Source organism: Lycium ferocissimum, unplaced genomic scaffold (genome assembly GCF_029784015.1).
Source record: "Lycium ferocissimum isolate CSIRO_LF1 unplaced genomic scaffold, AGI_CSIRO_Lferr_CH_V1 ctg258, whole genome shotgun sequence".
NCBI classification, from domain to species: domain Eukaryota; kingdom Viridiplantae; phylum Streptophyta; class Magnoliopsida; order Solanales; family Solanaceae; genus Lycium; species Lycium ferocissimum.
The window spans coordinates 328920-399670 of record NW_026722498.1 but is presented as its reverse complement, the minus strand read 5'-3'; the positions used below and the strand labels follow the sequence as shown (position 1 = coordinate 399670).

Genomic DNA, 70751 nt, shown 5'->3' with positions numbered 1-70751 from the left:
TTCATCAATATATGGGCAAGCAATTCTGCAGTCGAAGTCAGGACTTGGTGGTGCAGGTACTGTCCTCTGGGTTGCTTAGCAGTCTTTGTCCACCTACCCAACTAATGATCACTGGTCGAGAACAATTATTTTCACATGTAATCACATGGAATGAGTTTGGCGCGTTATCTTAGTTATCTTTGAAATGAAGCATGGAGTTCTCTTAATGAACTTTTTTAAATTCATATCTCTGCAAGACAAACATCCTTATGAAGTATGGATGGCATTCATTTGCCGTAATCTGAAATCTTTCAGTTTTTCGATTGTTGGCTGCCAGACAAATGGATATTCCTCTCCCCTATGGTCACTTTCATGAATGAGATTGCTCTTTCTGTTTCCTGTACTGCAAGTTCTAGAAGATTAAACTTCCGCTTTTAGAGGATTTGCTCAGGACTTCGAAAATGATTATTTCCATCTTCAATCTGCTCTAAGGTCGTAACTATGCAATACCGGCACCCGCATTTTTGCCTTATTGCTTCTCATTTTGGTGTAGCTGATTGTCCATGGTATGCATGTTGGTGTTATGTAGATTCTTGGAGTCAATTCCTGATCGTGCTCCTTCAACCGGCATCATGCATAATTTCATACTGACATTTCTTGTTTACTCTCATGTGTTACTTCTGATTCTTTAGCATCGGTAGTGGACGTATATCTAGTGCTCGCTGTTGGAATTTGTTAGAATGCTGCTGTGATGTCTTGTTAATCTTTTGACTTCCTCATGATGACATTGTCAAATGCAAATGGGACATGGATATGTGATTTTTTTATTACTACCTTTTTTATGTCATCTTTCGGTAAAATTGTTTGGCTTCTCAAGCAACTGTCTTTAGCAGCAACAACAGTGTATAGATAGATTTTTGAGGGATTTTCTTTACGGCGATCAGTAATAAGTCTTTTTTTTCTGATTTTTATCTTTTCATTGGTCTGTTTAGTGGATTTCAATCGTTCTGAATAGTTCCATTTTTTTTCTCTTTTCCCAGTTTTTCATTTAATGTGAAATTAGGTCTTCTTCTTGTACTTTTTTTTTGTGGGGGAGGGGGGGGGGGGTAGTTCTATCTCAATTTTGTTGAGGACTATATTGCCGACCACTCAGTAAACGTGTCTTTTCATTCTTTAGGCTTGAATCAAGGTGTTACTGGTCTACCGTTGAAGGGCTGGCCGCTAACGGTAAGTTACTAATTGCTTTTATTCATCTGGTAAATGAATTTTTACAATTTTGATATCCATGGCTGGCTGCTTTGCTCATTGATATTGACAGGGAATTGACCATTTGAGGCCGAGTATTGGTTTGCAAGTACAAAAGCCCAATATACAGACCCAAAATCAATTTCTTTTGGCATCACAACAACAGCAGGCTCTTGCACAAGCTCAAGCACAAGGTAACCTGAATTCCCCTAACTATGGATACGGTGGATTACCGAGAGGTAACTTCAATGCAAAAGATGGTCAGCCACCGAGAAACGATGGATCCATATGCTCTCCAGTACAATCAAATTCACCAAAGGTTAAGTCTTCTTTCCTAGAATGAAGAACAGTACCTGCATTGGCTAATTATGTTGTGTATTGTCCATTATGCAATCTTAAAAACTTTTTTTCACAGCCAGAGCACACGGGTTGTTTCGCTCTTGGACTCCAAATTTTAATGCATTGTTTAGGTGAAAAGATCTTCAACTTCGTTTTCTTCAAGATGCTTGTAGTTTTCTTAAGAGCGTAAAATCAAGAGACATACTGCAATTGAAGCTTGTCGTTGAAGGCAGTGCATACAAATATTGAGGTCGCTGAACCAATTAATTCAAATAATGTGGAAATAGAGTAACATAAGCTGACTCATGTTGGAAAATGTCTGAATCTGGACTAAAAAATTTGAGAGGAAGAGAGAGAGAGAGAGAGAGAGAGCGCACTTCTGAAGTTTCATTTTCTTCTTTGCCCGCCCAGAGGGTACATCAGTTCTTAAAAAAAATATGGGAGCGCCTGATGATATGTAGTTTGTTAGTAATAATAAAGCAGGTAATTCAAGGGAAACTGTTTTCCTTGCTTAGAAAATCTCTCTTTGTCAAGGCCTCTTGGTAAGGATGTTTGCTTCAGTTAGAGACTTGGAGTAAATTTTGAGGAACCTCTTTTCTGTGAGGATCACCAGGAATGCACTACTGGGAAGCCATAGAGTTTTAGTTGGAACCCGTGATTACTTCACTTCCATGATATAGAGTAAGTTCTCTACAGTAAGTTGGGTTGACATTTACAGTTCTTGCTTACCTTTCCTGGTGCCTTGGTATACATTTACTTCAACCTACCTTTGGAAAACAAGTGAGCCCTTAAACTGTGACGGAGACCATTGAACAAGTGAGTAGCAGTGCTTCACTGCATCTAGATTCTTAAACTTTGAACTAATATTGAGCTCACCAAGCCCCTTCACCTTACTATGCCCTTTCGGATAAAACTTTCCATGTTATGATGCAAGAACAAACTTTGCAGACTAGTGGGAATTTGTGGCCTAGGGAGTCTACAAATAAATGTTTCTTGGTTCTTAGCCACCGAAGTGCCAGGATTATGTGTCGTAAGGCTGATGGAATTGAAAACTAATTATCAGAAAATTGAGGCCTAGATCTCAACCAAAATGCAATAAAGCCTTAGCTTTTGGCTAGGTGCTAGCACTTGCTTTGCTAATAGATTGTACATCTTTCAGACTAATTGCCATCATCACAGCCGTCTTGAGCAGTTGACATGCCTTGCCTTGCAGCTGTCTTTGAGAGCGCCTTTAAAATCGTTCCTTCCGGCTGTGTGTGAGGATGTGCATGGTTTTTAAACAGTGATGTGTCTTTCTGTAGATTCAGAGAGGCTCTTCCATTTTAGTTGCAACTGCTAGAATGTTCTCCTTCAAACCGCTTGTGTACTAATGACTTGTTTTAACAGATGAAAATGGCCCAAATACAACAATCCTCCTCTCAACAACAGGAGCAGTTGCAGCATCAGCAGCAACAGCCGCAATTGCCACAGGTTGGCTTAACCAGATAAGAGTTCACATCTGATTTTAGCTTTGTTGATATCTACCAAAAACCATGTTCTCAAAAGTACTTAATATATATATATATATATATATATATATATATATATATATATATATATATATATATATATAATATTCTTTATCTTGCATGTGGCCTCTCTCTTTTTTTCCTTTACTTGTTTCTAAATTTTGTATATAGTCTCTGGAAATTTAAGTTAGCTAACCTATCAAAGCCAACAGAGGAGAAGTTTACCTTTCTTCCTCCTGTGATTCAGAATGGCAGAAAAAGGAAGCAACATTCGTCATCTGGACCTGCCAATAGTACTGGCACCGGAAATACTGTTGGCCCTTCACCAAGCTCACCAGCATCAACTCATACACCTGGTGATGGGATGACTAGTGCCAGTAGTCTGCAGCATGTCAGCAGTGTTTCAAAAAGCATGATGATGTACGGAGGAGATGGAACAGGTGGTATTGCATCCTCTACAAATCAGCTGGTAAAACTTCTAGTCTTTCACGCTTTTTTTTAATATTGCAGTTCCGAGCATGTTATTTGTCAAGAAGTACTTAGTTATCGTATAGCTTCCATTATCTTTGATGAATAAGAACTTAAAGTTTATTGGTTCTTTATGCATTTTGAAGTTACATTTGAAATATAGCATCTCCAATATGCCTTTGTCTATCGTACAGGATGACTTGGAGACGTTTGGAGACATTGGTTCCCTGGAAGATAATGTGGAGTCATTTTTATCACATGATGGGGGAGATGGAAATATCTATGGTACAATGAAACAAACTGTTGCTGAGCACAAACCTGAGTCTTCCAAAGGTGATAATGCAATTCTGACTCATGTATTCTTTGGTGTTTTGTTGCAAATTTTCTAAGACGATAAATATCTCAGGATTCTCGTTCGGTGAAGTTGGTTGTATACGCACAAGGAATAAAGTTACTTGCTGTCATTTCTCATCAGATGGGAAGTTGCTCGCTAGTGCCGGACATGACAAGAAGGTAGAATGCATTTCCATAGAAGCTAACATCTTTAGCATATAGAGATAATTGGATGGAGTGTTTCATTTCATTCCAATGGTGGATGTGCTGCTTTTCAGCGGTTAAACCTCCATTGAGCTGTATCGTCTTAACTTCATTCAAAAATGAAATTTATACTTCGCTAGTGACCAAACATTTTATGCTGCACTTCTGTTTTCATAAAATCAATTGTCCTTATGAGTTCTTTCCTGTGTATTTATCAGGCTGTTCTGTGGAACATGGATACATTGCAAACGGAGACCACCCCTGAAGAGCATCAATACTTGATTACCGATGTCCGGTTCAGGCCTAATTCAACTCAGCTTGCAACTGCTTCATTTGACAAGTCCGTGAGATTGTGGGACGCTGCTAATGTAATTGTTAAAGACATGTCTGCTGAATAATTATTTGGTCACCATGTTGAAGCAGGCCTTACCTCTAGTAGCTTACGGCCTGAGACCTTATATACTAAGTCCATGCTTTTAGATAATCTGAGTGTCATGTATTATTCAACAAATCCAATCTATATTTTTTACCACATATTCATCTCTCAAATGACCTCTTGTTGAATTTGTTTTTGCAGCCTAGCTACTGTTTGAATTCATATACCGGGCATACTTCTCATGTTATGTCATTGGATTTCCATCCGAAAAAGAATGATCTATTTTGTTTCTGCGATAGCAACCATGAGATTCGCTACTGGAGTACTAGTCCATTCTCATGTACTCGAGTTTCAAAGGTTTGCCCTTTAATATTCATTATGTTCTTTTATTTATTTGTAGTGGTAATTTTCCTTTGAACTATCTTCAATTTGTCTCCTCTCTCTATTCATAGCAAGGAGGCAGTGCACAAGTGAGATTCCAGCCCATAACTGGTCAGCTGCTGGCAGCCGCATCGGATAAGGTGGTTTCAATCTTTGACGTCGATAATGACAGGCAACTGCAGTCTTTCCAGGTTTTTCTTCAACTTCCATATGTGGTGGATTACGTTGACCGTTACTCAAAAACTATTTATGTTTTGTGGCAATTTTGTATTTTCTTTATCTTCCAGCCATGATTCCTCACTTCCAAACTAAATGTGTTCACAGGGGCACTCTGGAGTGGTGAACTACCTTTGTTGGGATCTCAATGGTGATCTACTGGCATCAGTAAGTGAGGAGTCTGTCAAAGTTTGGTCATTGAACACCGGCGATTGCATCCATGAGCTAAGTGCCAATGGAAATCAGTTCCACTCTTGTGTTTTTCATCCTAGCTATTCAGCTCTATTGGTGATTGGAGGAATGAGGGTAAATTATTATTCTGCTTTGCCAACTCTATTTCTATAATTCACGTTAGATGTTAATTCAGTTTGCAGGACCTATCTCATATTCATCCAGTACAGTTGTTTAAAAATTTACCCAAATGCTTGGGCATTGAAATCGACAAATTACTCATTCTTGCTTTGTGAATCCATGCTAGTCTTTGGAGCTGTGGAACATGGTTGAGAATAAAAGCATGACAATTCCAGCCCATGATGAAAACATTATTGCTGCTCTAGCACAGTCGCCGGTGACTGGCATGGTCGCTTCTGCAAGTCATGACAGTTCTGTCAAGTTATGGAAATAAATGAGAAGACTCGATTTCGTGATAAATGCACATCTGCTTCCGCTTCAGATGGTTAGAGGAGAGAGTCTCGCGTAGTTTATGTTGTAGTGTAATGTTTCTACAAATATCCATTTTTCTGTTTGTTGGTCACATTAGAGTTTGGTTTGCTTAAAGCAAGTTTGAGCATACTGAACAATAGTTCGGTAGTAGCAGAGGAAGCTTAACAACTTCTGCAACTGTTCTTGGTGATTAACAACTAATAATAACATGATATAAATTTCAGCTCCTTTCGACTATACAGCAATCCATCGCCTTTAAGAATGTTCCCCAATGGACCGGTTTCGAGCTCTTCGTATTCAAACTAATGAAACTATGACGAAGCTAATTAACTAAAGAAGCCGTTGTTTTCAGCAAGTGCACCTGATGTGTAGTGCTTCTTTCATTCCTCCGCAGCCATTTCTATAAACCTCTCTAGTATATATCACTATTTCTATGGTTCGTTTTGCTTAAGTTCTCCAGAGTATGTACATTCAGGTTTATGCTGCTTTTACATAATTTTAAAATTTAATTGTAGAAATAATACAAATGGTCAACAACTAAACATGTGCCAGTCGTGTAACTAATACTAAAATATGATTATGTAACAAGTTTGTATATTGTATCCAGCGACGTGACGGAAAACTCACTTCTTAATTAAAAGAATATTAAAGTGCCAGTAGAAGCTACTCCTACTTTTAGGTTATAGCAAAGTTGAAAATGATAGAACGTTGATGAAGGATAAGCTGGGAAATAAGAATTGTAGGGAGTGCATGACCTGAGGGTTTGGCAAGAAAAATGTAGGTGTAGGGATGAGGCCTCCTATTAAGATAAGATAGTAACTACAATAAAATTCTAAGTGAAAAACTTAAACAAAATTATGATGTTTGTAAGTAAATTAAATGAATTACTATATATAATAAGGGCTAATGTAACTTTTTTGTAGTCCTTAGTTAGAGTTTTGGTTACATTACAACTAAGGGTTGCCAACTAAAGGCTGCCTCTTTCAAATTTATTTCTATATCTGTCTTATATTTTTTCATCTATTACAGGGTGTTTTAAAAATACGAAAAAGGGCCAAAATTACCCCTGAACTTTGGGAAATAGTTCATCCATACCCTTCGTTATACTTTAGGGTCAATTATACCCTTACCGTTATACTATGGGGTCAATTATACATTTATGTCTAACAATGCACGTGGCATCATCCCGACCCTTCAAAGTTATTTTCCCCTCAAATAATTTTTTACCCACTAAAATAACCCAACCCGACCCGATTTTTTTTTTTTCAGTAAATCGATACGGACCCAACCCATTACCCCTTGGCTGGAAAAAAAAAATCGGGTCGGGTTGGGTTATTTTAGTGGGTAAAAAATTATTTGAGGAGAAAATAATTTTGAAGGACTGGGATGATGCCACGTGGCAACTGTTAGACATAATGGTATAATTGGCCCTAAAGTATAACGAAGGGTATGGATGAACTATTTTCCAAAGTTCAGGGGTAATTTTGGCCCTTTTCCGTTAAAATATCTAGGTACTTTAAAAAAAAATAAAAAAATTAACGATACAAAACTCTCTAGACTAACTTTTTTTTTAAGGTGTGATATGACATGTACTAACTTCTTCATATATTTTATTTTACTCCCACTTTGTTTCTTAATTACTTGAGGTGCCACACCTAATTTTGATAAATTTAGAAACTTTTAATGTCCTCTTAAAACGCTTAAGAAATTGTGAATTGTCATGAAGTCAATTAAAAGAAACACGTCACTATGCATAATTTGAATGAGAGAATACATCACATTTGCAGTTACCTTAATTAAAACATGTTCTGCACACAAAAATTGAAATTTCTCTAATTATCAGCTCTTTAATTGTTCAGTGTGAAACTTAAAAAATTTAACATATAAAATTCGTCTTCATTTGGATTAGATGTTGTTAACTAAAATATTTATTTTATCTAATCATTTGTTGACAATATTGAAATTTGAATCTTTTCATTGGCATGTTGTGTTGGTTTATATGTTGATTAGCCATATCGGTCATGTTTAACAGAATTAACTTTTTTTTTTTTTTTTTATATTATTTGGTGTATTATCATATTTTATTTTTAAAATTTGATGTACTCATTTTAATAATATTTTCTATGCATAACGAACAATGTGAGTTGTAGTTTATACTCCATTCGTCTTTAAAAAAAATAATGCAAGGCGTACTCAGTCAGTTAAATTTTTGGTATAAATTCATAAATATATTTCTTAATATATTGACACTTCAAATTACATAAACAGAAATTATAATCTGAACTTGATGAAGTAGTTTAAATGTTGAGAACATCTTTGAAAAATATGTAGTTATTGAAAGATTTTTTTAGTTTTTCGGGCAGTAATAATGTCAAACAACTTGTGACAAAAGGGAGTAAATTTTTTATGTATCTTTTTTTTGGGCAAGTGAAAAAAATGTTAGGCAGTGTTTGTTAGCATAGGGAAACATGATTAAATGAATCATGAAGCATTGATTCTTCATTTGTGTTTAAGAAAATAATTAAAATATACATTTTTTAAATAATATTCCATTTAAACTAACAAAAGGAAAAAATGTATTTTCTCATCCGTAGATTTTTAGAAAGTAAAAGGAAAGTCTAACTATGTTAAGAAAAGTAATTAACTTTCTCCATCTTTTCGATATACTTTGTATAATTTAATTAATTGTCATCTACAAATATTAGTAAAGTATAAAATTTTAGTTTTATTTATTTGAAAGTTATCTTTATTTATAAGTAACTTCATTAAAAGCTCAACGAAAGAATGCACATTTTTTATTTCATGGGATCACTTATTCATGGTAAGTTATGTTGTCTCTTGATATAAACATTCGATGCAGGCTCAATGCAAGAACAGTTCCCAAACACTGATTTTATTTTCTATATATCTTTGTTTCAAGATTCTAAAATCTTGAACCAGCAAGAGTATCGATCTGCCTAACCAACCTTTAAATACCTTCATTAAATCGTCGAAACATTCGGCCGCATATAATCCATTTAAGAAATGGAATTGATGAAAATGGAAAAAAGTAGTAATTGACTCTCGAAATCCGAAAGATGTCCGTACAGAGTAGCATTTAGGAGTAGTTTTGTAGATATTTTATACGCTTTTGCTTTAATTAGTTAGATGTATTTTGCTAAAATAAAAACTGAACATGCAGAGTTGTAAATGGATTAGTGAAGTAGTTCCTTTCATCTCAATTTCTCGACTATCTGTTTACTTACACAATTTGGGATGGTTTTAAGAGAAAATATTTTGCGTCTATATGTTGTAGTGTAATGTTTCAACAAATATCCATTTTTTTCTGTTTGTTAGTCACATTAGAGTTTAATTTTCCTTAAAGCAAGTTGAGCATATTGAGCAACAGTTAAGCAATAGCAGAGGAAGCGTAACAACTTCTGCAACTGTTCTTGGTGATTAACAACTAATAATAACGTGATATAAATTTCAGTTCCTTTCGACTATTCTCATACGGTGGGCATATGAATGTTATCATTGACGTATTTTGAGTACCTAAATTGACACTATTCTCATGATCATAAATTTCACGTCTTTCTCGACTATATTGAACTTTTTCTCAACAAAAAAAAAAGGGTTCATATTTATTATTAGCATGATTTATATTTGACGTTTGCAAGGAAAAACGAGAACAATTTTCAACCACATGGGCTACCTATAAGCAAGAATTGCCAAAATTTTAAATTTGTAGTGAGATATAGAAACTGATTCTTATTTTATTGGTCTTATTGACTTTTCCTTTGGATATCAGCTATATTTGACCTTTTATTCTGTATTTCTGAAGAATTTTTCCATGTAATGTCTCTTCCTACTCGTCCCCATTCCAATTTATATTTGGAGATTGATATTTGGTCAAAGATAGGCCTACTCTGAATCGTGCACAAGTTATTCACCTCTTAGCCAACCTAATTGCAAAAAACAGCCACCTACTTTCCCATCCTTTCGTCTAAACCCAATCCTAAAGCCATTTACCTGCGCCCCATATTTGTATCAATTAATTGTAGTTAAATAATCTAATGAGGTGAGAATCATATTAAGTAACCACGATTAAGTGCTAAAAGTCTATTAATTATAGATACATGTCATGCATCTATTAACTTGGTTGTAAACATATAGTGTGTGGGTAAGTTTTTAAGTCTTTTTACCTATTTCATTATGGTATTTTTATTGGTAAGTAAATTTACATTAAATTAATGACATGTGATATGTATCTTCTGCATGCTTTTTATCATTTAATTGTAATTAATTAATGTGTTCATCTCATTTATTACTTAATTATGAACTGCACCAACAACAAAAAAAGAGTTATCTATGGTATTTATTGCTAAATTGTTCGTAGCTAATACCTAAGATTCTTTTATGATATGTCACTAATCCGTCATTAAATAGGATAGTAATGGACTTTGACGTTTAGCAATATAAGTTGTCTGTCACTAATTCTTTACTTCCTCAGTTTTAAGTTGTTTGTCATACTTTCCTTTTAAATCTGTTTAACAAAGAATATTACTTTCTATAATCAGTAACTTTTTACACTCAACACCCGACATGGCGTATTTAAGGGTAGAAGACTCAAAGGACATTTTGATTATCATACACATCTTTAATTTAAGACCATAAAATTCAAAAGTTCAGTTTTTTTTTTTTTTTTTTTTTTTAACTTCATAGATTTTAGAATCTTGAAATAAATAAAGATTCTGAAATCTAGAACTAGCAAAAGTATTTTCTGCCAAATTATAGACCATTAAATACCTTCATTAAATTGTCGAAATATTCGGTCGCCACAGGTAGTTCATTAAAGAAATAAAATTGATGAAAGTGAAAAAAAGGGAGAGAAATTAATTCACTCTCTCTATTGGATGAAGCACGTCTCCTAAAATTCATAAGCTAACTTGATTCTCTTTCAGAAAAATAAATAAATAAATAAATAAAGAAGAAAAAAACAGACCAAAATGCCTTCGAGTTGTTGAATCTAGTTATTTCAAGAAAAGGACCTGGCTTTAATCATGGATAATATTGTTATATCCGATGAAGAAGAAAATCTTAACATGGTCTTAAAAAGCTGCCATTGAACTTGACCTATTTGAATTGTATAAAAAAAAAAAACAACAACTTAGACCTATTTTAGAGTATAGCAAAATCCAGTACACATCAACTTACAAGTTTGAGAATGAGGGCCGGAGCCACCATTCGAGTTAAGGGTTTGAATTCAGTAATTTTGATTAAATTTATATTTATATTCGAAAAGTCATTTAATATGTATAAATAATCTATCAAAAATTCAGTAAGTAAAAACAATAGTGGTCCAAACTCATAAACTAAAAATTCTGACTACACCTCTAGTGACAAAACCCCCTCCCCACCTCCCAAATCTCCCATGAAAGAAATAGATCTTAGATTTAGCAGTAATATTGAACGATCAAATAGCACCTATACAACACTTTAACATGTCAGTAATGTTGCAAATCTGAATTTTCCTATAATCGAGAAATTCACAAGGGCCAACCGCGGCATGACCCACAGGCTGAAACTTGGTGGATAATATGTCCATATTTTTATTATTGTCCACTTAAATACTAGACTTCTAATCTCCGCGACAAGATTGTAAATTTAAAAGGCATATATAGAAGTGTTTGCAAAAGAACTTGTAAAAGGACCTTAGAGCTCATGTGCTCCTCGCAAACTTTTATTGTTTTTAGAAGAAGGAAATTCCAAAGTCCCTTGTCCATGAAAAGCTTTTCACCGTTTTTACCTTAAATAAAAACTTTCTAACTTAGCTAAGTTGCAACAAATGTCATGTTGTTACATCTTTCTATCACGAAAGGAAAAAGAAATTTCTCACAAACAGACTTCCACATGGAAAATATATCAATTTATATATTGATAATGTAAGAAAATTAATACTATCGTTCATTTACTAATTTTGTTTGTTATGACTAATTACTGGCAATTATTTTTATGTTAATTTTTAGTATAAATCTTTTTATACTGATAGAGCATAAAATATAAAGTCCAAAAAAATTATGTAACATATGCAACCATTGGTATATCAATATGTACATGCATGTATTTTGGTTTAAATACTGGCCTAAAATGTTTTTATTCATCTAAGAACAATAATTGACCACCATATGGAATTCATGCCAATACGGTAAGACTGTAAACAACTTAACAAGATAGGTATATAGAATGAAGACAATATCAAATCATTCTGAAATAACTTGTGAACGAATGAACAACACATACTAGTCTGGTCAATTTGGCATAACTTGAGAACAATTTAATAAAAAGTAGAATGGAGATTATACTTTTAAATTTAAAAATTGATAGAATGAAGATTTTACTTAAAGTCATGACTTGCAGGAGTGATTTGTGAAAGCATAAGTTTTCATTCTTTCGGTGTGTGTAACAGCGAAACTACTTTGGCGCAAATTCCTTAACCGGGACAAAGTTAAATAAGGGTGAAAAATATTACTTATAATTTTGCAAATCAGCCAAAGAAAAAGGGCTTGCTGAAGATAAGACCAGGATCTCAACCACTTCTTTTTTCAAGATTCTAAAATCTAGAACCAGATAAAGGATCTGCCTAACCACCCTTAAATACCTTCATTAAATTTTCAAAATATTCGGCCTCAGATATCCATTAAAAATGAATTGATTAAAGTGTAAAGGCTGTACTTTCAGACTCTCTATATACATTGGATGAAACACGTCCTAAACTTCATAAGCCAACCTCATTATTCTCTACGCTATGTATATTGGATAAAACACGTCCTAAAATTCATAAGCCAACCTCATTATTCTCTATCAAAAAAGAAGAGCGAACACCTTCGAGTTATTGTCTAGTTGTTATTTCAAGAAATGGACTTGGCTTTATCCATGGATAATATTGTTATATCCAATGAAGAAGAAAATTCTTTGATGAAGGCTATGAACCTTCCTGCTGGTTTATATCTTAACATGGTTTTAAGAGCTGCCATTGAACTTGACTTATTTGAGATCATAGCAAAAGCTAATACTCAACTATCTTCTTATGAAATAGCATCTCAAATTCCCGCAAAAAACCCTAAAGCCCCACTTCTTCTTGAAAGGATTCTAAGGTTTCTTGCAAGTCAGTCTTTTCTCACATGCAATATTACAAAGGATGATGATGGGCAAACTCACAAATCATATAATTTGACACCTTTGAGCCAGAGTTTAATCTCAGATGAAAATGGATCATCAATTGCTCCCTTTTTACTACTGACTACTGATCCAGTAGGTGTCAATTCATGGTAAGATTTCATGCATGTTTTCTCGTACTTGTATCATTGAGTATAATCAATGGACAAATTTTGGCGCTATCTGATCACCTAAAATATAACTGCATGTAGACCTGCATCTATGAATAGTGAAAGTAATTAATAACTTGAAGAATAAAGGTTCGGAAAGAACAACAAAAGCTAAATATATTAAAAAAAAAAAATTGCCATTGGGAATTGAACCAAGGACACCAGAGACAATTTTGAATACCTTGAACCGCTTGAGCTAACCTTTTTATTTGTTTAGGGTATTCAAAAGTTAATATAAGTATATAAACACAGAAAATATACACTATATATACAATGTAATTTTTTACCAAACACCCTCCCCCACCTTCTATATATATTCGCCCCTGATGATCAATAGCTATTTTAACTTGTAGTACTTTTCATATAGTTTTCAAATATGTAATTTTATATCTAAAAAACTGAAGAATCTATACTCGAATTAGCATCGAAAATTAAGTTTTTTGACCGTTAATTATACTCTGAACCTCTTCACATATATTAGGATAGAGTGAGTATTATTTTCGCCAAGTGTCTCTTTTTAGGACAATTATTTAGTAATTGACCCCCTTTTTTTAAAATTCATTTTCCTACAGAAAATTGAAGATCTTACGTAAACGTTAGACCACTATCTAATATATCCTAAACGATAGATGACGAGTCTAATGTTTTGTCAGTCTCGAGGTTTATATTTGCACAATTAGATCTTAAAATAAAATAGGGGAAATCTAAATTGTGACCTTAAAAAAAGAACATTGGCGTAAATTAGTTTACTATCTAATAGGTTAAAATATAAGTTAGTGAATATTTTATGCTCATATCAATAGAGTGTTATTTTATAAGTTAAACCCTTGTTCCATTATTGTGATCTTAAATTATTGTTGATTGGATATACAGTGAAATCTTTTTATAATGATGTCGTTTGTCCAAATATTTTTTAACTGCTATAGCGAAATATTGTTATAGAGAACATAAAATATATATAACATATCATGACAATTAATCGATTCCAAAAAAAACATGGCCATTATAGTGAAAAGTTATTATGGAGGACGGCTATTATAGAGAAGTCGTCTAAGCTGATATTCTGACTCTCTTTTTTTGTTAAGGTTTCACTTGAAAGATGCAATTCTAGATGGTGAGATACCATTCAACAAGGCCCATGGAGTGCATGCATTTGAATACCATGGAAAAGATAGTAGATTCAATGTGGTGTTCAACAAAGCTATGCAAAACCACACTTGCATTGAAGTGAATAGAATTCTTGAGTGTTACAAAGGCTTCCAAGGAGTAAACGAGGTAATAGATGTGGGAGGTGGACTTGGGATATCGTTGGCTTCTATAATTTCTAAGTATCCTAATATCAAGGGTACCAATTTTGACCTACCTCATGTAATCAAAGATGCTCCTACTTATGCAGGTAACTACCAAAACCCTATATATTACGCATTTGTCCCCTGTAGTACCATTTATGCATCTTAATTGAATAGGGATTAGGGGTGTTAAATAGGCGGGTTGGGCTGAATTTAGGGAATCGGGCTAAATTTTGGTGGATCAAAGTGGATTGAGCTAATAAATGGAGTTAAATTTGCACGATTGCCCTTATTCGGGGGTGGTCTTTAATTTTTGCTCCTCAAATTGCTAGTATTTAATTTTTGTCCTTCGCATAAAACTCTTAGGTTTCGGGTTCGAACCCCCGCTCAGTCAAAAATTTAAAAAAAATCGCTGCCATGGGATTTTTATTTTATTTTTTTACTGAACCGGGGTTCGAACCCCAAACCTGGGGGTATTAGGTGAAGGGCAAAAATTAAATACAGGGAAAAAATTGAAGACCAATGCCTTTGAAGGGAAATCCGTGCAAAAAGGAAAAAAGATAAAGGGACAAGTTAATAATCGGGCAATTTGCAGGATTGCCCTTCGTCGGGGATGGTGTTTAATTTTTGCCCCTCAAATTGGTGGTCTTTAATTTTTGTCCTTCGCTAAAAATCCCTTGGTTTCGGATTCGAACCCCCGCTTAGTCAAATTTTTTTTAAAAAAAATCGCAAGGCAGAGTTTTGCCTTGCGAATCCAAACATCTGTCTTGCGAAATTCCTTCTTTTTTTTTTTTACTGAGCTGGGGTTCGAACCCAAAACCTCGGGGTATTAGGAGGAGGGAAAAAAATTAAAGACCACTCCAAATGAAGGGCAATCTGAGCAAAAAAAAAAAAAAAGTTAATAATCCGCCCAAATGATATGTGAGTTGAGCTGAGTTGGGTCAAAATGGACTGAATAATGGGTTATAGTCCAATCGCCCAACTTTTAGAAAGTTTTAATCTCTTCGTTTGTTTTCTTATAATTATAATTTGTGTATACTAATATTTTTTTTTCTACTTTATTATGGATATATATAACATATTTTAAAAAAAAAATTGACACGATTCTCATGAGTCATGCAATTTCGACTACATATCAGCCCAACTTTTAAATGAGTTGAGTTGGGCGAATCAAAATTGATCGAATTAAATGAGATGCCATTCTTGACATTTTCTTTCTTTCTCGTGAGTCATGCAATCTCGACTATATTTCTGCCTAAAATTTGAACAAGTCATGTTTTCATGAGCTAATTTTGCCACCTCTAATAGGGATCATATTCTTGTGTTAATGTTATGTATTTAGTTGATATTGAAAAATCAAATTAAGCTTGACCTCTTGCTTGTTATATTAGGCATAGAGCATGTGGGAGGAGATATGTTTAAGAGTGTTCCTAAAGGGGAGGTAATCATTCTGAAGGTCAGTTTTCTTGCCATATATATATTTATGTTACACTTATTTATTACTCTGTCTATTTATGTGATATTAGTCTGTTTATTGAAAAAATGATACATTTTTCTATTGGACGATAATTTAACTTAAATTTTCGATATATTTCACCCCTAATAGGATGTTAAATAGCCACATAAATATCACGACATATGCTTAAGATCATGAGTTTCAAAAACATTTCTTTTCTTTCTTAAATTTTGTGGTTAGTGAAACACCACTGAATAAATTGTAGCTTGAAAGTATGAGTTAATTAGTGAATAAAAAAAGACAGAGATAGTTATAACAAGTCATTCTGCATATAACCACTTTTTCTTCTTTCGTAAAAGGTGGATTATGCGTTTAAAAAAATAAAATTAAAAGTTGCCACTTCATGTTTTTAGTAGTGTGTAACGATTTCGTTAAGAGTTGCTCTGCTACGTTATCTCCAACTTGATTATAAATGTAGGCAGTACTTCATGATTGGGATGACGAATATTGCCTGAAAATATTGAAGAATTGTTGGAGCGCTTTGCCAAAAGATGGTAAGGTTGTGCTAATCGAAAAAATACAACCAGAATATCCAGAGACTAATGATTTTTCTAAGCATACATTTAGTGTTGACATGTTAATGATGACTATGCTTGATGGAGGGAAAGAAAGAACAAAGCAACAATTTGAAGCCTTGGCTAAACAAGCTGGATTTGCTGCTCTCAAAGTAATATGTCGTGCATATTATTGTTGGGTCATGGAGTTGTACAAGTATTAACTATTTTAATTAATTTCTGCAATAAACTAAAAAGTTAATTAGTTTATGTATTTTCTGTCCATCTCTAAATGTTTGGCTGATCTGATGCTAAGTATGTAACATGATATTCCATAAACGTCCTATCATAATAAAGGACTCCTAATATATGTTGCTTTATTTTCTGGAAAATATTTCTTGGTGTCCTATATATTCCGGCTAGAACGCATTTGATTTCTCCGTTCGTTCTTTTGTGTGAAGGTGAAGCAACAAGAAAAAAGATATTCATTTCAAAACCATGAGGTGAAAGACTAAGGAATCAATTTTTTCGACACTTCAGCCATATTTGATCTTCACACCACTTTGTTTTATTCAGCAAAGTGATCAAGCTTCTTAACTATCGGACCATGAAAAATATTTTTTTATTAGAGATTGATAATAATGTCAGCAAATGGTAATATTTTCTTATTAAACATCTTAGTGTAAAAAATTGATAATAATGTCTAGGTGTTGATTAAATCAAATATGAAGTTAAAAACTGAGATAATTCGAAGAAAAATGACTTTCCTAACAAAACTAAGAATATGAATATAGCAATGAGTAAATATCCATATTTTTTGTTGAACCAAGTAATATAAAATTAAAAGTCAAGATACATGAAATAAATGACTTCTTCACACTTTGTGACAAATACCCAAATACATTAATAAAATGAAAACAGTGTTTACAAACTATTTCTATCTCGGACGACCCATTTTTCTTACTAAGAAAAGGCTTTTTTTTATTTCGTTTTTAAAGTTAAGACGATGTTTTCATGTGCTTTTTTTTGCGCGGATTGCCCTTCATTTGGGGTGGTCTTTAATTTTTGCCCTTTAAATTGGTAGTCTTTAAGTTTTCCCTTTGCCTAACACCCCGAGATTGTGGGTTGAAACTCCAGCTCAGTAAATAAAAAAAAAAAAAAAAAAAAATCGCAAGGCATAATTTTACAAATCTGTCCATGCAAATTCTGCCTTAAGGCAGAATTTCTGCTTAAAGGGCAAAATTTAAAGACCACCATTTTAAAGGGTTAAAATTAAAGATCACTCCAGCGAAGGACAATCCTGCAAATTGCCCTTTCATGTGTTTCTAAAGTTACTAACCAAAAAAGAAAAGAAAAGGAAAGGAGAAAAGGCCCATTTTCTGCTGCCCTATTCTTGCCAAACCCTCTACTCTCTAGTCTACACTAATCTTGCCTAACTCTTTAGCCGTAAGTAATCATAGGCATTATGATACGAATTTGAGTGATTAGTAACCTAATAAAACTGATAATTAATTATTCGACCTGTCCATTAAAGAATGGAATTGATTAAAGTGGAAAAAAGTAGTACTTTTCATACACTAAATATATTAGATGAAGCACGTCCAAAAATTCATAAGCCAACCTAATAAGAATCGGGTTACTTGAACAAAACAAGATTATAATGCGGAAGCGAAAATACGAAGATTAAAAACAAGAGTGTAAAGATAGGAGAAATTCAAGAATAAAATCCCCAAATTTTAAGATTAAGTGATAAGAACCCTAATTGGTCTTAGTATTCAAAATTAGCGGATTAAGACTAATTAAGATACTAATAGAGTCAATTCAAGAACTTATATCAAAAGGTGATCTAGATCCCTATTTCGAGGAAATTAGAGACAATAATTAGTATAAGACTAATTACCTTCTTTAATTTACGAATAAGAACCAAAGATATCAAGTACGAATTAATCTCGCCTCTTAGAAGAATCGTTCTTATAAGGTTGCAAGATAAATCCAAAGTAGCCATACACAAAGGTGTAAAGAAGAGAAGCTCTCAATAATAATAATATTTTGTCTCATGAAAATAACAAAATCCACCCCTAGGGAAAACTTATCCCAAATAAAATGGGATTAGAATCTACTTTTATGAAAATAATTAAATACTAAAACCTAATTAGAATTAAACTAGGAAAGCATGTAAAATAATTGGCAAACTTCTTCCGTAATAGAATAAGGAAAGGTTTCCTAAAAGTCACCTTGTACGTGACTTTCTCCTACCCAATTGGGTTGGATTTAAGCTCATTTTTTGGGCGAATATTTCAATTTATGTGGGCTTGAATTGAATGCTCTTTTGGGCTCCATGTGGGCCTCAATCTTCTCCTACAGTGTATCGGACTTAGATCATAAAATAGGAATTTTCTTGGTTATAAGCACTGTTAAGACCTAATTATTAATAATAACTACCCTTTTATTTAATTATAATTAGTAGCTAATTCACTTTTCTAAATTACAATTGGTAGCTATATCAAAATACATACCCAAATACATATACCTATCTTTATTCCCACTCACTATCCATTTCAGATTTTCCATCCTCTCAAAACCCTAAAAAACTTTCTCTCTCCCTCTTCACTACAATCGCCGCCGCCACAGTCCCGGAGCTCCGGCGATGACTCCAGCGGATCCCAACCAAAACAACCGCCTCTCTCTCTCTCTCCCCTTCTCTCATCTGCACCGGCTTTGAACATTTGAAGACGAACCTCAGCGTCACCATAAATGGCAGCATGAAACGGCGGAGAGAATCAGATCTGCTTCCAGATCTGGTCGATTCCCGGCGTCGGCGCATCCAAATACAACTAATTCACTCGCAGACCAACTGATCTTCCACATATTATACATCATCATTCATCTTCTTTTCTTTATGTAGCTGGCTCAGATCTGCGGATTTGAGTGTTTTTTTTTTGTATTTTTTGAGTGTATTTGGCTGAATATATGAACAATGTATAGCTCAGATATGGCCGGAAAATGGCTCAGATCTAGCTAGCTCAGATCTGCGGATTTGAGTGTTTTTGTTAACGATGTATTTGATTATGAAATACCGATTTGGTTGATAACATATGAAACAAAATTATATGAAACAGTGTATTTGGTTGAATGTGTGAACATATGTATTTGGCTGAATATATGAACAGTGTTTTCAAATACACGAAAATTTAAATGTATTTGGCTTCATATATAGTTTGAATGTACACAATGTATTTGACATTTTGTTAAAATCCATTCAAATACATTGAAAATATGAACAGTGTTTTCAAATACACGGATTTTTGAATGTATTTGGCTTCATATGTAGTTTGAATGTACACAATGTATTTGAAATTTTGTTGAAATGGCATCAAATACAACGAAAACCCATAAATGTAGCTACGGAATCAATATGTATTTGAAAACAAACAAATACATAAGTTAAAATACATATGTTCATTAAATAGTAGCTATGGTTGGTAATATTGAAAAGGTAGCTACTAAAGGTAAGGACCTATTAAAGGGTAGCTATTTCATGTAAGTTTATCCATAAAATATGTGTAGCATTTAGCTCATTCTTTTCCATAATTTTTGGACTCGTTCTTGGGCTTTTCTTTCACGATAAGCATCTTCTTGATTTCCAATTGAAGCCCAGCAACCTTGACTTGCATCTCCTTAGCTTGTGACCTTGACGACGATCTTCTTAGGGCTTCTATAGCGCCATCCTTGCCCATGGAGCTATCACAACCTTATTATTCTCTCTCAAAAAATAGACTGGACGCCTGCGAGTAATTGTCAAGTAGTTATTTCAAGAAATGGACATGGTAGATCCATGGATAATAATGTTATATCCACTAAAGAGGAAAATTCATTCATGAAGGCTTTGAACCTTCCTGCTGGTTTATGTATTAACATGGTCTTTAAAGCTTCCATTGAACTTAGTATATTTGAGATTATAGCAAAATCTAGCACTCATCAACTATCTTCTTATGAAATGGCATCTCAAATTCCCACGAAGAATCCTAAAGCCCCACTTGTTCTTGAAAGAATTCTAAGGTTTCTTGCAAGTCAATCTTTTCTCAAATACAATATTACAAAGGATGATGATGGACATAGACACACATCATACAATTTGACACCTTTGAGCCAAAGTTTAATCTCAGATAAAGATGGATCATCAATTGCTCCCTTTTTACCCCTGATTTCAGAGCCTGTTGCTGTTAATTCTTGGTACGATTTCATATTTTCCCATACTTGTTTCGTTGAGTTTAATAACTTTGATACTATCAGCTCACCTAAAAGATAACTATACATGACCATCTAACAGGTTTTTTTTCATTTGAAAGATAAAAGTTGCATTGTGACTTTTTTTTTTTTAAGGTTTCATTAGAAAGATGCAATTCTAGAGGGTGAGATACCATTCAAGAGGGCCCATGGAGTGCATTCATTTGAATACCATGGAAAAGATAGTAGATTCAGTATGGTGTTCAACAAAGCTATGCAAAACATCACTTGCATTGAAATAAAGAGAATTCTTGAGTGTTACAATGGCTTCCAAGGAGTAAACGAGGTAATAGATGTGGGAGGTGGACTTGGATATCATTAGCTTCTATAATTTCCAAGTATCCTAATATCAAGGGTACTAATTTTGACCTACCTAATGTCATCAAAGATGCTCCTACTTATGCAGGTAACTACCAAAACCCTGTATATTACGCATTTGTCCCCTTTAGTACCATTTATGCATCTTAAATGAATAGGGATTAGCGGTGTTAAATGGCAGGTTTGGCCGAATTTAGAGAGTGGGGCAAAATTTAGGCGGGTCAAAATGAATTGAGTTAATATAACATATGTAAAAAAGTTTAATTTTTTTGATAGGATCTCTCATGAGTCATGCAATCTTGATTACATATCAGCCCAAATTTTTAATGAGCCGAGCTAGGTGAATAAAAAAAGATTGAATCAATCAAGATGCGGATTAGTAACCCGCTCAAAACTTGAAAGATTATGTTTCTATGGGCTAATTTTTCCACCCCTTATAAGGATCATATGATCAAGTGTTAATACTGTGTATTTAATTGATATTGAAAGATCAACTTAAAACTCTTGCTTGTTATATTAGGAATAGAGCATGTGGGAGGCGATATGTTTAGGAGTGTTCCTAAAGGAGAGGTAATCATTCTGAAGGTCAGTATTCTTGTCATATATGAGCAGTAATACTTATTTATTACTTCCTCTATTTCATTTTATGTGGCTTTCGATTCCTTCTTATTAGTCTGTTTATCAAAAAATGACGAATTTTTATGTTGAAAGACAAATTAACTTTAAATTTTCTACAACTTTCACCCTGAATAGCATGTTGTTATACAACAACATAAATGTCATGGCATATGTTTAATATCATAATTTTAAAAAATATTTCTTTTCTTTCTTAAATTATGTGGTTAGTCAAACATACTGGATAAATTGTAACGTTGAAAGTATGAGTTAGTGAATAAAAAAAGATGATCTATTTATAACAAGTCATTCTGCATACGGAAAGGGCTTAAATATGCCTTCGAACTATCGGAAATGACTCATTTATGTCACTCATCAATAGTTTGGCTCATTTATGCCATCGAACTATCAGAAATAGCTCATTTATGCACTCATCAATTGTTTGCCTCATTTATGTCATCGCCGTTACCAAAATGACTCATCCGTGCCATTTTTCACTAACGCCGGTTTTACAATACCAGATGTGACATGTGGCCTCCAACTAGATTATGGTTGTGGGTGGGTAGGGTGTATGGATCGGATTTTTTATTAATTTAGGATTTAAAATTGAGTTGGTTTAATTAAATGACGTAGACCTCTAATTGGAGGCCACGTGTCATATATGGTATTATAAAACGGCATTAATGAAAAATGGCATGGATGAGTCATTTTGGTAACAGGCGATGGCATAAATGAGTCAAACTATTGATGAGTGGCATAAATGAGTCATTTCCGATAGTTCGATGACATATTTGAGCCTTTTCTGTTTTGCATATAGCCACTTTCTTTCTTTCTTAATTAAATGGTACTCATGCGTCAAAAAAACAGTTGCCACTACTAAAACAATTGAAATGTATCGGAAATACAAATTTCATCGAAAATGCTTCTGATGGAAATCTGTTGGAATTTCGCATTTTTTAGTAGTGTGCAACGTCCTCGTTAAGAGTTGCTCTGCAAGTAGATTTTTTTGAGATTCGAAATTCTGTATTTTTCTCTCCCATGCTTTCCGTTGGTGAACAACCAACCAAAGTGCTCATATCTTTTTCGGGGCGTCCGAAGATTCGATCATTTTTGTATGATTTCTCTTGCACTGCCCTTTCCGTACGTCTCGTAATCTCCAATTTGGTTATAATTGTAGGCAGTACTTCATGATTGGGATGACGAATATTGCCTGAAAATATTGAAGAATTGTTGGAGAGCTTTTCCCAAAAGATGGTAAGGTTGTGGTAATAGAAGAAATACAACCAGAATATCCAGAGACTAATGATCTTTCTAAGCATACATTTAGTGTTGACATGTTAATGATGACTATGCTTGATGGAGGGAAAGAAAGAACAAAGCAACAATTTGAAGCCTTGGCTAAACAAGCTGGATTTGCTGCTCTCAAAGTGACATGTCGTGCATATTGTTGTTGGGTCATGGAGTTGTACAAGTATTAACTATTTTAATTAATTTCTGCATTAAAAATAAGTCTTGATAGAATAAAAAGTTAATTAGTTTATGTATTTTCTGTCCATCTCTAAATGTTTGGCTGATCTGATGCTGAGTATGTAACATGATATTCCCATAAAGGTCCTAACATAATAAAGCACTCCTAATATATGTTACTTTATTTTCTGGAAAATATTTCTTGCCGATATATTCCGGCTAGAACGCATTTGATTTCTCCGTTCGTTCTTTTGTGTGAAGGCAAAGCAACAAGAAAAAAGATATTCATTTCAAAACTATGAGGTGAAAGACTAAGGAAGCGATTTTTTTGACACTTCAGCCAGATTCGATCTTCACATCACTTTGTTTTATTCAACAAAGTGATCAAGCTTCTCAGCTATTGGACCATGAAAAATATTTTTTTTTAGAGATTGATAATTATGTCAACAAATGATAATAATTCCTTATTAAATTTCTTAGTGTAAAAAATTGATAATAATGTCTAGGTGTCGGTTACATCAAATATGAAGTTAAAAATCGAGATAATTCTAAGGAAAATAACTTTCAGATCAAAACTAAGAATACGAATATAGCAAGGAGTAAAGATCCATAATTTTAGTTGAACCAAGTAATATAAAATTAAAAGTTAAAATAGTTTTTAAGAAAATAATTGTTACCCATATGTGTGGAATATCATTTTTACCTTTTTAATTACTAGTATACATAGTAGTATATTTTAACTTCTTGTAGCAAGTTACCTGCCTTGTGTTTCAAATTACTAATCCCAATTTTGACGATTGCATGTAATCAATTATTACGGCCAATTGCAAACACCAAAAGCCAAGAAACAAGTTCACGAGACGTAGATTGATATATATTTTTAGGAAAAAGACTGTTAAAATGGGAACAAAGAAAAAGCAAAGACATCCTCACAACAACAGAAATCGAAGTACCTAAACTGTTCCCAGAATTTAACCAAGATTTGCCTGGCTAACAAAGAAAAAGCTGTGTTTTTTTTTTTTTTTTTTTTTTTTTTGCATTTTCGACCATTAATCAATCTTCAAGCTGACTTGTTGGTATAGAAGCGGACACCAACAGCCACGCCTAAAATAATTAGAGGAACCAAGAACTGGAGGATCTTGATGATGAACTCTGTTGTTTTGTCTTGGTTGTAATGAGGCTGATTGGGAGGAGTGTACTTGACCTTTGTTGGGATGGTTGAAGAGTCGATATCACCTACATAATACTCATCCAACATAGCTCGAGCACTACTGCTATGACCGACATCCTCAAAATCATCGGTTGCATCCTTTCCTGCAGAAAGAACAACCAAGAGCCCATGAACCAGTGTCTTCTACAGGATTACATAGCTTTTTTTTAAAACTGGTAACAGTAGGATTACATAGCTTTTTGGAGTCAATTACTCAAAAAGTAAAAAAAGACAAATGTTGATAATTTAGAGGGTAAAATAGCTATTTGGCCGATTGAGTAACCTTCTGAGTGCTATAGGCATAGTTAAATGACTTTTCTATTACAAACAAAAAAACATGATTTTACTAGGTAATTTCAGATAGTTGAGTGATGGCACAATCCGGAATTCAGTGAAGTTTGATTGAACTTTAACACACACATGCATACATATATATATATAGGTGCATATATAAGATCAGGGAAAGTTGAATACCAAAATACAGTGGTTTCTTTCCAAGAATTACTTTACCTGTTATAGCGGGTAAAATTCAGGTACTTTAATGTGACAAAATATCAAGGTCCCATAAAGCAGTGTCTTCTACAAAATTACATAGCTTTTTGTATCAAAGTTGTCTAGCATTTCAGATATGGCACTTATGGATTTCAGTGATGTTCGACTTAACTTTACACATATACACATACACATTATTTATTTTTTATCAAGAAAAATGTACGTTGAAGGAATAGAACCCTCGCAGGAGGCTAAACATTGAAGCGCTGAACCAACGAGCCAAGGAACATTCGTAACATATACACTGGTGAAATTGAATACCAAAATATAGTGTTCTTTGCGAGAAGAATCCGTCCAACTATGTTACCTGTTGCAGACAATAAAACATCATCACCACCTGGGTGGTCGTCCAAGAATTTTGTCACATCATATACCTGTTCAAATAAAACACAACACACGGAAAAATTAAGACGCTTGGTACATTTGCTGCCAACTTTTCAACATAATCCAGCACTTTGGTAATTTATTGAGTAAGAACATGGAGGTAAGAACACTTTGGTACTCCTTTCAGGCCATTCAGTAACCAAAATGTACATTGTCAAAAGAAGGCTCTTGACATCACTTCAAAAACTAAACCAAAAAGGAAATGGAGGCGTTGATCCAAATCGTCAAGTGATGCCAGCTACTTATTAGCATACAAGGCTTTTTCAGTTAGGAGGAGTTATAAGAAGACCTTTTCCGTAGGGATTTATTAGCTCAGTTGGTTGGCTATCTGAACTCTCACCTTGTTGGTGAGGGTTCGAATCCCCACGTTGTAATCCCTCCCCTATTTTCCCTTCCCCTACCCCTATGTAAAAAAAAAAAAAAAAAAAAAGACCTTTTCCTTGAAATTAATTACCAAAGGTTTTAAACTAGTAACGGAACCATTTTTCTGAAAAGATATAAACTAATGATGTTTTCCTGAAATGGGATAAAATATGGCCCCCTTCCAATATATGAGATTGTCAGAAATTAATTTTCATAAATGGTCAAAACTCACAAGACTTTTTGTTAATGATACAAGATTAAAAAGGCGTTTTGACTTGAGCCTTGGGGTGCTCCCTTTCAAGGTCTCAAGTTCGAAACCCGCTGGGTGCAAACAATTTCTGAGGGCCATCGGACTGGGGAAACCCTGAATTACCCGTGGTGCACTTGCGGGAAACTCCTTGCCGAGGGCCTGTGCACCCCCGGGATTAGTCGGGGCTCAAAGAGACTCGGACACCCGGTGCTTAATAAAAAAAAAAAGGCGTTTTCACCATTTATACTAACTTCTGACAACTACATTTATTGGAATGGGCCCATATTTTATTCCATTTCTAGAAAAATTCTAAACTATACGCCTGAGCTAGCTGCAAGGGGAAATTTCCTACAGTTTTCTAAATCACAAGGAGGTGATAAATAGCCTATTTCTTATCGTAGGAAAGAAGTCAGCAAGTCTGTAAAAATTTAGGAGTTTATATGTATTTCAAGTTTAAAACTAAGACTTGAGACATCAAAAGTCCACCATGTATTTTCTGTAAATATTATCTGAAACCCAATGGTTTCATAATTTACTTTACCCTTTGATATCTACACTGTCTAATTGGAGCTCTTAAACATCTTAACATCTTTAGTACCATATAAATTACTCTATACTCATCCAATTTATGGCTAAATAATAAAAAATGCATGAACAAATAACAAATCATGGGTATTCTCATCTAATTAGTAGACAACACAAAGACCGCGATGATTTCATCAGACCAGCAACGACACGTCTGAGCCTTTTTTTTTTTTTTCCTTAATGATATCCCATTAGAAATATGAGGATACAACATTGAATCTCAAAGTTGAGATAAGTTAAACTTACGAGTTTGACAATAAGCCCCGCTTCCCCAACCTCCCAGGAAAGAAATAGGCCTTAGATTCTGGCAGTAATTGAGGCGAAAAGCACCAATGCAGCACTTTAACATGTCAGTAATGTTGCAAATCTGAAATTCTTTTTAATCAAGAAATCTCGGGCTGAAACTTGGAAAAAATGAGTCCGCCTTTTCTACCCTTCTCCACTTAAATACTAAGCTTTTGTCCATGGCAAGATAGTAGATTTAAAGATTTTATGGAAATGTCCGCAAAAAGAACTTCTTGTAAAAGGTTCAATGAGTAAGCTAAATGTTGAGTCTAGAACCTCAAGTGGTGATTTTGGTATGCCAGAACAATTTTCAGAAAATGTTTTCCTACTTTCCTTGTTTGATTGTTCTAAGTACTGGAAAGACTTATTTTCTTAAGGAAAATGTTTCCTGTATTAAGAACAGTTGATTTCCCCAAGTCCAAGAGGAATTTTGTCCTTTTTCCCGACCCACCCTCAGTCCCTCAACCGCTTTTTCCCAAACCTACCCTCTACTTAGTACCTCCTACCCCTGAATCCGCATCCTCGCCTACATACTCGCTTTCCCCACTCCTCACTCCTTGTCCTCTATCTAGGAAAGACTTTATTATGCTTCACACAACCGACGCTAGTTGTGTGAGGCTTCTTTTTGTCTCACAAAATATTAAACCCAAAGTTTATGGACCCAAAAGTGTAAAATTGGGTCACTTTTTTGTGAGACAAAAAAGAAGTCTCACACAACTAGTGTCAATTGTAGGAAGCAAATTTTTTTTAAAAAAAAAAAAAAAACCTCTATCTACCTTCTATTCCCTTCACATATTTATGTAGTAATGATGGAAGTACACATTTTAGGAGTGAAAGACATCAACCAGCATTATTTCCATAGCATAAAATGATTTGAAGGGAAGAACCAAACCTGATCCGCTACTCTGTCTTATTTTGATGTCTTTCAACCCTGAAACATGTTGCACTACCAAATATGGAAAATATTCTCTACCCACTTACCAAAGACAAAAATATATGTGAGAATATCACTTATTTTCTCGTATGTGTTTTGGTATGAAAGAAAACATATTTTGGAGCAAAGAGGTAAGTGGACAATGAGGTAGATAACGACGAGACAAGCAGCTAAGTGTAAGGGGTGCGCGAGAGGAAGCAATCGGGTAGGTTAGGTAAAACATTTCCCTTAATCTTAGTTATTTTAGGAAAACATTTCCCTTAAGAAAATATTTTCTAAAATGTAGTGCAACCAGTGGCGGAGCCACCTTTGTCCAAGGGGTATCAATTGACACCCCTTCGCCGGAAAATTACTTTGTGTACATAAGTAAACTTTTTTTTACTCATGCTACATAAAACCTATTAAAATAAAAATAGCTACCTACTTTGGTTTATCTTGTAAGTTTTAAACCTTTTTTTTTTTTTTACATATCTACACAAAGTAATTTTCGGCGAAGGGGTGTCAATTGATACCCCTTGGACAAAGGTAGCTCTGCCACTGGTTGCACTAAACATTTTAGAAAATATTTTCTTAAGGGAAAATGATCTCTCTAACCTACCTGATTGCAATCCTCAATCAACAAAACAAGCAAATAACACCACACAAGATGAGATCAGCCACACCATATCCACCCCACCACCCACCCCTCTTTCCCAAAAACCAAAGAGAATAAAAAGGTGTAGGGAGGAGTAGGAGAGCAGAAATCAAAAAGTAAATGCAAAACCATAAGTGATAAAGATTGAATCTTTTAACAGATCTAATAAGGAAAAACATAAAAGTGCAGATACCCACTTAAACTAACATCAAAAGAAGAAAGCTTTTACGTATTAAAAAGATCATGAGATTATTAATGCTATACCTTGCCATTAATAATGAGCCAACAATCCTTGGCATTGTTGTGCTTGGAGACCTCAGCTAAATCATAGACCTTACCCATTTTTTAGACCAAAAAAAAATTTGTAAGAAAAGAGAAACTGAAGATTAATCAGATTTTGATTTTTGGCTCTTCAAGACTTGTAGAAAGGCTTGAAGAGCATGGGAAAAAGAGGGAGTGTGTGTTTGTGGTGACTAGTGAGGTGAGTGGAATGGCAGAGGGGTTGTTGTTGGGTTAATAATACTGTATAAATAAAGAGGAGGGAATCAAAGGGGTTGGTGAGATCTTGATGATGGAGGTGGATGGATGATATGGTTGGGCCATCAAATGTCAAACCAAAGAGGAAGGAAGTTTGGTGGATATGCTGTAAAAATTTCATTTTTGTGCATTTCACCATCTTTTGAGGTTAACAGTCTATGTCAAATTAAAAAGTTTAACTTTAGTAATTACTACTTAATCATAGTTAATAGTATATATGTTTGAAAAAAACTTGTCCGCATTCATCAGATGTAGTGAGATGGACAGAATCCATCTACTCTTAGGCCCTGTTTGTCCATAGAAATAAAAAAAAAAAATTATCTTTTTTGGAATTTTGGAGTTGGAGTTGTGTTTGGCCATAGTGTTTGACATTGTAGTTTTTGGTGAAACGTAGTTGTAAAAAAGTGAAATTTTTTTAAAAACAAGTTTTTAGAATTCCGGAATACAACTTCAAGTTATATTCGGAATTCTTATGGCCAAACGCTGAAAAGTGAAAAAAGTGAAAAAAAATTCCGGAATAAAATAAATAATTCTTATGACCAAACGCCTACTTAATCAGATGTTTTAGATGATTTTGAAAATGGAAACCCCCCTGAAAGATATCGTTCCCCCTTTTAATTGATCTTACACATCATGAACCTAAATTAGTCAAGCAAGTAAACATTGTATACCAAATGGTTATACCAAGCAAAAAAAACTTCACATAAACACCAAGTGCAAGTAATTTTTTAACAATCTCGGCATGAATATTCTCCAACTAGCTTGGTTAATTGTTTTGACTAATTGATTGGCTTTATAAGAAAAACAATTGCCTCATAATGCAATGTTTGGTTGGCGGAATTAAATAATGTACGTCATTAAATTATGTGTGGATCTATGTATTATTTTAAGTGAAATAAAATATGCAGTACGTAGATAATACGGAGTTTGTGCATTTCACCATCTTTTGAGGTTAACAGTTTATATCAAATTCGGAAAAGGTCCAGATGTGCCCTTTTACTATAAGAAATTGCACAGATATGCCCGTCGTTAAAAGGTGGTCTCACATATACCTTTAACGCTATTTTTTGGGTTACTCATGCCCTTGATTTAATGGAAACCCAACAAAAATATTGGAGGGCAGATTTGTGCAGTTTCGCATAGTATAGGGGCATATTTGATCCACTGAAATTCCTACATATTATGGCAAAAAATAAAAATATGGCACAAAATATCATTGCATTCGAAAACATAAAAAACATTTGCAATTTCAATCCATGCAACCACCATTACATTACATCTATATTATACAACTAAAAGATTAAATGCAACTACAACCATCTTTTAAAGATTGTTTTCATGCTCTTGTTTGTGAAAACAATCTTTAAAAGATGGTTGTAGTTGCATTTGATCTTTTATTTGTATAATTTAGATGTAATGTAATGGTGGATGCATGGATTGTAATTGCAAATGTTTTTTATGTTTTGGAATGCAATGATATTTTGTGCCATATTTTTATTTTTTGCCATAATATTTAAGAATTTCAGTGGATCAAATATGCCCTATACTATGCGAAACTGCACAAATCTGCCCTCCAATATTTTTGTCGGGTTTCTGTTAAATCAAGGGCATGAGTAACCCAAAAACAACGTCAAGGGCATATCTGAGACCACATTTTAACGACGGGCATATCTGTGCAATTTCGTATAGTAGAAGGGCACATCTGGACCTTTTCCCTATCAAATTAAAAAGTTTAACTTTAGTAATTAAAAGTTAAAGTGAACATATATATATATATATATATGTTACTTAATTATAGTTAATACTCCATGTATGTTTGAAAAACACTTGTCCGCAATCATCAGATGTAGTGAGATGGACAAAATGCATCTATTCTAAATCAGATGTTTTGTATGATTTTGAAAATGGAAAAAAAAAAAAAAAAGGGGAAAGATAGTGTTCCCCCTTCCAATTGAGCTTACACATCATCAACCTAAATTAGTCAAGCCAGTAAACATTGTATACCAAGTGGTTATACCATGCAAAAAAACTTCATATAAACATCAAGTGCAAGTAAATTTTTAACTATCTCGGCATAAATATTGTCCAACTAGCTTGGTTAATTGTTTTGACTAATTGATTGGTTTTATAAGAAAAACAATTGCCTCATAATGCAATGTTTGGTTGGCGGAATTAAAAAATGTACATCATTAAATTATGTGTGGATCTATGTATTATTTTAAGTGGAATAAAATGTGCAGTACGTAAATAATACAGAGTTTAATTTATTTTTTTCAAAACAACATTACCCTTGTAAAGTTAGTAATTTATGTGTAAAATCTCCTCATTATTAATTACTGTAAAATAACTCCTCTATTATTGAACTTCACGTAAACAATTTATGCATTATAATTCGCTATATAACTAGTATGGCAGTACCCCCTGAACGAGTTGTTAAACCATATCTATGCTCCTTATAGTCTGGTAGGGGAGAAAATATAAAAAGAAAGGTCTACAATCAAAGGGTGATCAACAGATTAAAGAAAATTTTGATTTGGTTGTTGAGTGACGTGATATTTGACGCACATAAGTTTTACCTAAAGTTAAGTTCACCTACTTGTTAACTTATTTTATTGACTTGGCACTTTTTATATTATTATAGATATATTGTTTTCTACAGCAGTATGCTTATAATTGTATACAGACTTGTAAATTAATGAGTTTATTATATTTGTGATATGGATCTATCTTTCATAATCATTGTATGCATGTATATATTTTATTTCAGAGGTGTTCGGATCTCATCTATAAATCAATGTGTTGTCAAAACATTGTGAAAGCACAATCAAAGCAAATAGAACAAAAAATTCATGATTATTATATCAAGGTCATGACATACAACAACAACAACAGGCCCAGTAGAATCTCACAATGTGAGGTATGGGGAAGGTAGAGTGTACGCAGACCTAACCCCCACCTTGAAAGGTAGGGCAGCTATTTCCAAAAGACCCTCGGCTCAAGAGAGGAAAACAAGACAAAAGGTCAGATAGGGACAAGCATATCAAAAACAATATGAAAACGAGGAATAACAAAAGCGAGCAAGTCATGATAGAACAGTTTGGAAAGAAAGGAGCATTAGCTACCATAGATAAATAAGATAGTTAAAGTACAAAGGCCCAACAAATATAAGCAGAAATCAAATGCAGGAATCAAACGGCAATAAACGAATGAGCAAAACTACAACTACTAGAGTGAAAGGATAAGTAACTTAGCCTTCTATCATGACATAGTGAATTTTAAATATTTCTTTGTTCAGGTAGGAGAAACTGACTAGTAAATGTAATTAATTGTTCAAATAATTACTCAAAAATTTTGAAGTTGCTCGTAAGACCTGTTGGAAAACTCGTTGCCGAACTTAATTTATCCCCCTCTGCGCAATAAAGTATAAATGTGTAAGCGCTATAGAATTAAACATACATGTATCTTGCCCCTCAACCAAAAATATTTATGAGTGTCATCTTTAAGAATAATTAGTGTTTAACTTTTAGGTTCATTAAGAAAAGTAGTGCAAATATAAATGTACGTTTGATTTGTGCTCTTCCTCCTTCTCTTCCTTTTTCTCGTCCTTCCTCTTTTCATCCTCTTCATTTGTCATGTAGAAAATTGAAGACTAACTGTTTATATGTGGATAGCTCGGATTGACTTGATTGAATAAACTTTTAAAAAAATCATTGTTTGTTCTCTTAATTTTGAACGTCGGAGTTGAATATAACAATCGAAAAATTGTTGATATAGTTGGTATTAGAATGTTGGATATCAAATTTTGAATTAAGCAAAAACGTGTTTAGAGAACTTTTTCAGAGTATTCTGATGACCCACCGGGAATTGTGAACAACTTGTTCTAAAGTAAATATTTATGTGTTCCTAAAGTTACTAACCAAAAAAGAAAAGAAAAGAAAAGGAGAAAAATATCCATTTTCTGCTGCACTATTCTTGCCAAACCCTCTAGCCTACATACACTAACTAATCTTGCCTAACTCTTTAGCCGTAAGTAATCATAGGCAAATTATTATGATAAGAATTTGAGTGATTAGTAAACTAATAAAAATGATAATTAATTATTCGGCCTGTCCATTAAAGAATGGAATTGATTAAAGTGGAAAAAAGTACTACTTTTCATACACTATATATATTAGATGAAGCATGTCCAAAAATTCATAAGCCAACCTCATTACTCTCTCAAAAAAGAAGAGTGAACGCCTTCGAGTTATTGTCTAGTTGTTATTTCAAGAAATGGACTTGGCTTTATCCATGGATAATATTGTTATATCCAATGAAGAAGAAAACTCTTTGATGAAGGCTATGAACCTTCCTGCTGGTTTATATCTTAACATGGTTTTAAGAGCTGCCATTGAACTTGACTTATTTGAGATCATAGCAAAAGCTAATACTCAACTATCTTCTTATGAAATAGCATCTCAAATTCCCACAAAAAACCCTAAAGCCCCACTTCTTCTTGAAAGGATTCTAAGGTTTCTTGCAAGTCAGTCTTTTCTCACATGCAATATTACAAAGGACGATGATGGGCAAACTCACACATCATATAATTTGACACCTTTGAGCCAGAGTTTAATCTCAGATGAAAATGGATCATCAATTGCTCCCTTTTTACTAATGACTACTGATCCAGTAGGTGTCAATTCATGGTAAGATTTCATGCATGTTTTCTCGTACTTGTATCATTGAGTACAATCAATGGACAAATTTTGGCACTATCTGATCACCTAAAAGATAACTGCATGTAGACCTGCATTTATGAATAGTGAGAGTAATTAATAACTTGAAGAATAAAGGTTCGGAAAAATCAACAAAAGCTAAATATAAAAAATAATGTTGCCATTGGGAAACTAACCAAGGACGCCAGAGACAATTTTGAACACCCTGCACCGCTTGAGCTAAGCTTTTGTATTTGTTCAAGATATTCAAAAGTTAATATATATGTACATAAACACAGAAAATCTATCCTATATATACTATGTACTTTTTTGCTAAACACCCTCCCCCACTCTATATATTCGCCCCTGATGATCAATAGCTATTTTGACTTGTAATACTTTTCATATAGTTTTCAAATATGTAATTTTATTTCTAAAAAACTAAAGAATTTATACTCGAATGAGCATCGAAATTAAGTCTTTTGACTGTTATACTCTGAACCTCTTCACATATATTAGGATCGGATAGAGGGAGTACTATTTTCACCAATTGTCTCTTTTTAGGATAATTATTTATTAATTGACCCTCTTTTTTTAAAATTCATTTTCATACAGAAAATTGAAGATCTTACGTAAACGTTAGAGCACTATCTAAAGTATATCCTTAACGTTAGACGACAGTCTAATGTTTTGTCAGTCTCAAGGTTTATATAATCTAAATTGTGACCTAAAAAAAAGAACAATGACTTAAATTAGTTTACTATATAATAGGATAAAATATAAGTTAGTGTAAAAATATTTTATGCTCATGTCAATAGAGTGTTATTTTATAAGTTAAACCTTTGTTCCATTGTTGTGATCTTAAATTATTGTTAATTGAACATACAGTCAAATCTTTCTATAACGACGTTGTTTGTCGAGATATTTTTTAGCTGCTACAGCAAAATATTATTATAGAGAACATAAAATATATTATAGAGAAGTTGTCTAAGCTGATATTCTGACTCTCTTTTTTGTTAAGGTTTCACTTGAAAGATGCAATTCTAGAGGGCGAGATACCATTCAACAAGGCCCATGGAGTGCATGCATTTGAATACCATGGAAAAGATAGTAGATTCAATGTGGTGTTCAACAAAGCTATGCAAAACCACACTTGCATTGAAATGAATAGAATTCTTGAGTGTTACAAAGGTTTCCAAGGAGTAGACGAGGTAATAGATGTGGGAGGTGGACTTGGGATATCGTTGGCTTCTATAATTTCTAAGTATCCTAATATCAAGGGTACCAATTTTGACTTACCTCATGTCATCAAAGATGCTCCTACGTATGCGGGTAACTACCAAAACCCTATATATTAAGTATTTGTCCCCTTTAGTGCCATTTATGCATCTTAATGGAATAGGGACTAGGGGAGTTAAACAGGCGGGTTGGGCTGAATTTAGGGAGTCCGACAAAATTTTGGTGGGTCAAAGTGGATTGAGCTAATTAATGGAGGGCAATTTGCAGGATTGCCTTTATTCGGGGGTGGTCTTTAATTTTTGCCCCTCAAATTGCTAGTCTTTAATTTTTGCCCTTTGTATAAAACTCCTGAGTTCCGCGTTCGAACCCCCGCTCAGTCAAAAATTTAAAAAAAAAAAATGCAAGGCAGAGTTTCAAACTTTACCTTACGGCACTCTACCTTATCAGCCAGAGTTCACAGCAAACTCTACTTAAGGCAAAGTTTTGCCTTCAGGCATAATGCAAAACTCTACCTTAAGGTAGAGGTTTGCATTAAGGCAAATATTTTTGCCCGAATAGGCCTAATTTTGCTCCGAAACTCTGCCTTGCGATTTTTTTTTTTGACTGAGCCGGGGTTCGAACGCCAAACCTCGGTGTATTAGGCGAAGGGCAAAAATTAAAGACCAGTGCCTTTGAAGGGCAATCCGCTCAACAAAAAAAAAAAAAGATAAATGGACGAGTTAATAATCCGCCCAAATGATATGTGAGTTGAGCTGAGTTGGGTCAAAAAGGACTAAATAATGGGTTATAGTCCAACCGCCCAACTTTTAGAAAGTTTTAATCTCTTCGTTTGTTTTCTTATAATTTAATGTGTATACTAATATATATTTTTTCTACTTTATTATGGACACATATAACAGATTAAAAAAAAAATGATACAATTCCCATGAGTCATGCAATCTCGACTACATATCAGTCCAACTTTCAAATGAGCTGAGTTGGGTGAATCAAAATTGATCGAATTAAATGAGCTTTCATTCTTGACATTTTCTTTCTTTCTCGTGAGTCATGCAATCTCGACTATATATCTGCCGAAACTTTGAAGAGTCATGTTTTCATGAGCTAATTTTGTCACCTATAATAGGGATCATATTCTTGTGTTAATGTTATGCATTTAATTGATATTGAAAAATCAAATTACGCTTGACCTCTTGCTTGTTTTATTAGGCATAGAGCATGTGGGAGGAGATATGTTTAAGAGTGTTCCTAAAGGGGAGGTAATCATTCTGAAGGTCAGCTCTCTTGCCATATATATATTTATGTTACACTTATTTATTACTCCCTCTATTTATGTGATATTCGATTCCTTCTTATTAGTCTATTTATAATTTAAAAAAATGACACATTTTTATATTGGACAATAATTTAACTTAGATTTTAGATATATTTCACCCCTAATAGCATGTTATATAGCCACATAAATATTACGGCATATGTTTAAGATCATAAGTTTAAAAAATATTTCTTTTCTTTCTTAAAGTTTGTGGTAAATTAAACACCAGTGTATAAATTGTAACTTGAAAGTATGAGTTTATTAGTGAATAAAAAAAGACAGAGATATTTATAACAAGTCATTATGCATATAACCACTTTTTCTTCTTTCGTAAAAGGTGGATTATGTGTTTTAAAAAAAAAAAAAAAAAAGTTGCCACTTTATGTTTCTAGTAGTGTGTAACGATTTCGTTAAGAGTTGCTGTGCTACGTTTAGTAATCTCTAACTTGATTAAAAATGTAGGCAGTACTTCATGATTGGGATGACGAATATTGCCTGAAAATATTGAAGAATTGTTGGAGCGCTTTGCCAAAAGATGGTAAGGTTGTGGTAATAGAAAAAATACAACCAGAATATCCAGAGACTAATGATCTTTCTAAGCATACATTTAGTGTTGACATGTTAATGATGACTATGCTTGATGGAGGGAAAGAAAGAACAAAGCAACAATTTGAAGCCTTGGCTAAACAAGCTGGATTTGCTGCTCTCAAAGTAATATGTCGTGCATATTACTGTTGGGTCGTGGAGTTGTACAAGTATTAACTATTTTAATTAATTTCTGCTATAATAATAAGTCTTTATAGAATGAAAAGTTAATTAGATTATGTATTTTCTGTCCATATCTAAATGTTTGGCTGATCTGATGGTGAGTATGTAACATGATATTCCATAGACGTCCTATCATAATAAAGGACTCTTAATATATGTTGCTTTATTTTCTGGAAAATATTTCTTGGAGTCTCGTATAATATTCTAGCTAGAACGCATTTAATTTCTCCTTTTGTTCTTTTATGCGAAGGCGGAAGCAACAAGAAAAAGGATATTCATTTCAAAACTATGAGGTGAAAGACTAAGGAAACAATTTTTTCGACACTTCAGCCATATTTGATCTTCACATCACTTTGTTTTATTCAGCAAAGTGATCAAGCTTCTTATTTATCGGACCATGAAAAATATTTTTTATTAGAGATTGATAATAATGTCAGCAAATGGTAATATTTTCTTATTAAACTTCTTAGTGTAAAAAATTGATAATAATGTCTAGGTGTTGATTAAATCAAATATGAAGTTAAGAATTGAGAATTTGAGATAATCCGAAGGAAAATGACTTTCCGAATAAAACTAAGAATATGAATATAGCAATGAAGATCCATAATTTTAGTTGAACCAAGTAATATAAAATTAAAAGTTAAGATACATGAAATAAATGACTTCTTCACACTTCGTGACAAATACCAAACACATTAATAAAATGAAAACAGTGTTTTCAAACTGTTTCTATCTTGGACGACCCATTTTTCTTACTTAGCGAAGGCTTTTTTTTATTTCTTTTTTAAAGTTAAGACATGTTTTCATGTGTTCCGTTACTAACGAAAAAAGAAAAGAAAAGGAGAAAAAGGACCATTTTCTGCTGCACTATTCTTGCCAAACCCTTTAGCCGTAAGTAATCATAGGCAAATTATTATGATAAGAATTTGATGATTTGTAACCTAATAAAAATGATAATTAATTATTAGGCCTGTCCATTAAAGAATGGAACTGATTAAAGTGGAAAAAAGTACTACTTTTCATACACTATATATATTAGATGAAGCACGTCCAAAAATTCATAAGCCAACCTCATTATTCTCTCTCAAAAATAGACTGGACGCCTGCGAGTTATTGTCAAGTAGTTATTTCAAGAAATGGACATGGCTTTATCCATGGATAATATTGTTATATCCAATGAAGGGGAAAATTCATTCATGAAGGCTTTGAACCTTCCTGCTGGTTCATATCTTAACATGGTCTTAAAAGCTTCCATTGAACTTGGTTTATTTGAGATTATCGCAAAATCTAGCACTCATCAACTATCTTCTTATGAAATTGCATCTCAAATTCCCACGAGAAATCCTAAAGCCCCACTTGTTCTTGAAAGAATTCTAAGGTTTCTTGCAAGTCAATCTTCTCTCACATGCAATATTACAAAGGATGACGATGGACATATTCACACATCATACAATTTGATACCTTTGAGCCAAAGTTTTATCTCAGATAAAGATGGATCATCAAATGCTCCCCTTTTACTCCTGATTTCAGATCCTGTTGCTGTTAATTCTTGGTAAGATTTCATATTTAATTTTGTCATACTTGTATCGTTGAGTTTAATAACTTTGATACTATCAGGTCACCTAAAAGATAACTGCACATGACCATCTAACAGGATTTTTTTTTTCTTTGTAAAGGTTTCATTTGAAAGATAAAAGTTGCATTGTGACTTCTTTTCTTTTTTTTTTTTTTAAGGTTTCATTTGAAAGATGCAATTCTAGAGGGTGAGATACCATTTAAGAGGGCCCATGGAGTGCATTCATTTGAATAACATGGAAAAGATAGTAGATTCAATATGGTGTTCAACAAAGCTATGCAAAACATCACTTGCATTGAAATAAAGAGAATTCTTGAGTGTTACAATGGCTTCCAAGGAGTAATCGAGGTAATAGATGTGGGAGGTGGACTTGGGATATCATTAGCTTCTATAATTTCGAAGTACCCTAATATCAAGGGTATTAATTTTAACCTACCTAATGTCATCAAAGGTGCTCCTACTTACGCAGGTAACTACCAAAACCCTGTATATTACGCATTTGTCCCCTTTAGTAACATTTATGCATCTTAATTGAATAGGGATTAGCGGTGTTAAATGGGCAGGTTTGGCCGAATTTAGAGAGTCGGGCAAAATTTAGGCAGGTCAAAATGAATTGAGTTAATTTAACATATGTAAAAAAATTAATTTTTTGACAGGATCTCTCATAAGTCATGCAATCTCGACTACATATCAGCCCAAATTTTTAATGAGCCGAGCTAGGTGAATAAAAAAAGATTGAATCAATCAATATGCGGATTAGCAACCCTCTCAAAACTTGAATGAGTTATGTTTTTGTGGGCTGATTTTTATTTATCTTATAGGGATCATATGATCAAGTGTTAATACTGTGTGTTTAATTGATATTGAAAGATCAACTTAAAACTCTTGCTTGTTATATTAGGAATAGAGCATGTGGGAGGAGATATGTTTACGAGTGTTCCTAAAGGAGAGGTAATCATTCTGAAGGTCAGTATTCTTGTCATATATGAGCATGTAATACTTATTTATTACTTCCTCTATTCCATTTTGTGTGGCATTCGATTCCTTTTTATTAGTCTGTTTATCAAAAAATGACAAACTTTTATGTTGAAAGACAAATTAACTTTAAATTTTCTACAAATTTCACCCTGAATAGCATGTTGTTATATAACAACATAAATATCATGGCATATGTTTAATATCATAATTTTCAAAAATATTTTTTTTCTTTCTTAAATTATGTGGTTAGTCAAACACACCGAATAAATTGTAACGTTGAAAGTATGAGTTAGTGAATAAAAAATGATTATATATTTATAACAAGTCATTCTGCATATAACCACTTTCTTTCTTTCTTAATTAAATAGTACTCATGCGTTAAAAAAAAAAAATAGTTTCCACTACTAAAAAAATTGAAATCTATCGGAAATACAAATTTCGTCGGAAATGCTTCTGATGGAAATCTGTTGGACGTCCTCGTTAAGAGTTGCTCTGCAAGTACGTCACGTAATCTCCAATTTGGTTACAATTGGAGGCAGTACTTCATGATTGGGATGACGAATATTGCCTGAAAATATTGAAGAATTGTTGGAGAGCTTTGCCAAAAGATGGTAAGGTTGTGGTAATAGAAGAAATACAACCAGATTACCCAGAGACTACTGATCTTTCTAAGCATACATTTAGTGTTGACATGTTAATGATGACTATGCTTGATGGAGGGAAAAAAGAACAAAGCAACAATTTGAAGCCTTGGCTAAACAAGCTGGATTTGCTGCTCTCAAAGTAATATGTCGTGCATATTACTGTTGGGTCATGGAGTTGTAAAAGTATTAACTATTTTAGTTAATTTCTGCAATAAAAATAAGTCTTGCTAGAATCAAAAGTTAATTAGTTTATGTATTTTCGGTCCATTTGGCTGATCTGATGCTGAGTATGTAACATGATATTCAATAAAGGTCCTAACATAATAAAGGACTCCTAATATAGAGTCCGTGGCGTTTTGCACCCCTAACGTATGTCCTGTTTTGTGATATGCACTCTATCCTTTATTTTTTTACGATTCTCACCCTAATATATGTTACTTTATTTTCTGGAAAATATTTCTTCTTGTCCGAAACCGTCTAGAACGCATTTTTTAATAGCGTGCAACGTCCTCGTTATGTGGTGGGGTGGTGGCAGAGGCGATGGCTATCGGACCATAATTTTTTTTTTTTTTTTTTTTTTTAAGAGCTTGATAATAGTGTCAGCAAATGGTAATATTTTCTTGAAGTTCAGCTTCTGACGCAGAAATTATTTTCGCACAACCTTTTTATATGGGACCAGAAGTCTAATAGTGATACGAATAATCATTTGTGCAAGTCTTCCCCTCCCCCTCGAGGCCTATCGACACACCAGGCCCAAGTACTATGGGCCTAACCAACAAGTTTATACAGTACACACTTTATTGGAAGAAATTGGAAACTTCTTTAATTTTAGCCTTCAAATAGGATAGTTTTTAATTTTTGCTTTTCAAAATCGAATTAATATCTAGAGGATATAAATTTTTTAAGAGAGCAGGATATAACCATGAAATATCATGATTTGAAAATATAAACATATGCCTCACTAAAAAAATTGTTGGCTCTAAAGAACAAAATTTAAAGACCAAATTAGGAACAAAAGTGCAAATTACACTTTGGGCTTGTAGTCCATTGGAAGTTTCCCATAGTTCCACAGCCATCCACTAGGTCAATAGCCCATTATGGGCTGCACCACCCACCACCAACTACCAACACCCACTCCCACACCCACCCCACCACCGCCATCACCTCTGCCACCACCCACCCACACATCCAAAAAAGACCTAATCTCCCCAAACACCCAAAAAAAAACACACAAAACATCACAAATTTCCCCAAATACCCAAAAAACACACACACAAAACATCACAAATTTCTCCAAAACTCAACATCCATGGCTACCCCCTCATCTCCCCCACGCCCACCACCCCTCCTCCTCCCACCCCCAGAATCAACCCAACCCCAAATCCCATCACCCCAAAAGAAAACTCAACCAATCCCATGGACACATCAAGAAACCTTCAATTTAATCCAATCTTATCAAGAAAAATGGTACTCTTTAAAAAAAGGTCAACTCAAAGCTAGCCAATGGGAAGAAGTTGCCATTACAGTTGCCGCTCGTTGTGGTTTCGATGAACCATCAAAATCAGCAACGCAATGTCGTCACAAAATCGAAAAGCTTCGTAAACGTTATCGGGCTGAAAGACTCAAACCATACCCAAATTCTTGGCAGTATTTTGATTTGATGGATCATATGGAACGTGGGCCTTTACCCATTGCAGCTCATCCTGTTGCTATGGTGAAATGTTCGAATTCGGGTGGTGATCAGAGGTATTATGATACTGATAATAGTGATGAAGTTGATGTTAGTTATATGGATTTGAGGAGGAATAATACTAAGTGTAGAAGTATTAATCATATGATGGGTGTGAATGTGAATGTTGGTGGTGGTGGTGATAATAGAAATGTTATGAATAGGATGGTGAAAGATCGAAACTTTATGAGGAATTCGATCAACAACAACATCCCCAGTGCGATTCCACAAGTGGGGTCTGTGAGGTTTGGGGAGGGTAGGATGTTTGCAGACTTTACTCCTACCTTTGTAGGTAGGAACTCGATGAACGAGAAGAGAAAAGGGTATTTTGGGAATGTGGGTGTTAATGACGAGGACGATGATGATGACGTTGAGGAAGAAGTGGATGAAGAGGAAAACGAAGACGAAGAGGACGGAGAAGGAAGTGTTGGAGGGAGTGAATTGGCTGCGGAGATAAGGAGATTTGCGGAGAGATTTATGAGAATGGAGCATAAGAAAATCGAGATGATGAAGGAGACGGAGAGGTATAGAATGGAAATGGAGAAAAGGAGAATGGATATGATTCTTGAGACACAGAGGAGTCTGATTGATAGGATTAATAGCGTCGTTGGATCGCATAAGAAAGTGAAGGTAGCTCACGAATTTTGAACATTTCTTGGAATGGAAAGAAGTGCTTTGATGCTAAAAGAACACGAGGTTCCATTCAAGCTTTACGCCTTTTTAAATTTGTTTCCAAGTAAATTTGTTCTCATTTATGGGGCATTTTAATCCATCTAACATTTGTTAGGAATAATTACCATTTCTGTTGCTTCTATTAGTAGATATGTAAATTTGTTCTGTGCTGGATTTGAGCTAATCAAACAAATTCAGAGTACTCTTAGTTGGTTGGTTGTTCAACATCAACAATGCAATAAGATGAATCCTTTTCAGTTGTAAACTTATGGCTGCTTTCGTTGTTCTCATTTGCTAATGCCTTGTGCTTTTCAATTGACATCTGCTGTGAAATTCAAACTTGTTTGTATGACCCACAGCCGAGATCAAGTTGTAAGTGAAATCTAGTTTTTGCATATTGGTGAGATCTTAAAATTGCAGACAGCAACAGTTTATGCTTTTTTGAAGTTTGGTTCTTGGCACCCTATAGTAATATGATTTCACGAAGTAGTATACCAGAACTGTTGCAGATTGTTTCTTCTGTTGGTACCTCTACGAGAGTTAGTTTTTCCCTACATTTGTCGTCGTTCTCACTGCCAAATTTGCGGGCACTCATTTCCATATCCTTGATATGGTATTAGGTGATTTTCTCCATTTGCCGTTGGCTAGGTGCTTTCTTGGGGGGCGTATCCTATACTGTTGGTGAACCTCTTCTTTAACATTTCTGAGCGGCGCTTTTGTTTATATTAGTTTTAGAGCCTGGTGAAAAAGAAATGAACAGATGTGCAAGCTTGTGCAGAATGAAGCATACAACATATTTCAAGGAGTTGAAATGATATACTTGCTGAGTAGGGTGTGTTATAAGTTCTTCGAGATTGCCTAGGAATTCGGATTTAACACCAAATGCCGATATTAAATAAGCAAGACACCATATTTCGAGGAGCTGAAATTTGAAGTTGGATTCCATGAAATCTTCCAAATTTGCCTGCTCATGCTTGCATATTCGCCTAAAATGCTTGCTACAAGTATTATACATCCACAGAAAAATATGCCGGTCTAAAGGTATCATTCAGATGTATCAAACCAAAGATTCAGGTGTTGGGCTTTATTATTACCCAAGGAAGATGGTTTTGTAACATTTTATATACTTTTAGTTAATATGACTTTGTTGGAACACAAATGTGTCTGGCCTGATTGATGTGAGCACTGCAGTTTCTAACGATAAAACGGAGGCGAACCCAACAACAATGTTTTTGATCATTAAAAATTGGGGCTTTTGGGGTCGATTGGATGTGCAATGAGGTGGCGCCCTTTGGTGTTAGTTTTAACTCCGATAAAGGTGCAAAAAAGTCTAAGGAATAAGAATGACCCACTGCTTCAAGTGTTTATGTAAGAGCTGCAGTTTTCTAACGATAAAACGGATAACTATTAAAGCTGTGATAGGCCTTGCCAGTTACGTATGATATTGAACCTAAAACAACTCCATCCAAACTTTGCAAACAACCATGATGTCTTGTTGGGTTTCTATTTGTTGGTCTTAGCAGTTGATGTTTCCCTGTAAAAAATATCGACACATGGATTCAAAGGGTAATGCGCTGGTTCAGAAATTTATAAAATCATAAGATACTAACATCATGATGCTTTGTAGATTAGATTTACAAAAGCTTGTTGAGGATAATGGGGAGGAAAACGGAAATGTCAAAGGAAGCCATGAAAGAAAAAGGCTTAATTTGCAGCATATCAATCACCAAATTCTTCTATACGGGATTTACGAACACAAATCATACAAGTGAACATATAGAACATAGGGAGCCCTAGAACATAATATCTTTTCTGGCACTGATATCCTGAATATTAGTCTCTTTAAGGACTTAGATTTACTATTAGCATGCATGACACTTTCTTTGCCTCCGTTATACTTCTGACTCATTGGCAACCAATTCCAAGTACACCTCTTCGATTACAATCAAAAAGAACAAACTCAAAATAGACAAAGATCAAGTTTCGAGTACTTTTGAGTTCGTTCTTCCAAAGGGTGTTTATATTAATATGCATCATTGGATCCCATTTCAAGATTTTCAAAATGCCAAAAGGAACAATTTACAAGAATTGCACAGGCTCCCAGGAGAGTGGGCAGTCAGCAAATATGGAGTATACACATGCCTAATATTCACAAGGTTTTCCACAGCCTTTGGCCATAAAAATGATAGCTACCCCACTGAATACAAAAAGGTTAATAATACATGGGATGACTACGGGGACAATCAAATAGCCCAGCCCCCCCCCCCCCTTCCCAAAAAACAAAACCCCTAGTGAGCTGAGGGGCAAGGGGCAAAAGAGAAGAAGAGAAAGACCCTGTACACCTACCTCTACATCTGTCCCTACCTTCCTGAGGCTCTAGGGCAACAAATACTATACAAAACGCAAAATTTGAACCGATGATCCTCTACGTTCCCAAAACCTTGAAAGTTCACCTTCTCGTCCCAATGTGATCCCCTCAGGCACAACGAGTTTTGTCTGAAAAACAAAATAAGCAAGAATCAACAACGTATACCATATATTTAGCCGTGTTGAAAATATGATTAATCAAGAGCCCAAATAATCTCGACCAAAACCTAGGGGAAGTATTCAATCAAAAGCCCTGTAGAAGCATCTCACTAATTTAGACTTTTCCTTACTGGAATCTGATCATACACAAATCTAGCAGGCGTATTATAGCAGTTGACATTAATTATGGTGGTGTGCGTAGAAAGTTGTGTTCCCATGGAAAAATTCAAGTATTTTTTTAACCTTCTGATATCAAGGCCAACTAATTGAGAATTTTTTCTACCTGTAAGCTGTACGCATGATGAAGGAAATGACAAGCTACGAAGGAGTAATCTTTGATGTTTTGGGTGTGCCTCAATCCAGTCTAAGATTCGCTGGGTCTAGCTAACAAACTTCTATTCCCTGCCTGATCTGGATGTTGCAACGGTGGCCATTGCTGTTGTTGCTGGTGCGACGGGGGTTGAGTCACTGGCGAGGGAGGATGTAACTCGGAAGACTTTTGCTTCCATTGAACACTAGCATCGCGCCCAACAGAAGACAAGCCAGAAGATTGCATTTGGCTTACCCCTTGGTTGACTTCTGGCACTGTCTCATTGCCAGCAGAATTTATTGGTGGCGTCCCAATTGAATCTAATGATGGAACTGCAGCCTTCATTTGAGTAGCACCAGGGACAGAAACCTCTGTAGCATTAGTTACATTGTTGGAGTCCTGCAGGGGCGTTTTACCTATCTGTGAAGTGTTGCAAATATTGCGCTGTTCACTTTCAGGTTCACCAGCTTGCAACTTGTTTGGTGGTTCAGAATTCAGTGAACGTTTCCGTTGCAGCGCCCCTTGAAGTGCTGCTTGACTTTGAGTCATCAACTTTGGCCGCAGTTGCACCTGCTGCTGTGGATGCATCAACACTCGGTGATTGGAAGAACCTACAACTGAGGTTGGAGCAGATTGGTGGGGCAAATTAGGACCCGATACACTCGATGAGGCAAGACCTTGATTGGTATTGTCAGAATTAGAGTGAATTTGCTGCTTTTTGGATAGAGGCACTTGGCCAGAGTAGCTCTGAGAGTGGGGATGCTGCTGCTGACTCACCTTTTGCTTTGCAGGCTGGACCAGGCTGCATCCTGGCCCTGCATACACTCCCTGACCTTGCACTAACTGTGTGGCTTGCTCACCTTTCTCTGCAGATTGATTCACTTGATCTGTAGGAAGGCCATCCGATAAAGAAGGATCAATCTGAATGTTCTGGTGCATCATCGATTTCCCTCTCCCCACTCCCTTTAAAACTTTAGCTTGTTTTTGAGAATCTGACTGCTGGCGCTGTGGAGGATGGTGCCTGTTAGCATTTTGAAGCTGCTGCTGCCCTGTCTGAGGTGGCCTTTGCTTGCCCATTTGAGTTATTAAACTACTACCCCCAGTTTGTGCAGCTCGTCCAAGACCATGAGCTGGAAATGGATGTTTTAGTTGATGCTGTGGCATTGGAGACATTGAGGCAGGAGATGCCAAAGGAGAAAGTGATACTGGTGGAGAAGAAGTTTGTGACGTGATCGGAGGACTATTCTGCAACGAGGATGGTATAGGGAGATGGGGCGGTGTATTTGAGAGTTGTTGCTGTTGCTGCTGCTGTTGTAAAAGCCGCTGCTGCAGGTGCCTCTCTCTAGCTACGCGAATTGCATAAGCTTGATGCTGTGGGTTGGTGGCATGACCGGCCCCTTGAAGATGAGGATGCCGAGGGCTATGCACAAGAGGCTGCTGTGAAGACATGAGATGTGGTTGCTGATGATGAAGTGGGTGTGGTGAAACAGGTGAGGAGGCAGTCTGGTTGGGGAAAGAGGAACTTAACCCACCAAAAGGAGGGACTCCTTGGCTGCTTCCTTGAGAGGCCTTTATCTGAAGCTCAGGAGCAATCATTTGCCTCTTAGCTTCCTGATTCTGTGAGGGCTGCAATAGCAGGATACACACATTCTGTTATTGAACTCAAAATACCGATGAGGTGAGAGTTGAAGTATACAAGCAGGGAATGCTTCAGACTGCATTTTCAAAAATCAGATATATGAACTACACCTAAAAAGGAGCCAAAATGCAAAAAACTTATGTCAAGCAACAATATGAAAATCACAGAAAAGCAAAGTATGTCAGAGGACACTAAAACTACACCTCATCAGTATATAAAGATAGATCTACTCTCCAATGGAAGTCGTGAAATCTTAAATTCTCAATTGAAACCATCCAAAGCTAACTGTTTTGGCCTTCTCCATATACTGAAATGGCAACAGTTGTGTTTTTTAACAGCACCATCCTACCCCTCCTTTGCTCTCCCCAAGGACCCCCAAGAAGAGCTCCACTTTTCGATGGGCATTAGCTTGTCATTAGTAAACGAACCTGATCAACCAACAGTTCATATTGGAGAACTTCTTTTCACAATGAAATTTTCACGCTGTTAATTGAACTTCTTAGATTCACATGTTCTTCAACATGAGAACATCTAGACCGTGTCATCCTGATTCAAGAGTGTATTTACCAGCTGAAACCATATGTCACATGGTAACACCGGTATACTTGCTAGTTAAATAACCAGCCAAAGAGCACACTGAATGCACAGATGTGTTTTCTTATAAAATTATATTAAATATCATCCAAAAGTAGCAAATCCTGTCAAAGAAACTCATTACAGAACTTATTCAGGGTACATGCCTAAAGTCAGGGTTTACTGGTTAGGCAAAAGAGGTGAAACTAAAAGTTAACTCGTGAAATTTCTTGTAGAAAGAAGAATGTATCTTCACCTATCAATTCATAATGAAGTTTTGCTAGCTCGAAGTTATATATAAATGAGTTAATAACTGAATGTATCTTCACCTATCAATTCATAATGAAGTTTTGCAAGTTCGAAGTTATACATAAATGAGTTAATAACTGCACTAACTAGAAGCAGAAAGTCAAGAAAACACAACCAGCTGTTGCTTTACTAATGGTCCAATAACACATATGTTAACCACAAGAAAAGAGCAATTTGTAGCCAGAAGCCGACTTACTCGTATCATGTGCAAAACATCTCGCGGTCTCACCATTGAATTCGCCTGAGTAGAACTGACTCCAGAATGCATATTCACAGTGCTTGGCATTGCTACCGTACCAGAAGAAAGCATGCTCCCAGAATTCAGCATAGATGAAGATGCAATTCCCTGAAACCCAGGCCTTGCCATTGGCATACTTCTACTAAACCCAGTCAAGGTTCCCGTGCTGTTGCCACTGGGATGTGTACGAGCACCACCACTGTCACTGCCTGCAAGGGCTCCAGGAGCAGATATATTGGACAGCATATTTCCCCCTGATAATATTTGATTATATTGCTGGGATCTCTGCTGCTCATCAACTGGAAAAGATAGAGATCTCGGAACCGCATATCTACCATCCCTGGAAGCATCATTACCCATATCAGCACTTGATGAAGAAATCTCAGGAGCCAATACATAGTTTTAAGCTAAAACGTTCATTACCTGACAGATGCATTTAGTGGACTTGATGATGATGATGGAAAGTTGCTTCCAAGAATCATATGGGAGGATGCTTGCACTCCAGAACTTGCACCAGATGCAGTAAGCATTGATCCTCCACCCTGACTCGAGATAGATAATCCACTCGAGTGTGGACCTTCAAATCCAACAGGAAGAAAATCTGGACTAGACGAAGGTGCATCGCACAGATCCAGAGGCCTTCATTGAACCAAAATAGTGGACCAGAACGAAGAAAAAAGAAAGTTAAAATCAAAGCTTCATAGCCTATTTTTTATTTTTTATTTTTTATTTTTTTGGAAAATGGTAATTTAAAGCTTCATAGCCTATTGAGAAAAGGTCAACCTCCGATATGTACTCGAGATAAACTTACGTAAGAATAGGTCCTCCATTCAGATTACTCGGACAAAGTTGGGAAAGCGCATGCATCTGAGAATCGTGTGGTTGCTGAAGTTGTTTTAGGTCATAGTTTTCACCCTTTACCCAAAAGAAACTAAACATTATAACCACTTGGAACTCATAAGTATATAAAGCAAACATAAAAGAGAACAAAAGGTTACCGACTGTCCCTACACTAAAAATATTTGAAAAAAATGAATCCTGCTCTTCCCTAACACAGCAAATATTTATCCTTGTCCAACTATACCCAGTTCCCCGATACAAAATAGGATAAGCGAAACTGGTAGAGAGTAATCCACAATCATAATATGCCGATTGAAAACTATGACATGTCGACCAAGGTTTGAAACCCGACGAAAGCGACACTAGTTGAAGACATCCCACCTACTTAAGCCTCAGCAGACACACTTAGCCGGTAACTATGCATGTGAGTAGTAGCAAGTAGCTTATGAATTAGTCTAGGTACACGTAAGTTGCCATTACTAAAAAATTATGTCTTCGTCAGAATGTAAATTATTCGAGCACTTCGTCAGATTGATTAACCATAACCCCTACCCATCCTGCAGAAGCTCGGGGGTACGAACAAAGGAAAGAAAAACAAGATATTTAACATTTCTAAAAAATTAATTATGTGTATTCCTCGTGATAAGGCAGAGTTATTTATCTTTTAAACCCGATCCGGTAAAATGTCTAATCAATTGGAATTGACTCTGCACTATGATTATTATTACCAAATTATTTAATGCACAAACTCAAATGGCAATGCTTCAGATTAGTATGTACAACCTTCATCTCAAATTAAAATTCAACAGTTCTTTAAAGTTCGCAATAATAAACTTAGGCAGGTTATACCAAATATTATATTGAAGAGCAGAAAAAGTGATTGATATCTATTTTCCGCTTATCAGTTTTCTTTTTTATTCAAATATTCATTTGCCAAAACTAAACGTTTCTGATTGATTCCGATCAGATAGCCCTTCGGTTGAGCAACCAAACCCGGTATATAATTCCTTTCCAATCAACTTGTAACATATATCAGATATAGATGAGAAGTAACTTGTACAGCATATTGAGAACACCCACGCACTGATCCGTATACAAATATCATGATGATTAAATAACTATAATAGTTTCTCCAATTAAGATCCATGGAAAGTGTATCACCATCTATTTTGTAGGATAGAGTTCACTTGGACATAAAAATGACCGAATCAGTTAAGACATTTTGTATGTAAAGTAATTTTCTTTTAAAAATCATTAAATTTAAGAGTTAGGCACTTCTATATAAAATGTCAACCCGGAAAGCTTCACATCACGACTTCATTTCAATCATTCATAATCAAAGGTTTGAAAAACTCGTGACAGTGTCTAAAATAACAGCAAAGACTTTATGGAGAGCAACTGTTTGGACAGCTTCTGAAAGTCTTTTAGAAAAGATGTTGGGAAAAAAAGTAAATGTCCAAGAATAGCTGTAGTTTCTTTTCTGAAGATTTGCGAGTGCTTTGTGAGTGGAAGAAGGGTACTTCAATTGCCTTATTATTTTGTTGTAGTTATTGTTCCTTCCTTAAAATGCTTTGACATGGCTTCTTCACTTACCGTTTATTTCTTTTGTTTTGAGTTGTTTTGAGTTGAGCCTAGGGTCTATCCCAAATAGTCTCTCTACCTCTCAGGATAGGGGCAAAGTCTGCGTACACTTTACCCTCCCTAGACCCCACTTGTGGGATTATACTGGATATATTGTTGTTATTATTGTTGTTGTGGTGGTGGTGAGTGAAGAAGGATTTTTATTCGAGAAAAACCTCAAAAGTAACTTCTTAAAAGAATTTCAAAAACCTTTTTGCAAAAGGATTCTTACGAAAAAACAAAACAAACATGTTTTCGGAAAGACAAGTTTCAAGATTTCAAAAAACAAAAAGAAACTCTACAGACAAATGCCGCCTTTAACTCCAATTGTCTGCAATTGAAAGTTCTTAAACCTTCTGACAGCTTCTAGACTACTCTTATTTTGTAAATATGCCAAAGATTATAGATATTTGGTGCTTCCTTTTCTGAGCACAACAAAAATTTCATCGAAGTCTGCACCCAAGGCAGGAGTGTGCTATATGAATGACACAATGCCTTTTCCTCGATTGATGAGCCAACTTTAGTAAAACAATTGAAAGCATATAAAGCATCAAGTTTTCAAGGAAGAATATCCTAAGTACCTTCACAATAGATATAAAATTGAAGGCCAATTTGCAAGTTATGAAATCTTAGGTCAATTTGCATGTTATAAGATCTTATGCCACTTCTCCAGACCGAAGTCATTTGAACGAACACTTCAATTTTCAGTTTCCTAAAAACATAAAACAATTCCACCTTCCATAACAAAAATAATACTAGGAGCTCAACTTACAAGACTTCTGAAAGCCCAGCAGAACAAATTTGGGACATTAAAGACCTAAACTATGGCAGAGACTTGACTAAATTATAATGAATCACATTTTGTAACCCTATGATGCCAAGCAATGGTGCTAAAAAGGCTAAACTGGCAGGCTAGAGTGTTAACTTACCCAACACGACCAAGCAAGACACAATTTATGGATAAATGCTAGTGAAGAGCATACCTGAGTCTTCCGTAAAAGATATTTCTTCCCAATCAAGATGATCTTCTCAAAATGAGATTTGAGTGTATCCTCTTCCATTGGTCCCTGCAAACGCTGAAATAGCTGTCTGGCACTTCCCTGCAGTTGTTGATTAAATTATACTGATTTACTTGATAAAAAGCTTTGGGCTCTAATAAATAATGGAAGTAAAAGAAAGTTGAACCTTTGGAATGCCAGGTAATGTTGAAGGATATGGTTGAGAAGATCCTGAATCTTCAGCACTATCAGCGCCATCACCAGTAGTTCTGTCCATAAGTATTTTATGGCGTTCCTTGCATTCATTAGGTTTGCGATATATACACTGCATTTATTGAACATGACTGGTTGTTAAAAAAAAAACTATGATAAGAAGAAGATGAACAAATAAAGAACATCAAGCTGGGATAAAGTGAATTCTTTGAGAGGCACTAAAAGATAATATGAAAATGCATAACTTTACCCCTCACCTTGAATTGCAAGGTACTGTTGATGGCATCACTTACAAGCTCCCAATTCGGACCCATGTCGTGCACAAGGACAACAAGTGCCTAATTTTGAAGTTAATTCCTTTTAAACACATGCTAGCCAAAAGAACTACAGCAGAGATGAAGAAGAAGGTCCATATCATGTGGCATAAGAAACCAACCTGGTCCTCAAATAGTGACCATGGACTTCCTGAACCTGCTTGTCCAGCAGGCATCTGCATGAGATTATACATGATCAAATTTTGTTTTTTAGATATGATAAAATTCATTTTTTTTTAAAAAAAAAAAATCAGCCAAATCATCAAACTAGCATTCATACAAACAAAAAGGCAAAATTGAAAGAAGGAAAGAGATTCTAGCTGAGATAAGTACCTTCAAAGTTTTGGCTTTCCTACTCCTGTCCCTTCCACTAAGCATCCTCATCAGTTTATTTGGGTTGGACATGTTACTCATCTGGGAAGCAACTGGAGATGGAATAGATCCACCAATAGGGGCATTATTCTCAAACGAATTTTCAAGTGATTGTCTCAGCATTTTTGGCTTCTTTGCATTATGTTGACCAAATAAACCTTCAAAATAAAGACACCCTTAACATGACAAGAAACACACTCCATATCAAGCTCTAAAAGCCAATGCAAGTTAGGATAAGCTATACCGCTGCTACCGTTTGATACAAGTTGATGGCTCTCTAATCTCTTTCTGGAATGATCCCTCTGAAACCAAACAATTCATGATGAATTCAACAAGCATAACATTAAATGCGATGTTGCTCAGATCCTCCAAAAGAAGCCGCCGCACCCGTGTCGATCCTTTAAAAATGCATTATTTTTGGTGGATCCAACATGGGTGCGGCGGCATTTATGGAGGATCCAAACAACATGGATTAAATGTTACATCAAATACATATGGACCATCGAGTAAATACAGTACAAAAGAATCTGGTTAACTTATGAATAACTTCTGAATAATCTGAAGGACTAAAAATCATATGGCTCTCGACAGGGCTACAATGGTAAAAGAGAGGGTATAAAACCAATATACAAAGATAACAAATACACCTGGTCTATTAAAATATATAGTTCCCAGCCATTTGCAAAGGCCTGGCCTTCACGCTAACCTTGCTTTGTCTGGAGAATCCAGGTATGATTATGCAAGACAATAGCTCATTCAAATTCCAAAGGATAAGATGTAAAAGAACTTATGAAGGAAAGATAAGACGAGGCACGAACATCATGAAGCTACAATCCCCCTCCCAAAACCCTAAAAAAGGAATGAGAGGATGCATAGTGATACATCTACACTACAGATTCAGGAAAAAAAGGTAGTTGGTTCCGACTTGCACACAAACTTTGGAAAAAGAGAACAAGATTGAAAAAGTGATGATGAAAACGTTGAGCAATAATTCACCATATTAAAAGAGAAAAACTGCTCAAAAGGATCAAAGCACTATATTAAAAGAAAAAGACTCACTTATAATGTTATTGTAAGACTGCTATTAGTGGATCATTTCCTAATGAAGGTCAAACTAGCAAATTCAATATCATCACATTTCATTCAGCACATTACTGAGCCACAATGTGGAAATAAGAAAGAAAATCACCTGGTTGGTTTGATTATTTGAGTCACCCTGCCATCTCTGCCCGTATGCAGAACCCTGCAACAAAGAGAATGCAGACAATGGGTCAGTGTTAGAAAGGTGTGCATTGATGTAATCCAAATTCCTCAATTACTCGTCAGAGACATAGCAACTTGTCAAGTACCAGAAACTTTGGTTTTTTCTTCTTTTTAGGTTTTGATACTTCAGCAGAGTCGAATAGTAAGTGCTTTTCATAATCACCCACGGATTCAACCTCCAAGCTATTCATATTTGATCCACCATGCAATGTACACTGATCATCCTGAAATGAACCAGTATCACCACTTGAAGCATCTGTTTTGATTGGCAACTGAACAAAACCAGGTGTTGTTGCACCGAATGGACTAACAACTCTCTGCCTAGAAGCAGTACGCACACGCTTGGTCGGAATAGACACATTAAGGGTGCTAGCCGGCCGTTTCCCCAGCAGCACAGATTGATGACTTCCAACTCTATTTTCCACGCACTGTGTAAATAGTATATCAGCACCACCGTCGTATGGTCTACCACTGTAACCCTTCAGGTGGATCTTCCGCGTCTTCTGGGGAAATCTTGACGATTTGTTACCTTCTAAGGCAACTGTTCGATCATATGCACTTGTTTCTCCTTCAATCACTTCATATGCACAATCTTGAGATCCAAAGCATGCATACACAAACAGATTGGTCAAGAGATGCGATCAATTAGAATAAGCAGGAGATAATCATCACAAATACAGAACTAAAAATAAAGAAAGACACCTGTAACTGCATCACATCCAGATGTCTCCACCTCCTCTTGCATATTACCTGTCTTCTGGAATTTCAAATAATACATCAGCATCAACAAGTGCGATAAAACATATAAGCATACAGCTAAAGCAAGTATAATCCTTCTAAGGGTACAAGGATGGATCGTAAACACCAGTATCAACAAGTAAGATAAAAGCATATAGCTAAAGCTAGCATAATCCTTCTAAGGTACAAGGTAGAACTGTAAACAGTAAACTTGCAACCTTTCATTTTTATCTCTAACAGCTCAGATTGCTGACATGATAGCAGTTGTATTGATGAGTATTGTCCATGTCCGAGAAGTACTTGTAATTTACAAATAAAATGAAATGTCTAAGATGCTAGAGATTTTGCAATTCATCAGAAAGTCAACTGGAAGCAAGAAAGGCAGCCGCAAACTACCTTTCTCACAATTGATAGCCTAAGTACAGAAAACCAACCATCAAAGCTGGCTGGATCAAGCTGAATTTATCTTTTTGTTTTCCCTTTGATAATACTGACCATATCATCAAACTGGAATTATGAGGTATATCCCTCGAGAAATGTCAAAAAGAGCTAAATCAAGCTCCCGACCACAAACCTAAAAGACAATAAAAGTAAACTCGGAGTAGATTTTGTCAAATACATGGTAAACTAGGAATAGTTACTCTTTGAAACATACAGCCAGAGCAAGAGATCACATTTCCTCCTGTCGAGGCTATTACCAGTTCAAGGTACTTCACATTGCATATTTTTAACACATCTTGGTATTATGCCGATACTAAATTATCAAAAACTAAATTTAGCCAAAGCTATTATACTAACTACTTCAAATGAGAAACAGTAAATGCAAGACAGAAAACACAGCATACTCAAGGATACAGATCTAACTTGGGCTCCCATACTCAAAGACCACTTTTTCCCAATACATAAACAACCTTATATAGAACATTTGTCAGCAAGTTCCATTTTAAGAAGTGTGGCACATTAAAGGATCAGAGAAAGCAAGTAAACTTCATTTCCCCCCTCTGTCCACTCATTACTTTAGGAATGGGCGTGAATTTTAGAAACCCATACATAAAGATGGTTAATCAAACAATTACCAATTACCCAACTTGAGTACCCAAGCAACGACTTAACAAGAAAAATGTGGTGAGTTCAGTTGGCTTCCCTTCCTGAAAATGCCTCGGATAAAATAAAGTTGGATAACTGATTATGATTCGATCATTCTTATATATACACAAAGGTCAACCAACTGTTATGGTTGGAAAGCATAAGTTGCTAGTCAAAAACTCAGAAGATGTAAAAGTAAAGCAGCTGGAAAATGTGATGGTCTATATGCTGACCTCACAAAGTTGCACATGAGCTTCGATAGATTTTCTGTAAGAATCCATTGCTCCAGGCAGAACAGGGTAGAAGAGGTTCACCTGCATGAAAGATTGTGAAGATCAATTGGAATGAAAGCCAATAAAACAAGGAGCAATAAGTATGACCCCAAGAAGGAATTGATGAAGCCCCAGAAAAATATCATAATATTTTCATGCCACGACAAAACAAGATTTAAAGAGATCAGCAGAGCATAATAAGAGAGGGCCGGTTCAAGATTAAGATGTAAACACGGTCAAACCTCAGTCAAATGGTCTTCTGATGATGTGTCCATGATTCCCCAGTCAGATATCCCGTCTGGAGTCGATGGAGCCTCAGCTTGACTTTTTGGAACATCTGAGTCATTGTACTTCAGAAATCTCATAGCATATCCCCTAATAGCATTAGTGTAATCCTTTTTAGGTCTTGGGAACTCCATTTTTTGGCTTTTCCCCTGCCATAAAATTTGAAATAAGCATAAGAAGGACCAAATGATAACCTCATCCCCCTCTTCCAGTGGAAGAAAAAATCACAAGGGAACTTCCAGATGTTTTACATTTACTCTAATTTTGGTTTAAACAAGTTGAACAGCTAAGGTTGTGAAGGAACAACCAAAAGCCTATCCCAACTAGTACAAATTCCATTGGCCTTCAAATCAGATCACATCTTCTCTTCTAGCCGAACAATTTTTAATATACAAACCCAAAGTTAGTTCACCCTATTAAAATGAATGAACTTTACGTAAGATTTAAATGGTGAGTAAATCACCAAATTTAGAATATCAATCCTACATAATAGCATACCAAAACCAGATCTCAGCATTTAAAAAGGCAAGGAAACATTATGTAGATGCTATCATCCTACTTTATTTTATGGACGTATGTGAAAAGCATACATAATAAGGAATCAAGAGATTCCATGTATACAATTTAAGCTAATCTGCTTACGGCAGAGAGATAAAAAAAAGGTGCAAATATGCATTCAGAAATGAAGGGAGATAACAAAGACCAGCCACGAGCTTTTCTTCTCCTCTACAGTAAACGATCTTTCTTAGAAACACAGAGACTGATGAAAAGAAAATACCTCAATAGAGTGCCAGAAATCCATGACAGCTTTGGCCACGTTGTGAGCTACCTTTTTTTGCTCCCAAATGCGATTTTGTTCTCTGAATCTCAACCGTGAGTTAAAGGCAACTTTGTGACATATTTGACCTGCAGCAGTTATCTTCCAGAGACGTTCCTACATGAAAAGATACTCTAAATTAGGTAAGTGCTAAAATCTAGAACGACATATTGAAAATAGTGTTTGGGAATCAAAAGAAAACTGAATCATGTTACAATGATTCAAGACTGCATTTAGATAGATAGCTAGAAAAGCAGAAAGGGAAAAGATACATTAAAAGGCAAGGCTCTACTAAGCTCACACCTGAGCAAAATCATTTGCCAGCCAAACCATTTCTTCAAGTACATAATCCCAGTGAGATTTTCGACCATACTCCAATGGACAGGTAACAGCAGATAATTCTGCAATTCTTTTACGCTTCGCCTGTTTGTTACATTACATTAGATCTACAAGGTCAGATGACAAAGCCATAGCAACACTTCTGTAAAGTAGATGAGGATGTGAATTACTTCAAAGGCCAAAAGAACAACCTCTATAATCTGTGCCTCTTTCAAGATCGAGTCTTCATCACCGTGGATCCTAGGTGCTTGTTCCTCGGGAGCTAGGTTTGAAACTCTAGTCTGTGATACACACTCAGAGTTCTCTGGTATACAGGTATCAATCATTCCCTGAATTCCAACATTACAAACGTTTTGGGGGTTGGAATCTTCAGTTTTAAGCACTGTACATTTTCTTGCGCTTTCTGATTCAGATGGGCCTACTTCTTCCATTCTTTCCGTGATAAGTTTATCTTTTGTCTCACTTGGCAAATTTGATACAGTACTAACAAGTTCTTCTGGTGACTTGGGTACACAACCATTACTTTGGCGATTGTGGCTACCAGAATTAAGATTCTCATTATTTAAACCACTATTCATGTCAGCTTTAATCTCGGTATTTACCTTAACATCACTTTCAGTAACTGGCGTGCCATCTGGCACTACCAGTTGTCCGTTTAAGTTGCCGTTGGAATCTAAAATATTCAGGTTGGTACACATTTCACTATCATTATGTCCATCTAGACTAAGACTAGTCTGGGTGCACGAAGACTCCGAATCTAAACGCTTTGCGCCCAGTGCCGCACCACTATTTTCAGCTTCATTTGCGAAGCTTTTCTTAAATTCTTTTCCACTACTGAACCCATTCATTAGGCTGGAATCATTTTCAATCTCTCTTTCAGTTGTATGTGGCTGACAATCAAGACCAGCAGAACCTACCCTTTCCTTTACCAGTGACAATTGAGGCTTTTCAGGAGCTTCCTGAATAGGCATTTCCTGGACACAAGTGAGTGAGTTCTGATCATGTTGGTCATCGAGCAAACCTCTGGAAGCACTAGCATCAGGAACAGTATCCAGCATATCATCTTTCTTAAAGTCAGTAGTTGACTCTGCAGCTTTAACACCATCTACTTCTAAGTCCAGCTGATTATCAGAAGGCATAGTCTTGAGAGGCATACCACCATTTGGACTAGGAGGCTGTGCAACGTTCAAAGACGAGTTCTGGTCCTTATCTGAATCAGAAACCAGTCTTTTTACATCTCCGGGAAAATGTTGTGAAGGCAAAGATGTGGCATGACCACCACGAGCTATATCAGATGAACCTGATCTAGCACTGTCACGATTTGGTCGGGGCCTGTATCTTCGCTTGTATGCTTTTTTAGGGATGCCAAAAGCAGTAGACTTACCTACTTCTTTTGCATTTTGACTTTCCTCGAACTTAGAGGATTGCCCCGATGGAGTAACATTGCTCCTAGGGGGGTGTCTATAGCCCCTATCACCACCAACAAATTTATTTTCCCCATCAAACAGCATGAGATTGTCAGCACTGTTGGGTTCACAAAGTTGAGGAGCCCCAGGTCGACCACTACTTTCAACTGAGTCTCCGTGAGCTGAAGTGGTAATTGCAAAACTACCTTTTACTTCACTGACATGCAAAAGGAAAAAATTAAGCAGTTGTAACCAATACAGGATTAAGAAAAAGTAACAATGCCTGAGAGATTACCTGGTCACAAACTGATCTGGTTGTTTATCTGTCAGTGAGGTGGACTGAACACTAAGTGATGCAGCATCCTCAATTTTGAAATCCAGGGGATTGCCACCCTGCAATTTTTAGTAACAAATCATGTTAAAGCCACAAGAAAAGAATATCCGAACATCTAACAAGAAATAAACTGCCTTCCATACTTCCTCCAGAAATTCTAACTGTCTTCTCCTCCCATGTTGGCCATCGCGCTCCTGTCTGTTAACAAAAAGATATCTCACCATAAGTACGGATGGAGTACTCTGTAATCATAAAAGGGAAAATGCATAAAATCCCCCCTGACTTGTCCCCCAAACTCACTTTAGCAATTTAACTTTACGGGCATTTAGTACCCCCTAAACAACTTTCAAGTGAATTTTGTTCAACCCGCCCTTGCCCAGACCAGGTCAACGTTGTGTGTTGTTGAGCCACTCGCTTTCTAATTTGGCCATGTCATTTAATGAGTTTTTTTAAATATAATTTCGTCCAAACTAAAAAAACTATTATAAAATTAACAAAACCCGAGCCATTCCCCAATTCATCGGCACACTCATCACTAACACACCATCGTACACATAGCACAATGTTCTTCTTCCATGGGTTAGGCACAACAACAACATACACAGTGTAATCCCACACGTGGGGTCTGGGGAGGGTAGAGTATACGCAGACCTTACCTCTACCTTGGTAGGTAGAGAGGCGGTTTCCGATAGACCCTCGGCTCAAGTAAAGAAAATATTCACTAGATAGAGAGGACTTTGGGGATTTTACCGGAGGGAATTGAGCACAAAAAAAGGGGATTCACCGGGAATGGACGAGCACAATAGAAACACAAAGCACGAGATCTCTATCGTAGAAACACAGTCATCCTCCCTTTCGTCTCCATCAGTGTACACTATCCCTCTCCGTCTCTTTCCCTACACCTCCATTGGATATAACCATGGGATAGCCATCGCCATTCTCCTTTCACCGGCGAACCACTGCCGACAGCTCCACGATCGAATAACCCCTCTATTGAAACATAAGTTGCTCGGACTCAGGTGCTGGTATCCGATATGGGCACGGATCCGAGTGTCGGATTCGGCATAAATTTTAAGATTCTGGTGTGCGGATCGAGGTATGGATACGGGTGCGAGAATTCAGCTAAGAAAATTCAAAATTATAAAAATAGAGCTATAAAGAAACACGACCCCTTGAATTCTGGGTTTCTTTATGTTTGGCCTAAAACATCAAGCAACAAATATGACACAAAAGGACTATAATATTGAAGGTATGCCATTTCCCATGTCTATAAAATTCAACTTAGGTTTCAATTGAAACCTAAGTTGCTCGGACTCAAGTGCGGGCATCCGATACGGATCCGAGTGTCGGATTCGGCAAAATCTAAATTTTAAGATTCGGGGGTGCGGATCTAGGTATGGATACGGGTGCAGGGATTTGGCTAAGAAAATTCAGAATAATAAAAATAGGGCTATAAAGAAACACGACCCCTTGAATTTTGGGTTTCTTTATGTTTGGCCTGAAACATCAAGTAACCAAATGAGACAAAAGGAATATAATATTGAAGGTATGCCAATTCACATGTCTTAAATTTGTTTTTTCATTTTGAGAAATCAAAATCTCAATTTTCCCCCAAATTTGTCCGTGGACTCCGGTCAAAGTATCCGAAGATGGTTGACCGTATCCGAGACGTACCCCGCACCCGTCCTGTATCGAGACGGGTGCAGCGTCAAAAACGAAGGGTCTGCCAACTTAGATTGAAACCACGATTAAAAATCCAGTTCAACCACCCATCAGAGCACCCTTGCTCCAATGCAAAACTCACCAAAAACACCTTGAATCAACAAACCGAAGCATACCCAGTTTGATCCCGTTCGAGTCCCCGCCTGGATTCCTGATTTGGGGATAGTTGAGAGGCGGATCTATGAAGATTCGATACAATTCAACAGAATCTAAGAATGATCAAAATAGAAATGACTTTTGAATTTGATTCTATAAAATGCAAGTTTCAAAAAGGGAGCCGTCAGGAAACTCTAGAGAAAGAAGAAGAAAGTGAGAAGGAAAAAGACCTAAAAGGAAAAATATTAAAAAGGGTTAATAGCACTTTTGGTCCTTCAATTATTGGTAAATTCTAATTTTGATCCTTGTGATATCTAACAAAGCATATCTAACCATCAATTAATTGAAATGTGGGGTTTTGATCCCATTGCTTGTGAATATTCACAAATTTACCATAAGTATTAGTCATCCACCACTCAATTACCCATGTGTTATGTTAAGCTTGTACTGTTACACCATATTTGACGGTAATATAGTTCTCAAAGTAGTTCAAATACAACAGAATTCTTATATAAAAAGGACTAAAAACACACACTTCGGTTAATTGAAGGTTAGATGTGTTTCGCCATATATCACAAGGACTAAAATCAGAATATACCTATAATTTAGGAACCAAAAATGCTATTAACCCTATTAAAAAGGTATAATTCAGTATAATAAATTGTCGTCCAATTAGAAGATGACATATATAGAGTTGGGGATCATTTTTAGTGTTATTTTTTCCGTCGCACGCGCTTTTCAGAAATTGATCACACTTTATTGCCACGTCACCCGTTAAGGGGTATTAATTTCACTTCAGACTAGAATAAGGGGTATAAAAACGCCTGAAAGTTAGATTGCTAAAGTAAGTTTCGGGGACAAGTTTTTTTTTTTTTTTTTGGGGGGGGGGGGGGGGGGAGGGGGGTGGGGGGGAGCTTTTTGCATCATAAAACTACACCTAGCATGTAGCGGAAGCAGATTATGCTAGGATTTACCTTAGCTTTGATTGAAACTTCTCAATTGCTGCTGTGCGCGGAGAAGTTTTGGTACCAATACCCACTCCGCCTTCAACAAATCCTCCCATGGAATCAACCTCGGCATTGACTACAAGATCAGATCCAACACTACATCCATGCATTCCCTCCTTATATCTACAGGATATTGCCCTCCAATAACATAATCCTCAACCAAATACCTACAAGCAAGAGAATTGTAAAATTCCATGCATAAATTAAAATAACACCACGGAAGTAACAATCATATCAGTGCATATTACCAAAATTGTACGCCTTCGTTGGGTATCATAAGGGAAATGACATGATTTAAAAAATGTTTTGGCTGTAGCATACGTAAAGAATTCTAGCTTATCACTTTCTGAACTTCCATGAACCCCATGGCACTTAGGTTTACAGTTAAGAATGTGCATTAGAAAAATACATAAGCATAGCCCAATGCATTCCCTAGGACATATAATCACAGTGCAGTTTTTTCATTCACATCTCACTTGCTTTATTAAAAAGTTGTTAAGCCAATAACAGCAATTTTCACACTCATGAAATTGAAAAACCCTTTGAATGTATCAAGAAAAGCAATGATATCAAGACTTCTGATAAATTACCTTAATTTATTATTGTTCAAACACTGTGGACTACAGAATTTACTAGCTGGTCAAACAATTGCTCTCAGGTGCAGACTGGCATGAGCAATAAGTTCCCATACATCATATCGAACACATTCAGCATTTAATCCAGGAATAAATCAATGGGTCGGCAGAAGTGCTTATTTGAGCTAAAAAAGAGCATGTTATGAACACCACCATATGGATTGGACGGACGCTTGAATTCTTATGAGCGATCCGCATATGGTTACCATCCCAAAATATCAAGTTTTCCAAGGAAGGATAAAAATCTAACAATATGTTTCAGAAGGAATCACAATTATTTCAGATTTATGGCAAACATATATGACGTAATACTTGCTCAGACAAATACATAATAACAAATTCAAGTCCTATGGAGTATCTACAGCAAAATATTCTCTTTGGTGGTGCTTGGGAGGGGGGAGGGAGAAGAGAAGGGGAACCAGCACACGACCACATGCAAGCAAGAGACAATATCCATGGGAACAAATCTAAGCAGAGCAGTTTAAGCTGGACAACTAGACACGTCGTAAGAGAATTAAAAACAACAGATCACCTAAATCTGAAAGAGAAATAAAACCAAAAAAAAAAAAAAGAGAGAGATCCTAAATGTGCACATTCTCGAACCTTTTTCCTTTTTTAGTCTCTCTATAGACGTGATAAAAGAGATTCTCCGCATTTGGGTGCACGTGCGTTAACATAGATTTGATTGGTTATAAATGCAGTCCATAGATATACCCCACTTGTGGGATTACACTGGGTTATATCTATGGACTACATCTATAACCAATCAAACCTATGTAAATGCACGTGCTCGCAAACGCGAAGTGCTGCACGTGCATTTACATAGATATCAGTAACCATTCATTCTACAAAACAGTTAATATCTTAAATTCTCAAGCGCAGCTGTACGAAAAAATCTCATTCCGCTGCATGATTGGACGGTAAAGCAGCAACATTACAATCGCAAATATAAAGACGCAAGAAAGGTAACATTTTTCGCGCACCAATCACTACTGTTCATATCTCATTCATTTTCCGCAAGCACACTCATTTTTGTGATCAGTAGCTTCAATATATTCGATAACATCCCACGAGAAAGAACAGCTCACGACAAACAAAGTTTCACTTTCCAACAATAAATTCTCACATTAAATTATGCTCTAACTAAGCACCTATATGTATGGAAAGCACTGAACATATAAACTTCCAAACAATTGAAGCCAAATGCACAACCACAGATACAAAATTCTAAACTTTACATTCCCCAATTAACAAATAAACCACTTGTAAAATTCTAGGGTTTCCATGAAAATGAACAGAACCCAAATTCTAGGGTTTGTAATGCTTGTGAACCAAAAGCAGTACCTGAATTGTAAATAGTTATACCCGAATTGCAGATGGGGCAAGTAATGGATCGCCCCAAAAACCTTCTCCAATTTCTAGGGTTTTGAATTCCTCAATTCAAAGCAGGACACATTTACCCTAGAAATTGAAAAAAATTAAACTCTAATACAAGGTTCTTATCCTTTATAAATACAAAATACGTGTGTATAAACACATGAATACGTATGTTCAAGCGTATTTGATCGTTGAAAATGCTCTTTAGATCGTCTTCTCGTTCGTTTTTCTTCTTTCCTCTTCTTTGCAGAGTAGTGGGCTTAATTGGGTATTCAATTTCGGGTCAAATTGGGCCCTATTTTTGCCTCCCTAAATTTATACAAATTACACCAACACAATGTCCTACAGTAACTATTCTATTATCCTTTCACTGTTCTTGTTGATTTATAATTTTTGGGGTATAGCTTTTACCAATCATCTAATTTATAGTAGTAATATTTTATACAATGTCTCGGCTAGCTTATACGTGCCTCAGTTATTTATTTTGATTCAAATTTAAAATCCGATCTCTCAAGATTCTTACTCAGTTCATTGATCGGTAGATCACGCCTACTCATTTATAGTAATATATATCCCGACTCATTTATAACATTATTTATTAGATTAGAAAGTGGAAGGTTGTCTGCGTTAATTGGTGCTATATGTATAATGAGGTGGGCAAGGACGTGGATCACTTTCTCCTATAGTGTGGGTTTGCTAAGAGGTTATGGTGGGAGATGCTTAGATGGTTTGGCATTCCATGGGTTAATGCCAAAAATTGCGAAAGATTTGATCTTCAGTTGGAAGAGCAGGAGAGGGAGGAGAAGACGAAGGGCTTAGAACGTGGTTCCACTTGCTTTAATGTGAGTAGTTTGGAGAGAGAGAAACAATAGGCCTTTTGAAGGTGTAGAGTCGGGCTTCTCTCAATTAAGGAGTAGTCTATGTTCCCTTATTTTCTTTTGGCGTGAACAGAAAGTTCCTTGCTGTATAGATGATTGGACGGAGTTTGTAAGGAACCATATCATTTTGTAGATTCTTTACCTTTTAGAATGCCCCTTGTATACGGCCACTTTGGCTATGTTTACGAATGAAAATATATTTACTTGATTAAAAAACATTACATATTAGAGTATTTGTTTCTATGTTAGAATACTATATATGAGTTGCATTCAATTATAGTAGACGTTCATTATTTTAAATTACGTTATCACTTAGCCAATTCAATTACTTGGATCGAATTATGTTTCTTTTTTTATTTTAACGACAATGTGCGTATTACTGCCTATATAGAAAGGACAGTTGAACTCCCTATCTAACCTTGGTCAGGGGCATTTTAGAGTTTCTTCTTAGTGTTTCCATCATCCCCTCATCCAACATAACTTTTGCCTTAGGCATAACTTATAACTAAATAAGTTATGCCTTATAGGGCCTAAGTTGGAACTACAACATAACTAACTTAGGCCTTATAAGGCCTAACTTTCCTGAAACCTTACCTTGCGAAATTATTTATTTTTTCGACTAAACCGAAATTCGAACTCAGAACCTCGGGATATTTTTAATCACTTTTTTGGACGAAGAGCAAAAATTAAAGACCAACAATTTGAGGAGAGTTTGAAGGACAACCCGTGCAAAAAAATGCTTCCCAACTTAGTAATGATAGAAATATAACATCAAACATTGTGACCCTTGTTCCTTCAAAACTTCGCCAAGTATATTTGTAACATATTAATTACATTAACAATTTAACTAGACAAAATTGAATGTTAGATATGTCACTCTCAATCAAAACAATGCTTGCTATCTCTCAACAAAGTATTTACATTATTGTCAAGAATACATATGTTAAGAATTCTATTTAGCTTTTTTTTTTTTTTAATAATATTATCATTCAAGTGGCTTTATTGTATATAATTATAATGTATAAATAATTAAATTTGAATTCAAGGATGATTATCTAGGACCCTCCGCGAGTATTCATCTCGCTATAGTTCATGCATCATTACACTAAGATAAATAAAAAATAGTTGAAGTTGCTCTAACTTTAAACTGTTGAAATAATGTGATTTAGCTGCAATTTTGAAACAATAGACACTTGTATTGTCCTTCGTGGCCTATTCGTTTCCTTTATTTCTTTTTTGTACTATTTTGAATTACTTGTCCTAATGTCTAAGATCTTTCAGAAACAACCTCTCTACCTCCCAAGGCAGGGGTAAGGTATACATACACCCTCTACCCTCTCCAGCCATAATTTGTGAGATTTCACGGGGTATGTTATTGTTGACACTCGTATTGTCCCAATTAGCACTATGCTACTTAAAAACCGTAACTGCAACTATTTCCTTTAATAGTTGGATTGCTTTAATTCATTGCAAGGAGAACTAGCGAAAGATAAAAACAAGAAGGAAATGTTCTTAATTGGAATTTGAATCTACCACTCATTCATAACATGAAGGTGCTAATCAAGTGAATTAACCCTTAATCTTGATAGTATAATGGCTGAAGGCATTGACAGACTTTCGAACTTATCCGTGAAATTCAATTAGATTCTCCAGCTGAGACTCCTACCATCTGAACCCTTCAAAATCACTTTTAATGTGCCACCTGAACACAATTTGTTGAGGTGGCACAAAGGCATGCATTACACTTGCTTTTGAGTGTGTGAACAGTTTCAAATTATGATTTTCTATTTTTTTTTGCAACTTGGAAATATGTTACTATAAATAAATAACCAAAAAAGAAAAAAATAACTAAAAGAGAAAAGGAAGAGTCATCTTCTTCATCCCAATCCCATTCTCCTCCGTTGAATGATAAGTTCATTATCAGCCATGAAAATGGAGCTGTGACTATTGTAATGATGAAGACAAGAGTAACAAAAGCAAAAAAATGAAAAAGTGGGGTTGCTATTTTTAAACTTATTAGAAGGAATTGAAACGGAAAAAAGAATTCCGGCCATCTCCATTTTTTCGGCAACAAACGGGAAAAAATCGAGCACTTCATCTCACCATAAACCTCTAAAATACCTCTGTTACACTCCCACCTCCAATTCATATCACAGAAAAAACGTACAAAAATGGTCTATAAAGCGACTCTAATGGCTACATCGGGTATGATGATGGAGGACACTATTCTTGAAAATTTGAGAGAAAAAAAGTGGGGAAGAGAGAGGAATTTTTCAAATTGACATTACGAGTGCTTCATTTTGCCTGCTAAAAGGTGTGTGTGAGAGAGGGGGTGGGGTGGGACTAATGTGACATCCATTGTTGGGTTTGTTAAGAGCCTGCAGGCTACAGCGTTAGAAGAAGAAGAAGAAGAAGAAGAAGAAGAAGAAAGGGGGAGGGGGTGGGACCTTTTTTTTTTCCTGTAAAATCTTTTTTAAAAAAAATATTAATTAAGTTAAAATCTTCGTGTCTCCGTTCTATTTGTTAATTTGGCGTATGAATTGCAGTCACTTTGTGTGTTTAGCTGCATATTGATTTTGTGTCTAAGTGACACATTAAAAGTGGTTTCGAAGGATTCACATGGTAGGAGTCTCAGTTGGAGGATTTAAATAGATTTCACGGACAAGTTCGAAAATCTTGTCGATGATAGGGGGTTGATGATAGAGAAATGTATTGTTTAAGAGAGTAATTAGGTTACCATAAAGTTCATGCATGCTCTGAATAAAAATAGAACAACATATCTAGTGCAATCCCATAAGTAAAATCTAAGAAAAGTAGGATGTACGACCTTACCCAATCTTTATAGAGCATAGAGGTGATTTCCGAAAGATCCATTGGTAAAATGCAGCATAAAATTGCATCTCAAGCCATAATGCTCTTTGCTAGGGGTTTTATCCATTTAGCAATGAATTTTAAACCTTCTCTAATACTAGCAATTTTTTACAATAAAAAGCTATATCCACGGCTAGAGCTCACCATTCATTCATTCATTAAAGGCAAAAGTCATAGATAGCCTCCTAAACTTTGCCACATTTTTCTCATGGCTGCCTAAACCTAAGCTTGTTCCAATTTAACACCTAAACTCCTCCGAATTTGTACCATTTAGTCACCTTTTGCTGATGTGGTGCAGTGTGTGTAATACACACAAGAGAGGAGCGTGAGAGACATTATTTACCCTATTTTTCATTTATTTTTATTTCTTCTCCTTCTTCTTCACGTTTTTCCTTCCCGTTGCCGCCACTGAAGCCGCCGCCGCTGCCACCGGCGAACTCCAATCCCTCCAACACGAACCACTGCTCCCTCATCTCCCCATCTCTTCATTTTAAATAGGCTTTTTCGTTCTTCTTCAGTTTTTTTACTCACCATAAACAGACCCATCACCATCTCCACCCCACACCGTCGTTCCCCACCCCGTCACCACCCTCCCGTGGCTTCCCTGTTCCTTAAATCTTAAAACCATTAAACCCACTCTAAACACCACTCTTCAACATCACCGCACCACTGTACCACCACTCTTCAACATCACCGCACCACTGTACCACCACTGTTCCTTAAACCTTAAACCCTTCAACCCGGCACCACTGTACCACCAACAACCCATCATCGTTACCACCCTACACCTTAAACAGACCCCTGCCCTTATTTTCCACCGAAAACCACCCCCAAAATACAAGCTCTAAACCCAACCTCTGTAATATCCAACATTTTCTATGAAAATTTATTTCTTTCATTACTCCATTAATTCATCCTTAAAATAATAAGTTATTTATCCATAAACTATTTATTAGACATTAAATTAAAATGTTAAAGCTTGAAAGGGAGGAAGAAGACAGGGGAGAGGGCGATTTATGTTGGAAGTGGGATTGGAATCTTTCTACAAGGAAGGAAGAAGCAAGAGGAATCGTAGGGTGGGGTGGTGTTGGCGGGGGTTTGCAGTGAGGTGGGGCCTCAGATGTTTTTTTTTTTAACTTATAATTATTTTGGATCCAATGCCACGTGTCATTTTTTAATTGAGTGGGGTGGTGTTGGCGGGGGTTTGTAGTGGGGTGGGGCCTCAAATTTTTTTTTTTTAACTTATAATTATTTTGGATCCAATGCCACGTGTCATTTTTTAATTATTATAATGAACCCAACCGTCACGTGTCACGTTTTCAGTTGACAAAATTGCTATGTCATAGAGAGTGTAATACACACTCCTAATTTTACTGATTATTGTGAAAAAAATACCCAATGAAATTAAATTTGAACTGATTTAAATATCCAATAGGTACAACCCTCAATTTAGTTAGCCAGGAGAAAAATGTGGCAAAATTTAAGGAGTGTAATACACACTCTTAATTTTACTGATTATTGTGAAAAAAATACCCAATGAAATCAAATTTGAACTGATTTAGATATCCAATAGGTACGACCTCGATTTACCAAGAGAAAAATGTGGCAAAATTTAGGAGGCTATCTATGACTTTTGCCTTCATTAAAAATGAAAAAAGGAACCATTTGTCAACCAAGCTTAATGAAATAAACCACAATGGCAACTCACAGGCTAAATGAAATGACTGAGACACAAGTAAGACTAATCACAACAGGAAATTTTATTGCAGATCAAGACACAAGTTAAAGGTACAAATGCCAAACACACATGCCAGACACAAGAATTACGGAGAATAAAAAGTTTCAGAACTTGAAACGACACGATGAACAATGACCTCAAGAATCAACAACTAGTGCCAGATTCACACACAAGATTCCCCCTTTACCTAATCTAGATTAAACACTTCCCAATTATTTCTTCTTGATGTTATAACTTTCCGATTTGTCGATATTCCCTCCACCAGCCACCTGTGCTGCTTTCTTTTTCGCCTTTTCTTGAAGGGCTTTTGCGTCCCTGTTGAGATATTAAACACAACAGCCATGTTAGGAACATGAATTTAGCAATTGCTAAAACTCAAGAGTTGTTTTGGGAGTAAAGGAGGAACCTTTCTCGTCGTTGTTCAGGGGTTAATCCATCATTTTTAGGATTCTTGGCCTTGTGGTTTCCTCTGGCTTGTGCCCTTTCACGATCTCTGTCTCTCTGGTTCCCGCGTTAGCTTAAGTCAAGGCCAAATCAGGCAGGGATCAAATTGAAGTATGGCAACATCTTAACCAAAAATGAAAGCTTTAGATAAGATCTCGCGCAGAGGCAGATCCACAATTTAACTTTCTCTATTACAAACTACAGTTGAAACTTTAATGCTCTCTTTTTCACATACATGTTCCATACCAAAAAAACACTAGTTCAGTTGAATCCATTTAATAAAGGCTCCATCCCCCTCTTATCTACCTATATCTATGTCCCTTCTAGCCGTCAGATTCTCTCTTATATCGATTTCTCAACTCATAATATGTAGATAATAGGATAATCAACTAGCAAAAAGTTCTATTTCTAATTCTTCCCTCAAGCTTTGGCACCAAAAGCATCAGAAGGGAAAAAGAAAAAAGAAAAAAAAAAAAACAAAGGATCAAAATAGTCCTATTTCTTTTTTCAGACCTTCAACCCAATTTCTAGGCAACCAAACAAGGAATAAATAATCTTGTTCATAGATAAGCAAGAATATGAAAGAATGTTGAATAGATAATATGAGAGATTACACAAGAAAATCTCTCGTTTTTATCTTCCTCAAAGACGAATTCAGAATTTAACGTTTATGAGTTCTTAACCCAACCTCAAGTTAATACTACAATAATAATTAAATTCACTATCATATATTTATATACTCCCTTTTTCCCAATTTATATAATACATTTTGGATTTCGTGAGTAAACTTCCTTTTCCTTATTTTGACCGTAAGTTCGGACGTACAATCTTTAAATTTTTTTTCAAAAATAATTTAAATATCTAGTAACTAGATAAAAAATATTACAAGTCACCATAATTAACAATTTAAAATATTTAAAGAACAATATGAATATACCTTGATCAAAGATTTTCTTATTTGACTCTCGAAATACACGCCTCTAGATGTGCCCCTGTCACCCCACCCCACACAATTTCTAAGCAACCAAACAGAGGTTAAAAAAAAAAAAAAGCAACCTTGTTTATGATTAAGCAACAAAA

At 35.6% G+C, this 70751-nt stretch overlaps 7 protein-coding genes, 2 long non-coding RNA genes and 1 pseudogene across 10 annotated transcripts in view; 7 read left to right on the top strand and 3 right to left on the bottom strand.

Annotated features, from left to right (window-relative positions):
• LOC132043547 (transcriptional corepressor LEUNIG_HOMOLOG-like) overlaps nt 1–5949 on the top strand; it is an 8671-nt gene extending 2722 nt beyond the window's left edge. The window contains exons 8-19 of the mRNA XM_059434026.1: nt 1–56; nt 1157–1206; nt 1298–1543; nt 2950–3033; nt 3319–3540; nt 3734–3872; nt 3946–4052; nt 4295–4444; nt 4654–4809; nt 4905–5024; nt 5158–5355; nt 5528–5949. The exon at nt 1–56 is cut by the window's left edge and continues 56 nt beyond it. Coding sequence (XP_059290009.1) covers nt 1–56; nt 1157–1206; nt 1298–1543; nt 2950–3033; nt 3319–3540; nt 3734–3872; nt 3946–4052; nt 4295–4444; nt 4654–4809; nt 4905–5024; nt 5158–5355; nt 5528–5674 — 1675 coding nt within the window. The 3' untranslated portion in view covers nt 5675–5949. The remainder of the gene's footprint in view (nt 57–1156; nt 1207–1297; nt 1544–2949; nt 3034–3318; nt 3541–3733; nt 3873–3945; nt 4053–4294; nt 4445–4653; nt 4810–4904; nt 5025–5157; nt 5356–5527) is intronic.
• Nucleotides 5950–12481: 6532 nt separating this feature from the next.
• Nucleotides 12482–16770, top strand: LOC132043527 (myricetin 3-O-methyltransferase 3-like). The gene is made up of 4 exons (XM_059434005.1): nt 12482–13022; nt 14165–14475; nt 15760–15824; nt 16303–16770. Exons 1-4 carry the CDS (start codon nt 12610–12612, stop codon nt 16600–16602), a joined length of 1089 nt encoding a protein of 362 aa, XP_059289988.1. The 5' UTR covers nt 12482–12609; the 3' UTR covers nt 16603–16770.
• A 3443-nt stretch (nt 16771–20213) lies between these two features.
• LOC132043550 (myricetin 3-O-methyltransferase 3-like) lies at nt 20214–36992 on the top strand (annotated as a pseudogene).
• On the bottom strand, nt 23918–28841 carry LOC132043521 (cytochrome b5-like). Its single transcript, XM_059434000.1, has 3 exons — nt 28527–28841; nt 25135–25201; nt 23918–24379 (listed from the first exon to the last, which is right to left on the bottom strand). The coding sequence occupies exons 1-3, from the start codon at nt 28602–28604 to the stop codon at nt 24126–24128; spliced, it is 399 nt and encodes a 132-aa protein (XP_059289983.1). The 5' UTR covers nt 28605–28841; the 3' UTR covers nt 23918–24125.
• On the top strand, nt 33019–36992 carry LOC132043548 (myricetin 3-O-methyltransferase 3-like). Its single transcript, XM_059434027.1, has 4 exons — nt 33019–33484; nt 34515–34825; nt 35939–36003; nt 36507–36992. The coding sequence occupies exons 1-4, from the start codon at nt 33072–33074 to the stop codon at nt 36804–36806; spliced, it is 1089 nt and encodes a 362-aa protein (XP_059290010.1). The 5' UTR covers nt 33019–33071; the 3' UTR covers nt 36807–36992.
• An 800-nt stretch (nt 36993–37792) lies between these two features.
• Nucleotides 37793–38368, top strand: LOC132043557 (myricetin 3-O-methyltransferase 3-like). Its single transcript, XM_059434037.1, has one exon. It carries the CDS (start codon nt 37949–37951, stop codon nt 38366–38368), a length of 420 nt encoding a protein of 139 aa, XP_059290020.1. The 5' UTR covers nt 37793–37948.
• A 298-nt stretch (nt 38369–38666) lies between these two features.
• LOC132043551 (uncharacterized) lies at nt 38667–40271 on the top strand. The gene is made up of 3 exons (XR_009411864.1): nt 38667–38736; nt 39290–39354; nt 39902–40271. It is a non-coding gene; the product is annotated as an uncharacterized LOC132043551 (long non-coding RNA).
• A 1031-nt stretch (nt 40272–41302) lies between these two features.
• Nucleotides 41303–42680, top strand: LOC132043526 (trihelix transcription factor ASIL2). Its single transcript, XM_059434004.1, has one exon. The coding sequence runs from the start codon at nt 41320–41322 to the stop codon at nt 42385–42387; it is 1068 nt and encodes a 355-aa protein (XP_059289987.1). The 5' UTR covers nt 41303–41319; the 3' UTR covers nt 42388–42680.
• A 1733-nt stretch (nt 42681–44413) lies between these two features.
• Nucleotides 44414–64046, bottom strand: LOC132043509 (chromatin modification-related protein EAF1 B-like). 2 transcript variants are annotated; one of them, XM_059433987.1, is made up of 23 exons: nt 63909–64046; nt 63708–63824; nt 61696–61895; nt 59047–59101; nt 58865–58962; nt 57355–58786; nt 57128–57247; nt 56786–56941; nt 55965–56156; nt 55684–55764; nt 54329–54383; nt 53713–54218; nt 53553–53606; nt 52608–52665; nt 52325–52521; nt 52114–52167; nt 51935–52015; nt 51652–51789; nt 51450–51566; nt 48818–48921; nt 48430–48645; nt 47965–48346; nt 44414–46873 (listed from the first exon to the last, which is right to left on the bottom strand). In XM_059433987.1, exons 3-23 carry the CDS (start codon nt 61836–61838, stop codon nt 45302–45304), a joined length of 5811 nt encoding a protein of 1936 aa, XP_059289970.1. In that variant the 5' UTR covers nt 61839–61895; nt 63708–63824; nt 63909–64046; the 3' UTR covers nt 44414–45301. The 2 variants fall into 2 exon arrangements, with proteins under 2 accessions (XP_059289970.1, XP_059289971.1); XM_059433988.1 differs by having other exon boundaries at nt 63729–64036.
• A 5400-nt stretch (nt 64047–69446) lies between these two features.
• On the bottom strand, nt 69447–70153 carry LOC132043525 (uncharacterized). The gene is made up of 2 exons (XR_009411827.1): nt 69634–70153; nt 69447–69542 (listed from the first exon to the last, which is right to left on the bottom strand). It is a non-coding gene; the product is annotated as an uncharacterized LOC132043525 (long non-coding RNA).
• Between the last annotated feature and the right edge of the window lie 598 nt (nt 70154–70751).

Coding starts and splice junctions, on each gene's coding strand:
- LOC132043557 (XM_059434037.1), top strand. CDS start 37,949: ATGGACATGGCTTTATCCATGGATAATATTGTTATATCCAATGAAGGG.
- LOC132043548 (XM_059434027.1), top strand. CDS start 33,072: ATGGACTTGGCTTTATCCATGGATAATATTGTTATATCCAATGAAGAA. Junction 33,485..34,514: donor CCAGTAGGTGTCAATTCATG/GTAAGATTTCAT, acceptor TTTTTTGTTAAG/GTTTCACTTGAAAGATGCAA. Junction 34,826..35,938: donor AGATGCTCCTACGTATGCGG/GTAACTACCAAA, acceptor TTGTTTTATTAG/GCATAGAGCATGTGGGAGGA.
- LOC132043527 (XM_059434005.1), top strand. CDS start 12,610: ATGGACTTGGCTTTATCCATGGATAATATTGTTATATCCAATGAAGAA. Junction 13,023..14,164: donor CCAGTAGGTGTCAATTCATG/GTAAGATTTCAT, acceptor TTTTTTGTTAAG/GTTTCACTTGAAAGATGCAA. Junction 14,476..15,759: donor AGATGCTCCTACTTATGCAG/GTAACTACCAAA, acceptor TTGTTATATTAG/GCATAGAGCATGTGGGAGGA.
- LOC132043509 (XM_059433987.1), bottom strand. CDS start 61,838: ATGCATGGATGTAGTGTTGGATCTGATCTTGTAGTCAATGCCGAGGTT. Junction 56,942..57,127: donor TGGCAAATGATTTTGCTCAG/GTGTGAGCTTAG, acceptor CTTTTCATGTAG/GAACGTCTCTGGAAGATAAC. Junction 52,666..53,552: donor CAAATAATCAAACCAACCAG/GTGATTTTCTTT, acceptor GTTTGGTTTCAG/AGGGATCATTCCAGAAAGAG.
- LOC132043526 (XM_059434004.1), top strand. CDS start 41,320: ATGGCTACCCCCTCATCTCCCCCACGCCCACCACCCCTCCTCCTCCCA.
- LOC132043521 (XM_059434000.1), bottom strand. CDS start 28,604: ATGGGTAAGGTCTATGATTTAGCTGAGGTCTCCAAGCACAACAATGCC. Junction 25,202..28,526: donor GGCTCATTATTAATGGCAAG/GTATAGCATTAA, acceptor TTATTTGAACAG/GTATATGATGTGACAAAATT. Junction 24,380..25,134: donor TGTTTTATTGTCTGCAACAG/GTAACATAGTTG, acceptor TTCTTTCTGCAG/GAAAGGATGCAACCGATGAT.